This window comes from Wyeomyia smithii, chromosome 3 (genome assembly GCF_029784165.1).
Source record: "Wyeomyia smithii strain HCP4-BCI-WySm-NY-G18 chromosome 3, ASM2978416v1, whole genome shotgun sequence".
NCBI lineage: Eukaryota > Metazoa > Arthropoda > Insecta > Diptera > Culicidae > Wyeomyia > Wyeomyia smithii.
The window spans coordinates 156,432,321-156,504,409 of record NC_073696.1 but is presented as its reverse complement, the minus strand read 5'-3'; the positions used below and the strand labels follow the sequence as shown (position 1 = coordinate 156,504,409).

General features: G+C 39.8%; 6 protein-coding genes across 6 annotated transcripts; 2 read left to right on the top strand and 4 right to left on the bottom strand.

Moving 5' to 3' along the window:
• Positions 1–15,866: 15,866 nt before the first annotated feature.
• LOC129728736 (uncharacterized) lies at positions 15,867–19,827 on the bottom strand. The gene is made up of 2 exons (XM_055687192.1): positions 16,935–19,827; positions 15,867–16,849 (listed from the first exon to the last, which is right to left on the bottom strand). The coding sequence occupies exons 1-2, from the start codon at positions 19,825–19,827 to the stop codon at positions 15,867–15,869; spliced, it is 3,876 nt and encodes a 1,291-aa protein (XP_055543167.1).
• A 27-nt stretch (positions 19,828–19,854) lies between these two features.
• Positions 19,855–20,835, bottom strand: LOC129728735 (uncharacterized). The gene has a single exon (XM_055687191.1). The coding sequence runs from the start codon at positions 20,833–20,835 to the stop codon at positions 19,855–19,857; it is 981 nt and encodes a 326-aa protein (XP_055543166.1).
• Positions 20,836–40,613: 19,778 nt separating this feature from the next.
• Positions 40,614–43,232, bottom strand: LOC129728734 (uncharacterized). The gene has a single exon (XM_055687190.1). It carries the CDS (start codon positions 43,230–43,232, stop codon positions 40,614–40,616), a length of 2,619 nt encoding a protein of 872 aa, XP_055543165.1.
• Positions 43,233–43,635: 403 nt separating this feature from the next.
• Positions 43,636–44,799, bottom strand: LOC129728733 (uncharacterized). Its single transcript, XM_055687189.1, has one exon. It carries the CDS (start codon positions 44,797–44,799, stop codon positions 43,636–43,638), a length of 1,164 nt encoding a protein of 387 aa, XP_055543164.1.
• Positions 44,800–44,946: 147 nt separating this feature from the next.
• Positions 44,947–46,701, top strand: LOC129728731 (uncharacterized). Its single transcript, XM_055687187.1, has one exon. It carries the CDS (start codon positions 44,947–44,949, stop codon positions 46,699–46,701), a length of 1,755 nt encoding a protein of 584 aa, XP_055543162.1.
• A 1,265-nt stretch (positions 46,702–47,966) lies between these two features.
• On the top strand, positions 47,967–49,721 carry LOC129728730 (uncharacterized). Its single transcript, XM_055687186.1, has one exon. The coding sequence runs from the start codon at positions 47,967–47,969 to the stop codon at positions 49,719–49,721; it is 1,755 nt and encodes a 584-aa protein (XP_055543161.1).
• The last annotated feature ends 22,368 nt before the right edge of the window (positions 49,722–72,089 follow it).

Below are 72,089 nucleotides of genomic sequence, written 5' to 3'. Positions count from 1 at the left end.
ACCTGTTGTTTCTAACAATGTTCGTTATTATATTGTTCTATATACTATTTTATTTTGTTAAAAAGCTGCTTCATTAGTAACAAATTTTGATGTGTACAGCAGCACAAGTTCCAACAGTCAGTACAAATTAGAAATAGCATAAAACCAACGGCAGCGGCAGCAAAATATGTATAGCATCAGCATCGAAGTTTCAGTTATGGTGATAGCTCACAAATCATCGAGGTAAGATCAGCACGTAATCGGTTTCTCCAGCAGCAGCAAAGTCAGCATAACTTTTAGGAGGGGCAACATGAGAAACGGGATCAAAAAGATAATCGGATACACGGAAAGATTAGTAGAGGATATAGCGTAACAAGGAAAGGTTTATTCTGCATTCGATTCTTTAAATTTTGTTGTTCAAGTAACTTTTAGGAAAGGTTGGAAACATAGGATAATTAAGGAAAGAATCAAAGTATTGTAATTGGGTAGGAGCAGAAGTAAAAAGGGATAGGGCATATATCATTGTTCGGTGTTTAGTGACAATTGTCCAATACTCAAAACAGCCTCCGAAGAGTCTGAAGGCTTAATCCCATTTCTAGTGAATACTTCTTTAATGCGGCCTTTTGCCTTTCTCCTAGAAAGGTATAGCAATCACTGGAAAAACCAAAGGTAAAAAAGTGGTCCCATTGGCCGAATGTCATATACCACTCGACCCCTTTCGACGAACTGAGCATTTTCTGTATGTATGTATGTATGTGTGTGTATGTGTGTGTGTGTGTGTGTGTGTGTATGTGCAACTTTTTTTTCTCACTCACTTTTCTCAGAAATGGCTTGACCGATTTTCATGAAACTAATTGCAAATGAAAGGTCTAGTTGCGCCATAGGTTGCTATTAAATTTCATTGTAATCGAATTTTTAGTTTAGAGGTTATGTATCAAAATGTAAAAATCACGAAACATCAATATCTCGGAAACCACATAACCGATTTCAATAAAACTGGTTTCAAATGATCGGGCTATCTCCAAAACCCTTAACTTTTTAATTTCGTTATGATTGAACATGTGGTTCAAAAGTTATGTAACGAAAAGTTATCCTGAGGTTGTTTAAACTCACTCATTTTTCTCAGAGATGGCTGAACCGATTTTCACAAAATCAGTGTCAAATGAAAGGTCTAGTTGCCCAATAGATTGCTATTGAATTTCATTGTAATCGGATTGTAACTTTGTTTGTTGTTCATAAAAATGTGAAATCACATAATGAAAGTAAACATGTTGACATTCTCCTAACAATCACTGGCTAATTAAAAGGTAGAAAAGTGATCCAAATGGTCGAATGTCATATACTACTCGACTCAGTTCGATGAATTGAGCATTCTCTGCATGTATGCATTATAGGTGTATGTGTGTGTGTTGGTGTGTACGTGTGTGAGTGTGTACGTGTGTATGTGCACCTTTTTGTCTCTCTCCTAGAAAGGTATAGCAATCACTTGCAAAACCGAAAGTATAAAAGTGCTCCAAAGGGCCGAATGGCATATATCACTCGACTCAGCTCGACGAGCTGAGCATTTTCTCTCTGTGTGTGTGTGTGTGTGTGTGTGTGTGTGTATGTGTGTGTGTATGTGCAGATTTTTATTCTCACTCACTTTTCTCAGAGATGGCTGGAACGATTTTCATGTAGTTAATTGCAAATGAAAGGTCTCATTGTCCCATAAAACCCTATTCAATTTCATTGTAATCGGATTTTTAGTTTAGAGGTTAAGTATCAAAATGTAAAAATCACGAAACATCATTATCTCGAAAACTACACAACCGATTTGAACATAATTGGTTTCAAATGAACGGGCTACCTAAAATACCATTAACTTTTGAATTTCATAAAGATAGAACTTGTGGTTCAAAAGTTATGACAAGAAACGTGTTTTGAAGACTACTAAATCTCACTCATGTTTCTCAGAGATGGCTAGAACGATTTTCATAAAATCAGTGTCAAATGGAAGGTCTTCGTTTTGCAATTGGACTATTATTTTGCCTGTTATGTTTAAAAATGTGAAATCCAGCTATGAAAAGGAACATACTCCGAAGACTACTTGAACTCACTTACTTCTCTCAGAGATGGCTGACCCGATTTCCACAAAATTAGTTTCAACTAATAAGTCTAGCTGCCTCGTAACACCCTATTGAATTTTGCTGTAATCGGACTGTACCTTCGTCTGTAAAGTACCAAAATGTAAAAAACCCCGAAACTTTATTATTTCAGCAACTACACAACCGATTAGATCAATATTATTATCAGATTAGCGGGATAGTTAACGGTTAACTGATGAATTATAATTGAACACGTGGTTTCAAAGTTTGGCTGCCCTATACGTTCCCATTTCATTTGATTATAATTGAACTTAAGCCACCGTTATGTATTAAATTGTTAATATAACAACGAAAGTCTATTATTTCAAAGATTACATGACTTATTTGAACATAACTAGTGTCATACGAACGAGTCATCTCTCAAACTCACAAATAACAAACTTCATAACAATTTGATATGTGAATGAAAAGTTACGAAAAGAAAAGAATTTCAACGGCTATTTAAAACTATATCTGCTTTGATTGATATATGTGGTCTCCACATAATTTAAATGTCGTTTTGTACTATTTGAACGTTCCAAATTCATTAATTCCTTGCGATGTGTTTAAAGTCTGCAAATGCACGACGAATCGGCCTTAGGATATGATCAAAGTCAAAAGACAAATCGTTTGAAATGATTGGTTTTATCGAAATGACAACATCCTCGACTTTTGACTTCTGTACATCACCCTAATTCTGAATATATTCATATTGGGTGGTATTCGGTCATTTTCAGCAAATTTTCTGGCATCAATCTGACACTGGAAATACTCATATTGGGAGGTATTTAGTTATTTTGGTTGTTTTCCAGAAGTGGTCGTGTTTAAATTCAAAATGGTGTCCAGGGTCAATGTTTGGTTTCTATGCATCATCTCGATTACGGAAATATCCCTGTTGAGTATTATTTTGTCATTTTCGACTGTTTCCTATAAGTTGCCCTTTAGCGATTCAAAATGGTGCCTGAGGTCAATTGTTAGCTCATTGCATCATTCTGGTACCAGAGATACTCATATTGGATAGTATTTGGTTATTTTAGGCTGTTTTTCACAAACCGGAATTCGCCATCTTGAATTTCAAAATGGTATTTGAGATAATTTCTGGCCTCTGAGCGTCATTCTGGTTGAAGAAACACCCATATTGGGTGCGATTCGATCATTTTCCGCTGTTTCCCAGGAACCGGAAGTCGCCAACATAGAATCCAAAATGGGGCCTTTGGTCGATTTCAGCTGCTGTGTATTATTCTAGATCCGGAGATACTCATGTTAGACGGAAATCGGCCATTTCTGGCTGTTTTCCAGAAACCACAAGTTGCCATCCTACAATTCATAATGATGTCTGAAGTCGATTTGTGGCTCCATTGCATCATTACGATTTCGAAAATATCCATATTGGGTGGTATTTGGTCGTTTGCCGCTGTTTTTTTCCGAAACCGGAAGTCGCCATCTTAGAATTCAAAATGATATCTGTGGTCGAATTTAGCTCCTGTGTATCTTTCTTTATCCGGATATTATTATATTGGGTGGAAATCGTCCATTTTTGGCTGTTTTCCAGAAACCCAAAGTTGCTATCTTACAATCCAAAATGTTGCCTGACTTCGATTATGGAACATATTTGTTACCACTAAAAACATTCACCTGCCAAATATGGTCCCACTTAGTTGATTAGTTCGCGAGATGTGCAGAAATTTGTGCAGACACATGTGCTTCCAGAACAGGGAGGGGCGTCGAACCATTATGGACATATTTATTACCCTTTAAAACATCCACATGCCAAATTCAGTTTCATTTGCTTGGTTTGTTCTTGAGTTGTGCAGAAATGTATGTTTAATTTGTATTGGACCCCTCCTTTCCAGAAGAGGGAGGGGTCTCAAACTACCATAGGAACCTTTATCGGGACCAAAAACCCCTACATACAAATTTTCACGTCGATCGGTTCGGTAGTTTTCGAGCCTATATGGATCAAACAGACAGACAGACCGGACTACATTTTGCCTTTCTCCTAGAAAGGTATAGCAATCACTGGAAAAACCAAAGGTATAAAAGTGGTCCCATTGGCCGAATGTCATATACCACTCGACCCCTTTCGACGAACTGTGCATTTTCTGTATGTATGTGTGTATGTGTGTGTGTGTGTGTGTGTGTGTATGTGCAACTTTTTTTTCTCACTCATTTTTCTCAGAGATGGCTGAACCGATTTTCACAAAATAAATTGCAAATGAATGGACTAATTGTGCTATAGGTTGCTATTGAATTTCATTGTAATCGGATTTTAAGTTTAGAGGTTATGTATCAAAATGTTAAAATCCCGAAACATCAATATCTCAGGAACCACATAACCGATTTCAATAAAACTGGTTTCAAATGATCGGGCTGTCTTGAAAACCCTCAACTTTTTGATTTCGTTATGATTGAACATATGGTTCAAAAGTTATGTAACGAAAAGTTATCCTGAAGTTGTTTAAACTTACTCATTTTTCTCAGAGATGGCCGAGCCGATTTTCACAAAATTTGTGTCAAATGAAAGGTCTAGTTGCCCCATAGGTTGCTATTGAATTTCATTGTAATCGGATTGTAACTTTGTCCGTTGTTCATAAAAATGTGAAATCACATAATGAAAGTAAGCATATTGACTTTCTCTCTTTTCGATCACTGGCTAATTAAAAGGTAGAAAAGCGATCCAAATGGCCGAATATCATATACTACTCGACTCAGTTCGACGAATCCCGGGCAGGAGAGGATAACAAAATCATAACTCATGAATAACATACTTAGTTATGAGGACTTATCGTGTTATTCGTAAGATATTCACGTTTCAAACGTGCATATGAAAATATCATAAAATTTTGATATCATATCTCGCTATGCCTTCAAAGAACTGTTTGAGATGATTTTAAAATACCTGATTAAAAGTAAGTTTTTAAGTGGAAATTGTTTTATATGGATTATTTATAATGTATCAGTTATGCATTCAGTGTTCAATAAGTTGAAAATATCTGAAACGGTTATTTTCGTGATTTTTAATGCAAATTCTTGCTTTGTTATTGAAATATCAAGCTTTGTTATTCATATGGTCTTGAAGGAACAATATTTTGGTATTATTTTTTGTTATTTTACCAACTATGTAAACCATATTAAGATCAAAATGAGGTGTATTTCCAATATCTGGTTGTGATATTATAATGATATTTTCTCCTGCTCGGGATCGAGCATTTTCTGCATGTAGGTATGTGCACCTTTTTTTCGCACTCACTTTTCTCAGAGATGTTCTGACCGATTAATTCTATCTTGGTTTCAAATGAAGGATCTATTTACCGCTTAGGTTGCTATTGAATTTCATTGTTATCAAACTTTTTGTTTTGGCGCTGCGTCAGAATGTGAAAATCGCTCTTATATCTCAGAAGCTGTGAACATAATTGAATTCAAACTAATGGGCTTTTAAACCCTTAAACAATTAATTTCATAATGTTTAAACATGTGGTTTGAAAGTTATAGAAAGAAACGTAGCCTGCAGACTGTTTAAAACTATAGCTACGATCGAAATATGTGGCCTCAACATCATTTAAATTGGATATTATACTATTTCAATGTTTGCGGCCTTGCTCGGGATTGAAGGTATAGCAATCACCGCAAAAACTAAAGGTATAAAAGTGCTCAAAAGGGCCGAATGTCTTATATCACTCGACTCAGTTCGACGAGCTGAGCATTTTCTGTGTGTGTGTGTGTGTGTGTGTGTGTGTGTGTGTGTGTGTGTGTGTGTGTGTGTGTGTGTGTGTGTGTAACGCTCTCTCAATCTCACTCGATGTTCTGAGATGGCTGAACCGATTTCAATGAAATTAATTACAAATGAAAGATCTAATAGCCCTATATGACCCTATTGAATTTTATTGTAATCTGATTTCTAGTTCAGAGGTTATGTATCAAAATGTAAAAATCACGAAACATCAATATCCCAGAAACTACACAACCGATTTGAACAAAATTGGTTTCAAATCAACGGGCTATCTAAAAACCCCTTAACTTTTGAATATTATGAAGATTGAACTTGTGGTTCAGAAGTTATGGAAAGAAACGTGTTCTGGAGACTATTTAATCTCACTCATGTTTCTCAGAGATGGCTAGAACGGTTTTCATAAAATCAGTGTCAAATGGAAGGTCTTGTTTCCCCATAAGACCCCCCATAAAATTGCCTTGCCTGTTATGTTTAAAAATGTGAAATCCAGCTATGAAAAGAAACATATTCCGAAGACTACTTGGACTCACTCACTTTTCTCAGAGATGGTTGACATGATTTCCACAAAATAAGTATCAAATAAAAGGTCTAGCTGCCTCATAACACCCTATTGAATTTTGCTGTAATCGGACTGTAACTTCGTCTGTAATGTATCGAAATGTGAAAATCACGAAACTTTATTATCGAAGAAACTACACAACCGATTTGAACAATATTGATATCGGATGGACGGGTTAGTTAAGGGTTAACTGATGAATTATGATTGAACACGTTTGGCTGCCCTATATGTTTCCTTTTCATTTGATTGTAATCAAACTTAAGCAACCGTTATGTTTTAATTTGTAAAACAACGAAAGTCTATTATCTCGAGTATTAAACGACTTATTTGAACATAACTAGTATCATACAAACGAGTCATCTCTCAAACTTACAAATAACAAACTTTATAACAATTTGATATGCTATCCTAAAGTATTGGAAAGAAAAGAAGTTCAAAGACTATTCATCACTATACTTGTTTTGATCAAAATATATGGCCTTAACATGATTTAAATGTGGTATCGTACTATTTGAACGTTCCCGGTATCGCTCATGATTAAATTGTTCGAAATTAAGAGTCATTTCTTTTATTTCGTTATTTCTTAAGCATTAACATTACGTTAAATTTCATATTTTATACTTTAATTACAACACCAATATATTAGAACCCAAAGAGTGAATATACCTTTATTGGATTTAAGCATTGTAAATGCATGTAAATCAATTTTTATAAGTTTGAATGAGAAAGGCTGAGTCTGACCGCTAGGTGGATGATTGAGGTTTGTTTCAGTTCGATAGCTTCCGAGCGAATAGATCGTGCCAGCGGCGACAAGTTTTCATTAATGAAAATCCGGTTGTTGTTATTAAACCCAATGTGGCAGAGTGAAAGATTATGTGTCTTCAAATATTTACGAAAGAATTCCTCTCTCGCAACGGACAACGCAAATTCACACAGTATTGGCGGAGATGCTCCAACAACTACAGGCAGCTTAGATAACCGTTTGAACCCAATCACCGGACGCTCGTTTTTATCAATTCCAACAGCAGCAGCAATATTATCGACGATTGATTGTAGGTTCTCACTATGTTGAAAAGGAATGCCAGAAATGATCAGCTCACGGGACTTTTCAGCACGTCCAACCTGTTCAGCAGTATCATCTAGTTTCTTTCGTATTTCACCAACTGCATCAAAAAGCTTGTTTTTATCAGCCGCACACTCACTTTTTATGTCAGCAAATTGTTTTTCGACACCAGCAATTTGTTGTTCCAAGTTTGTTTTGCACTCGTCAATTTTTGCTTCTAGTCGTTCATTAGATTGAATGAACATATTCTCAATTTTAATCCATAAATCATTTAACACTTGCGTACCCGACCCCTCTGGAGCCGAAAAAATGAAAATTCTTTTACCTGCTATTCCGCAAAATCTGAACCGATTTTGATCGAACCTTTATCAAAAGATCAAAAATTCAATTCAGTAAAGGACATTTCGAAATTTTCCGTTGTTCCGGATTTATCGAGGCAAACCGTGGGGTAAGTACCCTTTCTGAGACACAGGCTAGATTAAAAACGGTAGCGAAACCTCGCTTGCGACATATAAAACATTAAGTTTTTGCAAAAGAACATTATTAACGATCGCCACTTGGACGACTATTGACCGTTCCTGTCCGAGTTTTTTGATATGCCGCAAACTATGTCTCGGAACCACTCCCAGAACCGATTTCCAGAGTTCGGCCCTTAGTGACCAAAGCACGCTCAAGTGGCCAAATACCGAATACCGAGGTTTCGCTACTCACGGGTAAAAATAAAATCTCGAAAACGGGCAAAATGACTCATGATTTCATGATTTGGATGTATTTTCATGGTATGAATATACACCATGAGTAAAGACTCATGGAATCATGAGCCAATTGTTCGTAACGCACCCCATGCGTTGCTGTTTTGCTGACATCATGAGCAATTTGGATTGAAACCATGATTTATGGGTCATGAAATTTGACTCATTTGACTCATGAAATCGGGCGTTCAATTTATGAAATCTCTCTTTGGCTCATGGAACCATGATTGTGATTTATGAAATCGTGAAATGCGAGTCATGAAACATAGCATTTGACTCATGGAATCGGGTGTTTGATTTATGCAATCTTGCTTTGGCTTATTCTAACCCATGAAATTATGAGCTGAACTCGTGAAATCATGTGTCACGAGTCATGCAATTTAGCATATGACTCATGAAATCGGGCGTTCGATTTAAGAATTCTTGCTGTGGCTACTGGAACCATGATTTCGATTTATGAAATCATGAGTTGCGAGTCAGGACATATAGCATTTGATTCCGGGAATCGGGTGTTCGATTTATGAATTCTTGCTGTGGCTACTGGAACCATGATTTTGATTTATGAAATCATGAGTTGCGAGTCAGGACATATAGCATTTGACTCATGAAATCGGGTGTTCGATTTATAAAACCTTGCTTTGATTTAGGAAACCATGAATTGAACGCATGATTGATTGGGCTAGTTTCATGAAATCATGATTTGTGCGATCCGATTCACGAAATTGCCCAATCCGCACGAGAGTCACAAATAAAATGAGACTTTTTTCTTACAATTGTCCCCCGAATGTTTTAAAACTAATATGAAAATAGTTTTTGTGTAACAAATTTTTCTTTTATTTTGTCTTTGTTCTAATTGAACTAAAATTTATTTATTCTTCTCTGAAGACGAAATTATTCCACTTGTGAAACGAAATTATTTTTTACATTAAGTAGTCACGGTGATAATTTGAAGTACAAATGGTATGTTGTCTTAGAATAGTCACTAAGTCATTAAGAGGTACATTTAAATTTGTCTGATAACTTCATGGTGACCTTCATAGGAATAGTTTCCCCTGTTAGTCATTGTGACTTCTGTGAGAGAATATTTGTCAAAAGTTTTGTTCAATAGAATTTGTAACCTTTTGAAAAAAAAAAACTTTAAAGTTATTAACGTTGTGATTTTGGTTATCATCTCTTCTAAGTTCTAGATTATATAAAAATCAGAAAAAGTGAACATCGGGCTTCAATCAACAAATGCTACTTTTTAGTCACCGTGCCTTTTGTAAAGAATATGTCAAATGTTGTTATGAATATGTGATCTTTTCAAAAATTTCGCGGAATTTTAGTAACTATCCGTTTTAATCAAGTAACTTCGAAAAGATTAGTTCAATTTAGGGTAAACAGGTATAATACGCCCCCCCTAAGGAACATCGTCAATATTGTAGCTATGTTTATCACAAACAACAAATCTTTCATGCAGTTGGATACACTATTTAGTTGGTAATGCACTACTATTATTTTGTTTTGTAATTACTGTTACACAAAAACGCCATAATTTTTTTTAAAAATATGACTAAATTGCAAGCTTTCCAATCTACCGGGGCAAAACGCCCCAGATACAGTATAATATGCCCCATGCAGTAGCTTCATATGCCAGCTCAGCATGCGAAGTGAAACAACGCTTGAAGTCTCAGAAGCAAACGCTAAAGCAATGAACAAATTAGCCGGGCTAGCGGTGGGGCATATTGCCCGGGAGCTGCAGTGTAGCAAAAAGCATTAAATATATAAGCAAATTATACAATTTTCATCGTTTCTTCAGTAGATACAGCTGCTTAGAGGTTCATTTGAGATATATAAGTACAAAAACCAGGTAATAATCTTTATACATTAGTGAAAAAACGTTACGGAAACGCAGCAAGAAATTGCATCTGAAGCAGCTGAAATCAAAATTGATTTTTGCTTATTTTTTGGTGATAGTGACAAATATCAAACTTGCACAGAAGGTTGGTCCTATGACCCGCTACAGATTCCCAATAGTCTCATGTCTTATTTTTTGGTTGTTTCCGAATAAATGGACTGGGGCGTTATGCCCCGGGGGGGGCGTTTTATACATATTTACCCTAAAAAGGTCACATATTTCTTGAAACTATCGTTCGATTAGTCTCAAAAGAGTCCCTGTATTAATTGATGTTTATTGAAGAATAAAGAAATGATCTATAATCGTTATTAAGAGGAACGTATCTTTTTTACGAAAGTCACCAAGAATTGGTGACGAGCACCTAAAGTTTGTTGGCTCACTAACAAGGGGGCAATGCTTGACGAAACTAGTACATATATTATAAAATTAAATCATAATATGATTTTGAAGTTTTCCTTGATAGTTTTCATATATTTTGTAACAAAATAACAACAAGAGTTATTCATTAACAGACAGACGCTTAATCAATAAATTTAATTTTTCGTGTTTCTAAAATATTTATGATTTTACGAATACTATCTAAAACCTAATTTTGGGGAAGGCGCTCGAAATTTTTAAGGGGTAGGCGACATACTTTCTCCATGAAAATGGGATTGCATTTGAAAATAGCTCTTGGCATTCATCGCAATTTCAACTTGTTCTATGTTATTGCTAATATGTAAACGTTCAATCATTTCTAAATTTTATCGGCGAAATAAAAAAAATAGCAATGTTCGGGAGTTGGTCACGAACAGTATATTTTATTTTAGAACTTTGTCACGAAAAATATTCATGAATGTGTTGATAAAAATACGACTCGCGGTGACAATTTAAAACAAAATTAGAAACGTTTCTGGTTTCTCCTATAAATATCGCCCAGTTGAAAATATGTAAAGGTGCCGCCACACGGGCGCTAATTCCCTTAGTTTCTAAGTCATAGTTGATTGTAAAAAGCAATTTTGCCTTTCTCCTAGAAAGGTATAGCAATCACTTGCAAAACCGAAAGTATAAAAGTGCTCCAAAGGGCTGAATGGAATATATCACTCGACTCAGCTCGACGAGCTGAGCATTTTCTGTGTGTGTGTGTGTGTGTGTATGTGTGTGTGTGTGTGTGTGTGTGTGTATGTGCAGATTTTTATTCTCACTCACTTTTCTCAGAGATGGCTGGACCGATTTTCATGAAATTAATTGCAAATGAAAGGTCTTGTTGCCTAATAAGACCCTGTTGAATTTCATTGTAATCGGATTTTTAGTTTGGAGGTTATGTATCAAAATGTAAAAACCATGAAACATCATTATCTCAAAAACTACACAACCGATTTGAACAAAATTGATTTTAAATGAACGGGCTATCTTAAAAACCTTTAACTTTTAAATTTTATAAAGATTAAACATACGGTTCAAAAGTTATGAAAAGAAACGTGTTCTGAAGACTGTTTAATCTCACTCATGTTTCTCAGAGATGGCTGAACCGACTTTCATAAAATCAGTGTCAAATAGAAGGTCTAGTTGCCTCATAAGACCCTATTGATTTGTTTTGCAATCGGACTATTACTTTGCCTGTTATGTTTAAAAATGTGAAATCTAGCTATGAAAAGGAACATGTGCCGAAGACTACTTGGACTCACTCACTTTTATCAGAGATGGCTGACCCGATTTCCACAAAATTAGTGTCAATTGATAAGTCCAGCTGCCTCATAACACCCTATTGAATTTTACTGTAATCGAACTGTACCTTCGTCTGAAATGTACCGAAATGTGAAAATCACGAAACTTCATTATCTCAGAAACTACACAATCGATCTGATCAATATTATTATCAGATGAGCGAAATAGTTAAGGGTTAACTGATGAATTATGATTGAATACGTGGTTTCAAAGTTTGGCTGCCCTACACGTTCCCATTTCATTTGATTATAATAGAACTTATAAACTTATAAACTTTTATAAAGCAACCGTTATGTATAAAATTGTTAATAAAACATAGAAAGTCTATTATCTCCTAAATTGCATGACTTATTTGAAAATAACTAGTGTCCTACGAACGAGTCATCTCTCAAACTTACAAATAACAAACTTCATAACAATTTGATATGTGGCTCAAAAGTTATGGAAAGAAAAGAAATTCAAAAACTATTTAAAACTATAGGTACCTGCTTTGATCGATATATATGGCCCCGACATAATTTAAATGTGGTATCGTACTATTTGAACGTTCCAAATCCATTGATTCCTTGCGATGTGTTTAAAGTCTGCAAATGTTCGACAAATCGGCCACAGGATATGATCAAAGTCAAATAACTAATCGTTTGAAATGATTGGTTTTATCGAAGTGACAGCATCCTCGAATTAAGGCGGTGTACAGAAGCCAAAATCTGTACACCGCCTTAATTCTGAATACATTCATATCGGGTGGAATTCGGTCATTTTCAGCAGATTTTCTGGCATCAATCTGACACCGGAAATACCCATATTGGGAGGTATTTAGTTATTTTGGTTGCTTTCCAGAACTTAAAAGTGGTCGTGCTTAAATTCAAAATGGTGTCCAGGGTCAATGTTTGGTTTCTATGCATCATCTCAATTACGGAAATATTTATATTGAGTATTATCGGTCATTTTCGACTGTTCCTAGAAGTTGCCATTAAGCAATTCAAAATGATGCTTGAGGTCAATTGTTAGCTCATTGCATCATTCTGGTTCCAGAGATACTCATATTGGATGGTATTTGGTTATTTAAGAATGTTTTTCACAAACCGTAGGTCGCCATCTTGGATTTCAAAATGGTATTTAAGAAAATTTCTGGCCTCTGAGCGTCATCCTGGTTGAAGAAACACCCATATTGGGTGTTATTCGATCATTTTCGGCTGTTTCCCAGGAACCGGAAGTCGCCAACCTAGAATCCAAAATGGGGTCTTTGGTCGATTTCTCTAGATCCGGAGATACTCATGATAGACGAAAATCGGCTGTTTTCAGAAACCAAAAGTTACCATTTTACAATTTTAAATGGTGTCTGAGGTCAATTTTTAGCTTCTTGCAACATTCTGGCTGCGGAGATACTCATATTGGTTGGTATTTGGTCACTTTGGGCTGTTTTTCAGAAACCGAAAGTCGTCATTTTGGACTTTAAAATTGCCTGTGGAATCAATTTCTGTCATCTGGGCGTAATTCTGGGTCCGAAAACATTTTCATTGAATGGTATTTGGTCATTTCCGGCTGTTCAATGAGAATCGTTCATTTCAGGCTGTTTTCCAAAAACCAGAAGTTGCCATCTTAAAATTCAAAATGTTGTCTGAAGTTGATTTATGGCTCCAGTGCATCATTACGATTCCAGAAATACCCATATTGGGTAGTGTTTGGTCGTTTGCCGCTTTTTTTTGAAACCGGAAGTCGCCATTTTGAATTTCATAACGGCATTTGGAGACAATTTCTGGATTTCGAACGTCATACTGGTTGAATAAACACTCATATTGGGTGCTATTTGGTCATTTTCAGCTGTTTTTCAGAAACCGGAAGTCGCTATCTTACAATCCAAAATGTTGCCTGAGGTCGATTATGGAACATATTTGTCACCACTAAAAACATTCACCTGCCAAATTTGGTTCCATTTAGTTGATTAGTTCTCGAGATGTGCAGAAATTTGTGTTTCATTTGTATGGAACCCCTCCCTTCCAGAAGAGGGAGGGGTGTCGAACCATTATGGTCATATTTGTTACCCCTTAAAACATCCACATTCCAAATTCGGTTTCATTTGCTTGGTTTGTTCTTGAGTTGTGTAGAAATTAATGTTTCGTTTGTAGGGGACCCCTCCCTTTCAAAAGAGGGAGGGGTCTCAAACTACCATAGGAACCTTTATCGGCACCAAAAACCCCTACATATAAATTTTCACGTCGATCGGTTTGGTAGTTTTCGAGCCTATATGGATCAGACAGACAGACCGGACTGCATTTTTATAAGTTTAGATTACAACATCAATATTTGAGTACCTAAAGAGTGAATATACATTTATTGGATTGAAGCGTTCATGTAAATCTATTTTTACAAATAAAAGTTTGAATGAGAAAGGCTGGGTCAGGCCGCTAGGTGGATTAATTTAGGTTTTTTCATCATAACGCGGGATTGTACTGTCAAAAGTTATAACATAGAGATGATGAAAAAATGCTTTTTACAATCAACTAAGACTTAGAAACTAAGGGAATTAGCGTCCGTGTGGCGGCACCTTAAATGTAGAAAATTTCTAACAAACCACTTTGGGACAATTGCTAAGAGTTTGTATAAGGCTCTAAGCCCCGCCTTTTCAACGCTTTTTTAGCATTCCTGACCATTTACAGAGCATATTCCCAATATGAATATGAATCTTCTCTTAAACATCCATTTGTGCGGACTGGGTGTACATTTAATTTATGAAACTTCGCTTTGGTTCATTAAATCTTAATGTCATGATTCATCGATCACGAAACTGGAGATATACCTCATGTGATCTAGCGTTCCACGAATGAAATTTGACATTATATTTGGATTCGTGTTTTGGTTTATAAAGTCAGTAATTTATCTCATGAAACTACAATAAAAACTCATTAAACTTAGGATAAAGCTCATAAACTTTTGAGTTGGTTTCATCGCTCTGAGAAGTTGGAATTTGATTCATGATTATAAATTATCGAAATTATAATTTTTCAACTTAAAACCATTGATAAAAATCGTAAAAGATCAGATTTTGTTCACGGTCTTAGATGCCAAACCGTTACGGGATTGAGGATTTGCGTTTGTAGTACTAAGTTCGACAGTCAGTATTATTTATGATTTGCACGACAAAACAAAGTAAAACATACATTAATAAGTTTTCTTTGGCAGCTTTTCTGCAGCAGTATTATGCAAAAACCTACCAAAGACGTTCGATACCCTAATCAATTTTTAATAACATTTCAACCATTTTTGATCGTCTTTCCTAACGGATTCTATTTTTTCTTAAAAAAGTACCGTAAATCTTTATCGATAACATTAGAGAACACAAAATGCTTCTCATCTCATTTTTTTTAAATGTCATTTTTGACTTTGCGTAGATGTTCTTATGGGCTTATGTTGTGACCTCCAATATTGCGATATTCCGCGACTCCGACGCGAATCCCGAATTCTAGTAGCATAAAATTGCGCTCTCCCTTTCTAGTCGAGCTTATTGCCTAACTTCACACCAAAGCGTCAGTATGCGAGTAGTTCCTTTTATTCAAGCACTCACTACACGATTTTTGTTCTACACAACTGTTAATTTATTGACTCAAATTTTTACACTCTAACAACGTTTATTAAATCATTTAACTTTATTACACTAGCTACTAAAATTTTACAACTAAACAATAATTAATTTCGGTGACCGGCCGTGACACTTGCTATTGGGTTGATCGTAAGTAAGAAAGAAAAGGATCTATGATGGTGGAATGCCCTTTTATAACGAGGCTAGAAGCATTGAAATATTGGGCTGAGAGAGATTGGTTGATTTGCTTGTAATCGTGTCTTTGGCTAAGTATGGCAGATGATGTGTCTCGGCTAAACTACGCCTACCCTACGATTGCTACCAACGGTTATCAAAAACTACGTTACCGACAGTAGCCCTTTCCATACCGTGAATCTACATTGCCGGCCACCTAAATTTGACAGTTCAAATTTACTTAGCAAAACAAACTACAATAGCACATGGAACAGTTTTGCACAAGGAATGAAATTTTTAACTTAATCTTCTCTTTTTTGTGTTGTACCTTTTTCAGCTTCTTCGGTTTCTGGAGGATCATCTGGTTCGGCTGTTGGTTGCTGGTTGTCGGGGAGTGGAAAAATCCGCGAAATAGGGCGTTTGTAGGTCGAAGTAGCTGTTCGCAAAGTGGCAACTCGTACCACTCCGTCGGCTCCGGGATGAATTTCTTCTATCCGTGCGAGAGGCCAAGAGATGGAAGGTTTTCCGTCCTCCTTGACCAAAACAATCTGTCCGACCTGGATGTGGGTTGAAAATGTAGCCTTCTCTCGCTGATGGTTGAGTTCTGTGAGGTATTCTTTCCTCCACCGGTCCCAATGTTGTTGGATGAGTTTTTGCAGCTGCTGGTAGTGATCAAGCCGATTGGTGGGGATGTTTGTGTAATTCGGCTCCGGTAGGCTGATAAGTGGCGATCCGATGATGAAATGACCGGGAGTGAGAACGTCTAGCTCCGAAGGATCGTTCGATAGCGATGTCAGTGGACGGCTATTCATGTTGGCTTCAATCTGGGAAAGCAAGGTCGCGTAATCCTCAAAGGAGAGCTGGGTACTGCCAAGAATTTTTACCAGTGATGTTTTCGCGGTTTTCACTGCAGCCTCCCATAGGCCGCCGAAAGAAGGTGCCCGTGGTGGGATGAAGTGCCACTGGATTCGGTGCTGGCTGCATTCGTTAGTTATAGCTTCCCGGGTGCGTTTGTTGTCGAAGAGGCGGTACAGTTCGAGCAGAGTGTTGTTCGCTCCTTGAAAATTTGTCCCGTTGTCCGAGTGAATTTCAGACGGCATACCATGGTGGGCGATAAAACGATGTAGGGCAGCGATGAAAGCATCTGTGGACAAATCGCTGACGAGCTCGAGGTGTACAGCCTTTGAGGCAAAGCAAACAAACACGGCTATGTATGCTTTTCGTGGTGCCACTCTTCGGTGTTGTGGTTTGATGTAGACAGGGCCGCAGTAGTCCACTCCGACTGCTAGGCGTGATGCGGGATTTCGGGAATTGGCCAATGGGTTGCTTAACAGGGACAGGGTTTTGGCGGAAGCATTGCGGACACTTACTACACACAAGATTAGCGGTAACTTTTCCGTTGATTGGCCAAAATTCTTGCCTCATCGTAGCTAGCGTCATGCGAGGACCAGAGTGTAAGCATAGTGCGTGATAGTGTTTCGTGATGAGGCGTGTGAGTGGGTGGATCTTAGGTAAAATCGCTGGGTGCTTGGTTTGGTAGTTTTCAGCGGAGCGCTCAAGTCTGCCGCCGATACGAATAATGCCTTTTTCGTCGAGAAAAGGACCAAGTAATTTCAACGATGATTTGTTGGAAACCGGTCGGGATTGTGCCAGTTCCTTCAGCTCCTCAGTGAACATTTTCTGCTGTGCAACTTTCGTTAGCGCATCCTTTGCGTGTTCTAACTCTACTACAGCGAATAGGTGAGGATAGTGATTAAATTTGCGACGACAATGGTTGGCAAAGCGAAGAATCAAAGCGGTAATTCGAACCAAGCGCCAGAAGGATGAGTATCGGTGGAAAAGGAAACAATGTTCCAGTGGCTGGCGTATCACTAGTACAGTTTTTCGTCCTTCTAGTATGTCTTCTGGCGGAGTTCCAGTGGGGTGTTTAGGCCAGTTTTCTTCTCCTTTTGAAAGCCAGGGTGGGCCACAGCGCCAGATGCTGTTGATGACAAATTGCTGAGGAAGCATTCCTCTAGAAATATGGTCTGCCGGATTGTCGGTTCCTTTGACGTGATTCCAGCTGTAGCCGTGGGTAAGTTGCTGAATTTCAGCTGTACGATTTCCGATAAACGTTTGCCAAGTGTTAGGTGGTGCCTGAATCCAATGAAGAGTGACAGTTGAGTCCGACCAGAACCAGCAAGGAATCCCCTCCAACCGCAGCGCTGCTGAAACCTTGGCGTAGAGTCTCGCCCCCAGACGTGCAGCACAAAGCTCAAGCCGCGGCAGACTAAGCCGTTTGAGTGGAGCAACTCGTGATTTCGCCGCGACGAGCTCAATTTTGATTTGCCCATCCTTGCCAGTCGAACGAGCGTAAATGCAGGCACCATACCCAACTTCGGACGCATCCGCAAAAACGTGAAACTGGGTAGAGATTGCACCGACCAGAAAAACGAACCGAGGAATCTTGTAGCCTTCCAAATAAGACATTTGCGTTGAGAATTCTTCCCATTTGGTCGCAATATCCATCGGAACGGGATCGTCCCAGTCAACAGTGGAGAGCCAGAGATGCTGCATTTTGATTTTCGCCCATGCCACGACAGGAGACACCAATCCAAGCGGGTCGTATAGTTTCGCAATCGCCGAGAATATGTTCCGTTTCGTCCAACAACCGTCGTTAGTAATTTGCTGTACTTCGATGCAAAGCTGATCAGATTCTGTTGTCCACCCTACTCCAAGCGTTTTAATTTTCTGTTCGGGATCAAAGTGCAGGGTGGTTTCTCCTCCCAGTGCTTCAGTGGGCAAATTTTCTAGCACTTGTGGGAATTTCGAACACCATTTCCGTAGATCGAGACCTCCTTCCGCCAATAGGGCTTGAACTTCCTTTTGAAGCTGAATCGCTTCTTTGATCGTGTCCGCCCCCGAGAGAAAATCGTCCATATAGAAGTCTTCATCTACGGCCTTTGCTCCAAGTTTGTACTTTTGACTGCCGTCTATAGCCAATTGCTTCAAGACACGAGTGGCGAGAAACGACGATGGGGCCAAACCGTAGGTGACAGTTTGCAGCTCGTACACCTGAATTGGATCCGAAGGATTGAAGCGCCAGAGAATGCGTTGAAGCGAAGTGTCGTCTGAGTGATCCTGAATCTGCCTATACATTTTCGCAACATCAGCGACCAAAACTATAGCATGTTTTCGGAAGCGGAGCATCAAACTGAGCAGGTCGTCTTGAATCGTGGGACCAGTTAGTAGAGCGTCATTAAGAGAGAAATTAGTTGAAGTTTTAGCAGACCCATTGTATACCACCCGTACTTTAGTTGTAGTACTCGACTCTTTAAAAACTGGGTGATGTGGAAGATAGCAGACCGTTTTACCTTCGTCGAGACTAAGGTCGTCCACGCCGCCGATGCATTTCATATGACCTAACTCGATGTACTCCTTCATAAAGTCCCCGTACTGCGAGCGTAGATTTGAATCCTTTGCCAGCCGTGTTTCAGTTTGTAAAAACCGTCTTAAAGCCATTCGTTTCGATTCACCGATCATTTTTGCAAAATTCATCTGCTTAGGGTAGCGCACAATATATCTGCCAGTTTCGTCTCGTGTGAACGTGTTCACGAAATGTGTTTCGCAGTCCTCTTCTTCCTGAGAGCGGGGGGTTTTAACCGGTAGTTCTTCGACTATCCAAAACTTTTCGATCGCCTTTTCAAGAGAGTCTAGCTTCGTGATGTGACAGCTAACCAGTGTTGATTCCTTCATGCATTTAGCTTCGCCGGCCACCACCCATCCGAACACCGTATTGACAAATACTGGTAGCGTATTGTCGAAATTTCGCACTTGCAGCCGGCCACCATCGCGTACATGAAACTCGTAAAATTGCTGCGCACCCAAGATTAAATCAATCGGTCCAGAAACATTGAAACTGGGATCGGCCAAGACCATGTCAGGGGGAAGTTCTAAATGAGCTAGCGGTATCGAAACAGATGGCTGGTCGCTAGTGACCTGCCCCAAAACCAAGAAATCCATTGACGTTGAGAAATTCTGCACTCGAGACTCAACCGTGGTGGAAACTTCATATGCTGTACGGCTCCGAGATCGTCCAATTCCAGTAATTTCCACCTTCTTGTCCCGCCGTGATAACTGAAGTAATTTACACAGATTTTCAGACATCAAGTTGACCTGTGATCCAGAATCCAGAAGAGCCCTTGCTTGGTGGGTCCTTCCCCATACGTCCTTCACCTTAAGCAATACCGTTAGCAAAAACGTGTGCGACCTAGGTTGACCCATCACCACATTAGAAGAGATTGATGCCACCTAACTAGAAACCGATTCACCAGAGTTCAGAGCACCACCGGTTGTAGGTGGAACAGAAGAATTCACGTTGCTCGCTACTGAAGTTGAATTAGGATTAGAAGTAGAACCAGAACCGGGAAAACCAGGATGCAGCAACGAATGATGCTTTTTCGAGCACGTTTTGCATCGATATTTGGAAGGACAATCTCGCGCCAAGTGATTTCGCCCCAGACAGTTGCTGCAGAGACGCTTAGAATTTGTGAGCTGCAGCCGTTTGTCCACCGGTAGGCTGGCGAACGTTTCACACTTGGTAATCCAATGTTTCTCACTGCAAGCGAAACAGTTTGAGGGCGTATTTTCGGTCGCCGAGTTGACCGAAACTTTAGTGGGACGGAATTTGCTACCACTGAACGATGTTGCCGTTGAAAACATATGTTGATCGACCGAAACCGCATCCAAAACTCTAGTTTGCTTTTTGAGAAATTCGACCAACGACGCAAAAGATGGCTCTTTGTCCGGTGTAACATTTTCCTCCCATAGTTTCTGCATGACGTCGTCCAGTTTCGACACCATCAACTGGACCAGCATGGCTCCCCAACCGTTCGTTTTCTCTCCCAATTGGTCCAAAATTTTCGTGTTACGTTCAAAACAGTCGATAAGATCGTGTAAACCAGCCGCTGATTCCCGCCTCATCCGAGTGTAACCGAATAAGGCATTCAAGTGTCGCTTTTTGAGGAGATATTTGTTCGAAAACCTGTCGACTAAACTTTCCCAAGCAACCCTATAATTAGCCTCACTCATCGCATAAGAATCTATCAACTTAAGAGCATCGCCTTTCAGAGAAGCACGCAAATAGTGGAATTTTTGAATGTCGCTGAGTTCCTTAGATAATTCAATCAAGGCTTTCGTAGTTTGCAGGTATTGGTCCAGTCGCTCTACGCATTGCACCACGTAGTTTCTGCTGCGCACCAGTCCCTTGTACTTTTTGGACGTCGTCGCCATGCTCCCTGCACCGTATGAATATCACGAAGAGCAGCCAAAACCTGTAAAAGGCAACCAGCAAAGCACCTTCGAGAGAAAAATATCGTTCACTGGACAGGAACTCACCTGGTGAGCCTGTCTAATAGGCCTTGTATTATAAATATCTCAGCTTCCCTCGTTTGGCGCGCGAAATTGAATTCAGCACACCAGCACAGCCCAAAGCGTTCACGTAGGGTTGCAAGAATCCTGCGTCCACCGAGTTGAATTTCAGATCGTCTTTCCGAGTCCAGACTTAGTCCCCAATAGCACCAAATCGATGAAAAAATATCCGGCCACCAAAACTCCGTCGAAGTAGTGAGACAGTAGAACCACAAAAAATGACCAGGTAGAAATGAAATCACAAATGTATGAAATTGGACAGGTCCTCACCTTGTAGGCCTGTTCAATAAGCCTTGTATAATTATTCAATGTCTCCTTGATCCCGAAAAACCGTTATAGCTGCACACAGAAGTTTAGCGTACGAAAACGTGATGGCAGCGCCCAGTGAATTCACCTGTTCGATAGTCGCGATGGCGCCTCTACCATTGTTAAAGTTGAATATGGCACCGATTCAATTGTCCAAATGGCGTCTCGGCGTCGGTATCTCAAGGGAACGCTATCCTGGTCACGGCACCAATGTTGTGACCTCCAATTTTGCGATATTCCGCGACTCCGACGCGAATCCCGAATTCTAGTAGCATGAAATTGCGCTCTCCCTTTCTAGTCGAGCTTATTGCCTAACTTCACACCAAAGCGCCAGTATGCGAGTAGTTCCTTTTATTCAAGCACTCACTACACGATTTTTGTTCTACACAACTGTTAATTTATTGACTCAAAACTTTTACACTCTAACAACGTTTATTAAATCATTTAACTTTATTACACTAGCTACTAAAATTTTACAACTAAACAATAATTAATTTCGGTGACCGGCCGTGACACTTGCTATTGGGTTGATCGTAAGTAAGAAAGAAAAGGATCTATGATGGTGGAATGCCCTTTTATAACGAGGCTAGAAGCATTGAAATATTGGGCTGAGAGAGATTGGTTGATTTGCTTGTAATCGTGTCTTTGGCTAAGTATGGCAGATGATGTGTCTCGGCTAAACTACGCCTACCCTACGATTGCTACCAACGGTTATCAAAAACTACGTTACCGACAGTAGCCCTTTCCATACCGTGAATCTACAGCTTAAGATGTTATTTTATGCTATTATTATGTTTTGTTTTTGGTCACGAATAATTTGTGAAAAGGTTTTTTTTTGTAAAAATGGTATAAGGCGGCAACCATAGATTACGTAACATATTATATACTTTGGCTTTACGATTTGTTATATAGGGGAGAGGGGGGGGGGGTGTAGGTAAGATCAGCGTTACGTTACAAAAAATCCATGGGGAGACTTTCCAAATATGTGCATTTTTATTTGGCAAATTCTTTTACAGTGTTACGTAATTTTTATGGGGGGTAGGTTTTAGTGTTACTTTTTGTTACATATGGGAGGGTGGGGGTCCAAAAATTGGGTTTTTTTGCGTTACGTAATTTATGGATGTTGCTAAGGCAATCGACGAGACAGGTGCGGTCAGCTGATTTCAGTTTGTTTTCAACTTTTGACAGCCTCAGCTATGTTCGAACGGTCGCAACTTGGATGCCACCACGAAAAACAAACGATCGGTTGCTCCAGTATGGTTAGTGACAATCCTTTACCCAATAATAAAATATCACTTTAGATTTTTTTTCCGGCATCAAAAGATTTCGTGTTTGGTTGTGTTTTGGTTTTGCAACTTGAAAAACAATTATAAACGTACAAGCAGTGAAACGTCACCCGTGGATTGCCTATATTGTTAAAAAATATTTTTAAAGCCAGAACAGCTTGTTTAATCGGTGTGACTTCTTCAGAAAAATTGCAGATAACAGTTTTATCTTACCGATTAAAGAATACACAAAAAAAATATTTATTATGCAACTCAAAACAAGGAAAACAACTTGTTTCAAAGTTTTTTTAACTACAAATGGTTTATGGTTGTATGCTCCAGTGTTGCTAAACTCGCTCTTAACAAGCATGCGATACCCCAAGTAGTGTTCTCACCGCTACCGTAATCACACACACAATGAAGTACCTCCACCATTCGAACGGTATCTCGTTCTTTCACACTTCCATCATTTCACACCACCGAGTGTTGACGCTTGCGAGTTTCCTTCGCTCCCGTAATCATGGACACACACTCCTATTTACGGTCTTATTCGCGTGCACTCCCCTACTCGCGAGCACGATCAGCCAAAAATAATTGTATCAAGACGCATCGGAATGGCGTGGCGCGATGCAGTGGATCGATTATAGTTAGGTAAACTGTGTAAATGTAGTAAAAGCTGTTCTTATCAGCTTAAATGCTTAAATATATATGCTATGCTTAAATGTTTATAAGTTGTCGTCAAAATGTCGCCTCAAATTCTTTCAGAAAACAATATGTTGAATATCATTGACATCCTGAATAGTGAAACTAATGTTTGACGTTGATGGTTGCTCTAAACTCGGCTCCTTCGCATTATTGTGGAAAACATCAACAGGGTCTACTTATAAAAAATTTGGTCACTCAGTTATTTGTTCCTTGGTGCACATTAAAATTTCGAACTCGCGCTGAGACATGAAGATCATATCGAATTTACAATCGTCTATGTCAAGGCGCACGAACATTTTGAATAAGGCGTAATGTATGAACGAAATTATTTTAACTCTACAATTGGCTATTTAGTTAATCCTTAAAAGGACAATTAGTTTTTGAAATCTATTTAGGATATAGTGCTATGATCTCTGTGCTTTTTCCGACATTAAAAGCGGTTTTCGGACTAAAAATTTGACGGCAGACAGATTTTGATTGCCAACACCCCCGTTTGTGTGTTGCCAAAATACGGCAGTTTTTTACTGGAGAGCAAGATCGCGCCAAATGACCTATGGTCGAATATCGAACATTTTTGATTTGAATGAAACTTTGCACACGTATTTGGCTTAGCAAACTGAGCATTTTTCACAGGTGGAGAGATTTTTGACACCCATGAGTTACATTCTAAAAGGGCGTATGCCTTTTGGCATAGGTTTTATTCGAAGCATTGTAGCCCAGAAACCGTTGGTTGTAGAGAAAAACTGTCTGAGAATGAGTTGTAGGAAATTGAAAATGCACCATAAAAGAATATTTCCACTGTACAAAAAAAAATTTTTTTTGACCAAAAAATATTAAAAATAAACATTAAATTTCAATTTAAAAAAAAAAAGAGTTGAATTTTTTTTTATTTATTTTTTCAAAGAAACTCGATAATGATACGCAACTTTTAAAAAAAAGTCCAGGATGGAGAAATGAAAAATAATTTTTTTGTGGTAGATTAATTTTTTTAATAAAAATTCTAATTCAAACATTTTTCAAAATATTTGTATTCTGATGATTTTAAAAGATGCAGAGAGTCATTTTGAATCAAAAAGATCTTGGTAGTAAACATTCTAAAGGCATCGGTTTTCGAGTTATTTTAAATTTTAGCTCGAAAAATTATTAATATTTTGGAAAATACACGTTTTTCTTAATTTGTCCATGGTTCTCCAGCAAAAACCATACGTTCATTGGAATGCTTGATCAAAAATATACAATTCATTTTTTGACAACAAAACGATTGGATAAATAACTCAAGCGCTAAACCTTAGCCTACCTACACGTTCCCCCTTGCCGAATGTTTTATAAAAAAACCCAAAATTAATCCACCTAGCGGTCAGATCCAGCCTTTCTTATTCAAACTTATTATTTGTAATAATAGATTTTTAATTTATTTTATTTATTTATTTACTGGTCTTCGATTAAATCTGTAGACAGTTCTTAATATTAACTTATTCTAGATTTAAAAGCGGTCCTGGTTATACCAAAGTCATAAAATTCAGACACAACATTAAATGCACGACAACATAGTTCAATTGGATCGTTCTGGTCAAATAAAGTGCGATGCATAGGAAGTCTCAAAAAATCCGATCGTCTAGTAATTCTAGATGGTACGTTGAAATGAACTCGTTCTAGTAGCTCTGTGCTGTCAATATTGTTTCCCAGGAGATCGAAAATAAATAAACGTTGCAGCAAACTTCTCCTATTCGCCAGAGTGGGTAGCTGTATGAGGGCACATCGGTGTTCATAGGGCGGTAGACTTATTGGATCCTCCCAAGGCAACATTCTCAGTGCGTACCGTACAAACTGACGCTGGATTCGTTCGATCCTGTTGATCTGAACAGCGTAATAAGGTGACCAAACAAGTACTCCGTACTCGAGTATACTGCGGACTAGCGCACAGTAGAGGGACCTCAGACAATAAATATCATCAACCTGCTGCGTGTTCCTTTTGATGAAACCTAATACAGCATATGCTTTAGCGGTAGTAACTGCAACATGCTGAGTGAAACACAGTTTGTAGTCCAGGAGAATACTCAAGTCTTTCACGGTGCTTACTCGATAAGCACGTCGAGTAATACTGGCTATTTCCATCTTATAATCGAACTGAGTAGTTTGCCTATGTCTGCAGAATGAGATGACGTTACACTTCTGCACATTCACTTCCATTCCGTTCATTGTACACCAATTCAGCAGCGAATCTATGTCGGATTGTATAGCATAACAGTCAACTCTCGATGATACTACACGATAAAACTTTAGATCATCAGCGAACATGTACTTTGGAGATTTTATAGTTGAACACAGATCGTTTGCAAAAAGAATGAATAGCAGTGGGCCCAAGTGGCTTCCTTGGGGCAAACCTGATCGAATTTTAAATGGAAGTGAATTAGTACCATGCACACGTACAAAAGCATTTCGATCGGTTAGATACGACAGTATCCACTGTGTCAGCCATGAAGGAAATCCCATTTTTTGCAGCTTGGTAACCATCAGAAGGTGCGGCACTCTATCGAAAGCCTTAGCAAAATCAACGTAAACGGCGTCAACTTGCTAGCGCTTTTCGAGCGCTCTCGTCAAAGCAGAGACATAGGCAATCATGTTGCTAACTGTCGAACGTTTTTTAACAAATCCGTGCTGGTATTCCGAAACATTAGATGTACCTTCGGGTAAAGCGAGTCGTGGATAAGACTTTCGAAAACCTTTGGCAAACAACTCAAAATCGGAATTCCTCGGTAGTTTGAGACGTCGTTCATACTACCTGCTTTATGTACGGGTGTAATAGCAGCAGTCTTCCAAACAGTCGGGAAATTTCCTTCCGACATCGATAAGTTGAAAATAATCGATGCAGGAATAGCGAGCGTCGCAGCACAGTTTTTAAAAAGTAGAGGCGGCAGTCTGTCCGGTCCGGCGCTTTTCGATCCATCAATAGATCGCAGCTTCGACGTCACATCATTAAGCGAAAATTTGAAAAGCGGCATGTTCAAGTCGAACAGCGGCAAACTGCTCAAATACTCTTCAGACGAAGGTGGTAAGTTTGTTCTTTGCACAGTTCGAAAGAAGGATGAGAACAAGTTTGCTGCCTCTAGCGGGGTTTCGGCTGCAGTGTCCAAGTAACGCACACGTTGAGGAATTCCGCCTTGTTGCTTCCGGTTCCTTATGTACGCCCAAAACGATGCAAGGTCATGTTTGATGTTGTCTTCCACGCGGCGAATATAGCAGTGAAAGCAGTGCGCATGCAAAGAGTTGTATTCGCTCTCAATGTCACGCAGCTCAGCTTTGTGCCTTTCATCTCTCCACCTAAAAAACTTTTTCCTTGCCTTGCGGAGTCGGTTTCGCAGATGCTGTAGCTGGTTGTTCCACCACGGTTGTTTACGGACACGTTGACCAAATTGTTGCTTTGTAGGCACAGCACCGCGCAGAATATCGTAGACATGCTCGTAAAATCGTACAACAGCATCATCAGCATTGCAGTCAGAAAGAATTTCCTCCCAGTGAGTCTCAGCAAACAGTCTGTTTAACAACTCGAAGTCACATCGGTTAAAATCGAAATTGAGTGGGCTCGTAACATTAAAATCGTTTCTCTCATCATAAGCAAGCTCAAATGTTATAGCAAAAGGACGATGGTGTTGGTCAATAGGCAGCAATGGTAATGGTGGCTCCAGTAATACTACTCGGCTACTATCATTAATGAATGCTAGATCGAGCAGTCTTCTATTGAAATTCGTTACGTTGTTTATTTGGAACAGTCCAGTCGATAAAACTGATTCAACTAGAACCATCTCCTGCTCAGACGAGGCATTTATCGGTAACATACAGTTTAAACATTCATCGCGTACCCAACTTAAGTGAGAGCAAATTATAATCTCCAACAATCAAAACCAAATTGCGTTCACTCTCTTCATCGACAAGCTTTTGCACGCATTGCGCATGAAGCTCATAGAGCGCAGGCTCACTGTTCGGTGGCAGATACACACAGCAGGCAATTAAATCAAATTTTTCTAACGAGATTCTAACAATAACCTGATCCAGCTGATCGCTGTCTGCGACACAAACAGCAGTGCTACGAAATTCATTCTTAACGGCAATAAGAACTCCTCCGCCGCGCCTGTGCTGGCTGGTCTGTGTGTTTCTATCACATCGATAAATGGCATAATTGTGTGTAAGTTCCGAATTGCGGATATCATGGTGCAATCAAGTTTCTGTAAGGGCGATGACGTCATAGTCACACTGAGACAGGGCCAGCAGTAATTAATTGGTTTTTTTACGGAAGCCTCGCACGTATTGTTGGTAGAAAGTCAAAGAGCGATTTGCGATAGCGGGAACAATGTGATCTTGGTTATTTTGATTCGAAATTCGATCAGCTGGACATAATGTATAGTTGTGCGAAAGGTTTGTTATTTGTTCGTTGTGAGCAGTAGAATTATCTAAGTGGCGGTAACTAAATGGAGATAATGCGGTGACGTTACGATCGATTCCTCTCTGGTGTTGTTTGGAAGCGAAAGGGAACGCGCGTGTTCGAAGTGCGTTGGGAGTCAAATTGTCGGAAAACAATACCGTTTTGCCATGTCGATTTTGATAGAGCCAAATCTTTCAGCTGTGTATCGACACCAGCTTTAAAGGAGACAAATGTGAGTTCGTCAAGTGATTTTCTTTTAGGAACTAGTTTAACGACTTGTACAGCCTTGTCAGTGTTCAAGTTATTTCTCACGAGTTTTTCTGTTCTTCACACACACAGTGAACGCTTCAACCCAATAAATGTGTATTCACTTTTTTGATTTTAAAATATTGATGTTGTAATAGAAGTATAAAATATGAAATTTGACGTAATGTAAATGCTCAAGAAATAGCGAAATAAAAGAAATGACTCTTAATTTCGAACAAATCAATCACGAGTGATACCGGGAACATTCAGATGGTACGATACCACATTGAAATTATATTATTATACATATTTTGATCAAAGCAGGTATAGTTTTAAATAGCCTTTGAATTTCTTTTCTTTCCATAACTTTTGAACCACATATCAAATTGTTACGAAGTTTGTTATTAGTAAGTTTGAGAGATGACTCCTTCGTATGACACTAGTTATGTTCAAATAATTCGTGTAATATTTGGGATAATAGAATTTCGTTGTTTTATTAACAATTTAATACATAACGGTTGCTTAGTTCGATTATAATCAAATGAAATGGGAACGTATAGGGCAGCCAAAATTTGAAACCACGTGTTAAATCATAATTCATCAGTTAACCCTTAACTAGCCCGTTCATCTGATAATACTATTGATCAAATCGGCTGTGTACTTTCTGAGATAATAAAGTTTCGTGATTTTCACAATCCGGTACATTACAGACGAAGTTACAGTTCGATTACAGTCAAATTCAATAGGGAGTTATGAGTCAGCTAGACCTCCCAAGTAACAAAAGTGGTTTTAAAACTTTGATAAAACCAATATTGTTACTAGGGCTTTAATTTGAAACTAATTTCGTGGAAATCGGTTCAGCCATCTCTGAGAAAAGCGGGTGAGTTTATGTATTCTTCGGAATAAGTTTCTTTTCATAGCTAGATTTCACATTTTTAAACATAACAGGCAAAGTAATAGTCCGATTGCAAAAAAATCAATAGGGTCTTATGGGGTAACTAGACCTTGCATATGACACTGATTTTGTGGAAATCGTTCCAGCCATCTCTGAGAAACATGAGTGAAATTAAACAGTCTTCAAAAGACGTTTCTTTTCATAACGTTTGAACCACATGTTCAATCTATGATGTTTCGTGATTTTTATATTTTTAAACATAACCTCTGAAATAAAAATCCAATTACAATGGAATTTATGGGGCAACTAGAACTTTCATTTGCATACAATTTAATTGAAATCGGTCCAGCCTTCTCTGAGAAAAGTGAGTGAAAATAAAAATCTGCACATACACACACACACACATACATACATACATACCTACATACATACATACATACAGAAAATGCTCAGCTCGTCGAACTGAGTCGAGCGATATATGCCATTCGGTCCTTTGGAGCACTTTCACATCTTCGGTTTTGCAAGTGATTGCTATACCTTTCTAGGAGAAAGGCAAAAAGTTAAAAAAGTTATTAATTAGGAGTATAATATTCGTGCTTAATAAATAGCGAATTAAAAGAAATGACTTTGAATTTCGTACACTTCAATCACGAGCAATACCGGGAACGTACGAATAGCACAATACCAAATTTAAATTTTGTTGAGGCCATATGTTTTGATCAAAGCAGTTACAGTTTTAAATAGTCTTTGAATTTAGTTTCTTTTCATAACTTTCGAACCACATATCGAATTTCTTACTTGTGAGTTTGAGATCCAACCCTGGGGAACCTATAGGAAAGCCAAAATTCTCATTTGACACTAAGATTGTTGAATTTAATCCAGCCATTTTTGGGAAAATGAGTGAATTTGAAAAGTCACCGGAACATGTTTCTTTTCACAATTTTTGAACCACGTGTTCAATCACTATAAAATTCATCAATTATCCTTTAACTAGTCCGTTCATTTAATACCAATATTGTTCAAATCGGTTGTGTACTTTCTGAGATAATGAAGTTTCGTGATTTTCATATTTTGATACTTTACAGACAAAGTAACGAACCGATTACATTGAAATTCAATAGGGTGTTATGAGGCAGCTAGACCTTTCATTTGACACTAATTTCGTGGAAATCAGTTTAGCCATCTCTGAGCACAGTGAGTGAGTTTAGGTAGTCTTCGAAATATGTTTCTTTTCAAAGCTGGATTTCACATTTTTAAACATAACAGGCAAAGTAAAAGTCCGATTGCAAAAAAAAATTAATAGTGTCTTATAGGGTAATTAGACCTTCCAAATGAGACTGAATTTGTGGAAATCGGTTCAGCCATCTCTGAGAAACATGAGTGAGATTAAACACTCTCCAGAACACGTTTCTTTAAACAACTTCTGAACCACACGTTCAATCTTCATGAAACTCAAAAATTAAGGGTTTTTTAAGTAGTTTGTTCATTCAAAACCAATTTTGTTAAAGTCGGTTGAGTAGTTTCTGAGATAATGATGTTTCGTGATTTTCACATTTTTAAACATAACCTCTAAACCAAAAATCCGATTGCTAAGAAATTCAATAGGGTCTTATGGGGTAACTAGACTTCTCTTTTGTAATTAATTCCATGAAGATCGGTCCAGCCATCTCTGAGAAAATCGAGTGAGATTGGGAGAGCGTTACATACACACACACATACAGAAAATGCTCAGCTCGTCAAACTAAGTCGATTGATATACGGGATTTGACCCTTTGGAGCACTTTTATACCTTTGGTTTTTCCAGTGATTGCTATACCTTTCTAGGAGAAAGGCAAAAATATATTTGTCGTGCAACACTACCTACTTGTTTACTAATAATAACTGTTTGTAAAGTACGCAACCAATAACTACTGGGTTACCTACAATATCTGTTTTCGTATATAAATACGACTGCACTACTCCAGATGTGTTAGTAACAGTTTGCATTTTGTGAAGATGAATAAAGTGAAAATGGAATACACCAAGCCCAAATGCTGTAAACCCTTTCCTAATCATCGGTGCTCATCAAGCTTACGCAAATTAAACGAAAACGTTATTGCAAAATTAAAAATATTGAACAGTCAACAGTCAACGTCTTTATCAATTTGTGATTCGTGTAATTATTGGAATGATAGTCAAGCCACCATTCATCCCTTCGTTGTTTACTATTCAGAATCTGGAACACTTAAGAACATCAGCTTCATCATAATATCGGAAGTACTCCATCATGATACTGTTGCGTTTCAGGTGTTCATTGCCAAATTAATGAGTTTTTTGAAAACAACAATAGAGTTGAAAAAAGCGATATTAATGTCTGATGGAGCTGCCTCACAATATAAAAATAGAAAAAACTTTGCAAGTCTTTGCATGTTCAAAACAAAATATAACGTCGATGCAGAGTGGCATTTTTTGCGAGTTTTCATGGTAAAGGCCCATGCGATGCAATTGGTGGCATATTAAAACGAATGGCAGGGAATGCAAGTTTAGCTTAAGAACATGAACATCCCATTACAAGCGCAAAAGAATTGTATGATTGGTCTAATCAGGAAAGTAATAAAAATTCATCAAAAATGTCATTTAGTTGGGTATCAAATAAAGAATATGAACAAGGAGTAACAGAATGGAAAAGTATTTTCAAAAAATCTATAATAATAGCTGCCACACAAAAGTATTACCGTAAACTGGGGTGACTTTGATCACCGGGGTGACTTTGATCACTGTACCTCTTTTTTGAAAATGTGGTAAAAAGCGCTCGTAGTGCTTGGGATTTGTCGTAATCCTCACTAATTGCGTGGATATATGTTCGCATTGCTACTATTCATGCATTTCCTGCTATTTAAAGAGTGTTTTTCATGCTAGAATATTAATTGAAAATAAAGTGTATTTTTGGCGATTTTTGTTGCATACAAACAACCGGTTCAAGTAGATTCAAAACAACAAGTTGCAATATGTAAAGTTTTTTTGTTTTGTTCCCAGATTAGTTCTTAAGATGAACAAATATTATAACAATACATTTTATTGTTATTTTTGCAAGTTTTTCCTCAAAGGCAATGTTAAGTCCCAATATTCTCCACAGCGTATCACATATTTCTTCTTAAAAAAAACCCAAAACGTGGAGTAACATGCAAATTTGGCCAATTTCATAAGTCATATTCCTCGTGGACTAGATTTGATGATTTTAGACCACCTTCTCTCTCAGTGGATAATCATTCATATATATTCTGAAAATTTTGGATGAATCTTGTACATTCGCCATTATAAACTGTTCACGTAAAATGTGAATGGCCCCTAAATTGCTTTCCATATTTTTAAACTCGTTTAAGTCGTTTAAGGCTGTTCAATTTAGTGAAAGTAGCAAAGTGTTACACCAAATTCATCAAAACAATGAAGTGATCAAAGTCACCCGGAATGATGATTGGTGTAAAATTTTTAGAGCATATTTAAAAACAGCAAAATTGTTGCTAAACTTTTGAAGTAGTGATTGAATCTTTTTCAATGCATGCCAGTACTTATTTTAAAAATATCGTATAATATCAGTATATTCTGAAAATATTTGAGATACAATCAAAAAAGTGATCAAAGTCACCCCAGTTTATGGTACTTTTTTGTTACGATTTCAGAAAATAAGATACAAACGAAGCTGTTTTCAAAAGATGACGAATCATTTACTTATGATGTATATAAAATATAAGGTGAAACTAGTTCTGTAAAGTATCTATGTCATAAAAATATATGTTCCTAAGATAATAAAACTCGAAAATAAATATTTGATTCTTATATATATTTATATCACTTAGAACATTTAACTCTTTTCTTGAGGACCGTTCTCCCAATCGTTTTGTTGTCAAAGAATGAATTGTATATTTTTGATCAAGCATTCCAATGAACGTATGGTTTTTCCTGGAGAACCATGGACAAATTAAGAAAAACGTGTATTTTCCTATATAATTATAATTTTTCGGTGTTTAAATTAGAAATAACTCGAAAACCAATGCCTTTAGAATGTTTACTACCAAGAGCTTTTAGATTCAAAATGACTCTCTGCATCTTTTAAAATTATCAGAATACAAATATTTTGAAAAGTGTTTGAATTAGAATTTTCATAAAAAAATTAATCTACCCAAAAAAATATTTTTCATTTCTCCCTCCTGGACTTTTTTTTAAAAGTTGCGTATTAACATCAAGTTTCTTTGAAAAAAAAATTCAACTCTTTTCAAATCCCTCCACCTGTGAAAAATGCTCAGTTTGCTAAGCCAAATACGTGTGCCAAGTTTCATTCATATCAAAAATGGTCGATTAAATTTTCGCGTATTTCCAGGCGATTTGAAATGATTTTGCTCTGGAGAAATTGCCTCTATCGCATAAAAGCAGCTTTTTACTAGAAGAGGTAATACCGTTACACTTACCGCTGACGCTGCTACTACTACCGCTACTGTCACCCGCTATCGCTGCTGGCCGCTGCTACATACACTGAAAATATTCTTTCGTTATTCTCTGCGTGCACATTTCGTAAACATGGAATTCGTAGATTGTACAGCACTTTTGTTGGATGTAAAGAACATTCGTACTGCAAGTTATCGAATAAAATTGCAACTTTACGCATAATTTGTGCAATTCACGAATGTACTTTCATACGAACGTGGATAACAACGAACAAAAAAAAACGGAAGCACGAGTATTTACTTGAACGAAATTTTTGTGTTCTGTGATTTTTGATTCCGTATAATGTATATATTACTGCGTAAGGTTACTAATTTTTCGTACGATTTACATTATGCAGCCTTTGTTTGTACGATTGATTGCGTTCTTTTCTTGAACCTTTCTTTACGTATACAAATAGAAATCTGCAACCATTTTGACAGTTCTGACCTTCATATTTAATACTCATTAAAGATATACCAGTTAGCACCATCATTCTCTAGTAAACTGATTGCTATTTTAAAGACTTTTTAATAAACTTTGTTAGTTTAACACTTTTAAATAAACATATTCAATAGTAGGGTAGCGAAAGGCTTCGGCAGGTCTTCTGCAGCAATCTCAACCACTGCCGAAGCCGTTCGCTACCTACAATAGTTCAAATAATCAAATTACAATTGTCTGCATTTGGGCTGATGCGTGGATAATTTTCAATTGATTGCTGCGAAAACGACGGAAATGCGTTGGAAACTAAGCGGCTTATAAGCATTATAAACACAAATATCGTCCGCTTTTTCGTTTTTATATTTTCATTCTCACCCCAATGTAGCCGATCTTCCTGAGAAATGTAATTCTACGTAAAAAAAACAAGTCTATATTATGCTCAACTTCAGTGATGTGTCAAGATAGTTTACAGTTCCAAATTTCCGCTAGCGAAATTTGACAGAAAACCTGTTTGAAGAACACACAGGTATTTCACCCATCTGCAGTTTACAGTTCATGCGAAGCGAATACAACCACCATCTAACTGATTGGAGAGCGGAGGTGATAGATGCAACCGAAAGATCATTTTAATCGATCGAGTTAGTGCCGCGGCTAGCAGAATTACGTACCGCACCACCATTACCACCCCACCGGCGTAGATTCCCTAGGCTCGGCCACACAGGAGCAGCAGGGCTGTGATCGTTACGGCTCTGCAACAGCATCAAATAATCCACTTTATCACTCAGTGATCCAACAGTATCACACAGCTGTTCAAATTGAACAGCATTCGTTGGCACAGCCGGCACATTATTTAGTTTTTAGGCAAAATAGGCACGAATTCTTCTACCGCCTAATTTATCTTTACAGGCAGGACAAATAAACATTGCCTTCCCTTGTGCGAACAAATTCTTGTGGGCATGACCGTTAATTTCACAACATTGCTAGCCGATGTGACGAAAGGCTTCGCAGAAACCGCGGGGCACTGGTTTCAAATCATTAATAGGCAGATGACACTCGCCGCACAGCTTCTTATCCATCAATTCTAGCAGCAACAACAACAACGAGTTTACATTTCAAGCGATGGAACTCTAAACTGAGCTTGATGGAAAATACAAACTTTACGGCTATTTGTATACGAGCACTACGTCGATAATCATATTATATTATAGACCTGGTATCAGTAGTTGTTTATTTTTTTGTATCCTTTTCGATCTCCAATCCGAATTTTTTTCCGATATTATGTTCTCTGCTACAGTTGTTTCAACCGCACTTGATAATACTGTGTTGAGTAAATTTATGCAGCCGGACACTCGTCATATGTTTTATCAACACGTTCACTCCCGAAAACCTTGTTTTGCACATTAAATACGCGAGTCCACCTACGGTATTAATCACGGTTTCTGAACTTGCAATCACTAAATATACCGGCGCGCAGTTTGACAGATATGTGTTACGTTTATAGCAGTCATGAGTCGTATTTATAAAAACGCTCTGAGTAGCTCACGATATTCAGAGTCCAACTTATGGTATCATGATTCATAACTCATGATTCTATAAGTCCACGCGACAGCGATGTGTTACGCTTATAATAGCCATGAGTCACATTCTTGAAAATGCTTTTCATAGCTCATGATATTCGGTGTTAACATCATGATATCATGAGTCTGTCGGAAAACATCATTCATGATTTCATGACCTAAAAGGTCATGAAAACGGGAAAATATTTTTACCCCTGGCGTGAGCGCTAAGAACCCGCGCGTGAGCATGGGCGACGCTACCGTTAGTCGAGTTCTTTGTGTTTAATTACCGAGTTATGCAATTCGGTGGCTTTACTGGTTGTTCATCGCGGAAGACAAAGTGCTTTTCCAACGTTTGCATAGCAGAACCGTACGCGGTCTTTCTTCAAGATCTTTCCTGCTTTCTTTACAAATAATCTTGTTTTGGTGGACAACGGCAGAAGGCCGCGGCCCGGTTTACACTCTACCTGTTTTCATTACAGTCAACAGAAAGCTTACTTTCTTTTCGGACTAAGCTAAAATATGCCGTATGACAAAATCCTACGTGACGGAACATTTAGGTATTTCTGCGCCAGGTTTGACGTCACATCTGCCACCCCGCTCAGTTGGCCATTAGCTAGAAGAGACAATGGAGCAAAATCATTTCAAATCGCCTGGAAATACGCGAAAATTTTATCGACCATTTTTGATTTGAATGAAACTTTGCACACGTATTTGGCTTAGCAAACTGAGCATTTTTCACAGGTGGAGAGATTTTTTACACCCATGAGTTACATTCTAAAAGGGCGTATGCCTTTTGACATAGGTTGCATTCGAAGCATTGTAGCCCAGAAACCGTTGGTTGTATAGAAAAACTGTCTGAGAATGAGTTGTAACGAATCGAAAATGCATCATGAAAAAAATATACACTGTACAAAAAAAATTTTTTTTTTTCGACCAAAAAAAAATTAAAAATAAACATTAAATTTCAATTTAAAAAAAAGAGTTGATTTTTTTTTATTTTTCTTTAAAGAAACTTGACGTTAATACGCAACTTTTTAAAAAAAGTCCAGGATGGAGAAATGAAAAATATTTCTTTTATGGTAGATTAATTTTTTTATGAAAATTCTAATTCAAACATTTTTCAAAATATTTGTATTCTGATGATTTTAACCTTCATTGAACCCTTGTGTGGGAAACCACACAAATGAATTTTGTTTTGATTTTTTTCGAAAACTTCTCGATCGATTTTGATGAAACTTCTTGACAATTCCTAAAACATCAATCTTACACAAAATACATTTTCTCCAAGGGAAAAATATTTTTGGTTGATGAGATATTTAAAAACTTACGTTGTTTACCCTGGTGTGTGGATTTCCACACATACAACATTCGAATTTATTTGGGACAAGAAACAACTTCATTTTGCCCCAAACATATTTTTTTTTTTGAGTGCTTTCATACCTGAAGCTATAGGTACCAATTATTCCTGTTTCAAAAATCGAATACGGTGTGTATGTGTGCGGAAGTATGTGTATGTGTGATTATTTTCATTCTTACGACCAATATATCTCGATTTTCTCAGCAACGGCTGAACCGATTCGATTGTTCTTAGTCGCGTTTAAAAGAGCTTAAAGTCTAGTTAGTTGATGGAAAATATCGTTTTGATCCGAAGGTTCATTCAAAAATGACGTAACAAAAAGTGATCAGTTTACATGGGAACTGATAAACTAATTGATTTTTTTTTTCAACGGTTTGACTGATTTTGTTTATTTTGTTTATTTTACTTCAATTTATCTGACAAAAGTCTTAATAAATAACATGAATCAGGGTCAAGTCTACAAAATATTTGCTTGCTTCAACTTGTACACAAACTTGCGGGATGATTCGCCAAACTCAAAAAAATCTTCAACACTCAGGAAGGTTCTGACTGCAGCGGTGACAGGTTCGTAGAATCCAAATGATGTGCGGTGTAAGGAGGTTTGAAGCAAGCCAGTAGATCTTAAGGCACGTTGAGAAGCACGGAAGTTTAGCTGGTACAGGAGCGACGGTGAATCGATTTCTCCATTCATAATTTTCGCAACGAAAGCAGCTTGCTGTATTTTTCGGCGATGTTCAAGTGTGTCAAGGCCAAGTAGCTTACAGCGATCAGTATACGGTGGGAGGTTATCCGGATCACGCCAGGGTAGATCCCGTAGTGCGAATCGTACGAATCTTTTTTGAACACGTTCTATCCGCAAACACCAAGATAGCTGGTGGGGGAACCAGATCATGCTGCAGTTTTCGAGTAATGGTCGTACCAGTGAACAGTAGAGCGCTTTTATACAGTGAGGATCTCTGAAGTCACGGCTAATTTTAGCAATAAATCCTAATTGTCGATTCGCTTTCGATACTAAGCTGGCATGATGCAAATGGAAATTAAGCTTGGCATTGAGTAAAACACCAAGGTCGCACACACGGTCGACTCTTTTCAGCTCAAGTCCTTCGATGCGATAAACGAACATGATCGGGTTTGAAATTCGGTGAAATGTCATAACCTCGCATTTTTTAATGCTGATTACTAGCCAGTTCCTGTGGCACCAGTCGACGAAAACATTTAGCAGAGCTTGTAGACGGCGGCAATCGTCAATTGTACGGACTACCAAATACAACTTTAAATCATCCGCGTATACCAACTTACAACCAACCTTTAACAGTAGCATAGCATCATTGAAAAAAAGCGCAAACAGTAAAGGCCCCATGTTGCTACCTTGTGGAACTCCCGATGTATTCGTGAACTGCGATGAAACGCAAGAACCAATTTTCACACGTAGAATCCGGCCACATAAGTATGAGCTCAGCCATTCGATAAACTAACGTGATGCTCCTAGACGGGTAATTTTATGCAACAATATGCAATGGTCAATGCGATCAAAGGCAGCCTTCAAATCGGTGTAAATGACATCTATTTGAGCTCTTTGTTCCATATTTGAGATACACGTTGAAGTGAACTCCAATAGATTTGTACACACTTAGCGATTCGGTATAAATCCATGTTGCGTGGTAGATATGTAATTTTTAGTACAATGAAGCATGACATCGCTAACTAGAATCTCAAACAGTTTAGAGCCTGCCGAAAGACTAGTGATGCCACGATAGTTCCTGACATTTAGTCGGTCGCCAGATTTTAGTATTCGAAACATAAAAGACTGTTTCCACACTTCGGGAAATTTTCGTTGCTCAAACGATTTGTTAAAAATACAGCGCAGTGGATTTGCCAACACAGTGGCACATCGACTGATAATTATGCCATCGGGTCCCGGTGAATAAGAACGTTTAAGTTTCTTCGCTGCACTTAGTATCAAGTCGGTGGTAACTTCAAATGTGGTTAAATCAGTCGAACCGGCCGGGACGGCAGCCGCCGCAATTTCCGCATCGAAATTCGAGGCAACTCTGTCAGCAAACACGGAGGCGAAAAAATTTGCGAAGAGCTCACATGAGTCAGATTGTGAAGCAGAAACTGAATTATCCAGATAAACATTTACAGGTATCGAGGAGCATTTTCTTTTGGAGTTGACGAAGTTCCAAAAATTTCTGGGGTTTCTACGGAGGTCTGTCTGCACACGTAGGACGTACGATTTGTACAATTCACTATTAAGGCGACGGTATTCGTCGCTGGCGCTTTTGAAATTGCGTTTCGTTATCAGCGTTTTCAGACGACGATATTTTCGCTGTGCATTATTCCGAAATCGTTTCAGATCGCGCAACCGACGTGTGCACCACGCAGGGTTATTCGGTCGCTTCACTAACGGTACATTTACGTTTAACCACTGGATTATAACGTCGCAAAAATGTGCAGTCATATCGTCGACATCAGTGCATAGATATATAAAAGTCCAGTCGAAACCCAACAAGTAATCTTCGAGTGCGACGAAATCAATTTTGCGATAATTCAGTGATCGTGTTATACTCTCTGCGCTTACTAAAGCAGCGCTATTGGAACACAAGTTAGGTAGCTTGATTGTCAGGGGCGGATGGTGGCGGTCGACAGGGAGCAGAGGTGTGATACAACTATCCACAGTAAGTCGGTGCTCAGAAGAACAAAAAACCAGATCCAGCGTGCGATCGTTATGATTCCGTTGAAAGTTTTGCTGCTTTAGATTCAAAAAATCAGTACCATCTATCAGAGTCGCACTAGCCGCAGGTAGTTGATCGGAGGCTGGAAGAGAATCGGGCATCCACATGATACGCGGCTGATTGTAGTCGCCACAGACAAACACAATCTCATTTACAGTGCTCACCAATAGAGGAGATGTGTGCATCAATGACGTTGAAAAATTCTAAATTTCTAAAAACTTATGATAAGTATTCAACTGAATATTTGTCCAGCTGCCAAAAACATAGCATAGCAAACAAAAAGGCGATTTGTAAATACTTCCCTCAACTAGGTGCACTAATACATTCGTACGTAAAAAGGTCTATTGTCCTTTACACTAAACATTTGACTGCGAGGTCTGTGTATAATGAACGAATCGGAATGTAGCACCAAGGCTTTGCTTATTTTGCTAAGCATAGATTTCAGAATATTCTTACGAACATTCCTAGCACCAAATTGCTTCATTTGGTCAAACCGATGTTAGGATTTTTTTTTGTTCAATTGCTATCATAGCATGTTTAATTGGTCTCATATCATGTAAACACGTTTTGTTTTGTAACTTTTGCATGAACCATAGGATCAAACAAATGTCCGATGATGACCTAATGGCCTTCAAACCCTTCCAATTGCAGCCAAGGAAATCAAATCAATACATTCATTGCTGAGATAATCCAAATGTATTTTTCAAGATTGTTTTTGTACACTACGCATAATAGCATTCAATTGGTTACCTCCAAACTACTGCAATGTACTAGGCGTTTCCACAAGTTTTGCTTTGTTTTTTTTTTTTTCAACGTACCTTTGGAAATTATCATTTAATTTTAAGTATATTTTTGAATAGTAGCGGAGATCGACCGGAATAATTGTTACAGAGGTGGGATGGCTTTCTCGGTCTTGAAGAATTAAAACGACTAGATTTTGGTCAACCTGACGTTTCGACCTTTGGTCTAGGCCTTTATCAAAGGATACTATGGATAAAAATGACATAATTACATGTAGGTACTAACTAACAACACAAAGCTTTAAACTTACACACTAGTCTGCCGTTTTTTGTTTCTTAAACATTTAACACTGATTCTTGAAGGTTTCGCGTTAATTATTTGTCAATGCATAATTTGTCTTAACTTGGCTAATGTCTAATTAAAATCGGGAAAAAAAATCGGGAAAAAATATAGTTTGACTTGGCGGAAAACTAAAACTGTGTCGGGTTTTTCAAAATGGGGAGTGACATGCTTTATGGTTGATGTGATTGAGTATCTGTGGTGCTATAATCTGGGCTATTTGTTGGTCTGTTATTATTGAGAGTGATCTGTGATCTGCGAGAGGTGGTGTTTTGGTATGTGTGAAGAATGCCTGCGTAAGTGATGTTGAGGTTATCTACATCTGTTCTGAAGTTAACTGTGTTTGGTGTGTTCTGGATATGACACATTTCAAGTATTGGTAGATCAGAAGCTTTGTAACTGCGGTCTATTATTTTGGTTTTGCTGAGGTTGAATGTGTGTTCATGATCGATCATGTGTTGTGTGAGAGCTGTTCGTTGTTCGCTGGGCTGGTATGGGGTTGCAAGCAATTTGTTGACATTGGATTTGTGTCCACTGATTCTTGTCTTCAATTGATTTTTTGTCATCCCTATATATGATTTGGCACAATCGTTGCAGGGAATCGAATAGATAACATTGCTGTGTTGTAGTGGTTCTATTGGATCTGTCACTGGTCCTAACAGGTTTCTCGTTGTTTTGATGGTTTTTAATGCTATCTTAACTAGGGGATAGTCTTTTTTCAGGATGCTAATTAGAATGGAGCTGAGTGTCGGAATGTTGACCATGGTGCGGTAGGTAATTTCAGGAACGACGTTGTCTCCCGGTGTGCTGTTGGTGGTTGGTGTTGCAGGTGCAGTTATCGGTTGTTTGATGCTATTAGTGAGGCGGTTTATCAGAGCGGATGGATAGCTGTTGCGGCGGAGATGTTGAAAGATGATGTGTTTTTGTTGTGTTATGCTGCTGTTGGTGGTCAGACTGGTGACGCGATGAATGAAGTTAGTTGCGACGTTTATCTTCATTGCGAGTGGGTGAAACGAATGGTAATTGAGCAGACGTCCAGATGCTATTGGTTTCGAATACCATTCAGTGCTGAGTGTTTGATTGGCGGAGTGAATGATTTTCGTGTCCAGGTACGGTAGGCTTCCATTGGATTCTTCTTCCATCGTGAATTGTAGGTTAGGATGATACTCATTGAACTTGCAGAGAGTGTTTTGGGTTTCATGTTGTGGGAGAGCTAGTACCAGATCATCTACGTATTTTTTGAGGACTGGTGGAACGAAACTGAGTTTTTTAGTTGTATTGCATAAAAGGTCCTCCATCACCATGCCGGCAAGAATTGGCGATAAGGGGCTCCCCATGGCGGTACCCGTCTGTTGCAAATAAAATTTCCCTCTAAACTGGAAATTGCTACCTTTCAGGCAAAATTCGGTCATTTCCAGAAAAAGATCCAAATCTATGTGAGTGTTTTCGCTTATGCTGGGCCAACGGTCTTTGATGGTTTGTAATATGAGATCTTGGGGCACGTTTGTATACAATGAAACGACATCGAATGATGCGAGGACGTGATTTGGAGGAAGCGTGATCGTATTGATATATCTCGTGAACTCGAAGCTATCGGTTATGTTGTACTCGCTTGTGAATGCTTTCTGTAGTATGCTGGCAATGTATTTGGAAAGCGCGTATGTGGGGGCGGTGATGTTGGGGACAGCGGGGCGAAGCGGCAGGTCGGCTTTGTGAGCCTTTGGCTGACCGTATATACGAGGACAAATGGCTGTGTAGGTGCGAAGGCGGGCGGCGGTGGATGGGTCGACTATCTTTAAGTTGAGCAGTTTACTTACGAGGGAGTTGTTTTTCCGTTGAAGCGTTGCGGTGGGATCTTTGTTCGTATTTTTGTACGTCGGATTATCCAATAAATCTTGCATCTTCTGGTCGTATTCTGCAGTGTACATGACGACCATCCGTTTTCCTTTATCGGATTCTAGTACGCATACTTCTGGGTGTTCTTGAAGAAACTTTTTTGTGGTTTTGGCGGCGTTGCGGCAGAATTGGCTCAGTGGGTCTTTGTTATGTTGACATTTTGATCGAGACAGAAAGTTTTGTATTTTATTGACTGCCAAACTTCTATTCCGATCCTGCACTGCTTTCTCTTGAGACGTGCGCAGGATAGATTCCAGGTTAGCAATGACGTGGTACAGCGGAATCTGTTTGATGTCGTTGATAGGGAACGAAAACTTTGGACCCAGGCTCAGTAGTGTGGCCATGTCTGTTGGAATGGGGATCTGTGTGGCATTTAGTATGGCTTTTTCGTTGTAGGCGGGTAGTGCATCCGATAGTGCACTGGCTTTGATCATTAAGCGTTCGATCTTGGATTCAGTTTTTCTCCGCAGTTGCCTTATTTTAGACTCTGCAGATTGGGTTTGAGTTACAAAAAATCTGGAGGCGAAAGTATTGTCAGTATCACCGACTTCTATATTGATTTTGACGTTTTGCAGGTTTTTCTTGAGGATGCCTATTTTGTAAAAGGTGTGCTGGATTTCAATGTTCAAAATAGATTTTCTGAAACGTTCAACTATCCTTTGTAGTTTATGTGTGTACGGGCTACGCTCTTCGAGAAGTGGGTGTATGCATCTGGTAGGGTTTGCGATGTGTGCGGGAAAAACGCCAGTACGTCGACACTTATATAGGAAATCCTTGCGAACGACCATGTTGCAGAGTTTGGTGTTTTGCTGAGCATATTCTTTGAGTAGTATTACAGTTGCTTGCCCGTGATTGTGTTGTACTTGCTGGAAGAAACCTTGTTGTAAAGCAGCCATTTTGTAGATAGTAGCGGAGATCGATCGGAATAATTGTTACAGAGGTGGGATGGCTTTCTCGGTCTTGAAGAATTAAAACGACTAGATTTTGGTCAACCTGACGTTTCGACCTTTGGTTTAGGCCTTTATCAAAGGATACTATGGATAAAAATGACATAATTACATGTAGGTACTAACTAACAACACAAAGCTTTAAACTTACACACTAGTCTGCCGTATTTTGTTTCTTAAACATTTAACACTGATTCTTGAAGGCTTCGCGTTAATTATTTGTCAATGCATAATTTGTCTTAACTTGTCTAATGTCTAATTAATATCGGGAAAAAAATCGGGAAAAAATATAGTTTGACTTGGCGGAAAACTAAAACTGTATCGGGTTTTTCAAAATGGGGAGTGACATGCTTTATGGTTGATGTGTTTGAGTATCTGTGGTGCTATAATCTGGGCTATTTGTTGGTCTGTTATTATTGAGAGTGATCTGTGATCTGCGAGAGGTGGTGTTTTGGTATGTGTGAAGAATGCCTGCGTAAGTGGTGTTGAGGTTATCTACATCTGTTCTGAAGTTAACTGTGTTTGGTGTGTTCTGGATATGACACATTTCAAGTATTGGTAGATCAGAAGCTTTGTAACTGCGGTCTATTATTTTGGTTTTGCTGAGGTTGAATGTGTGTTCATGATCGATCATGTGTTGTGTGAGAGCTGTTCGTTGTTCGCTGGGCTGGTATGGGGATGCAAGCAATTTGTTGACATTGGATTTGTGTCCACTGATTCTTGTCTTCAATTGATTTTTTGTCATCCCTATATATGATTTGGCACAATCGTTGCAGGGAATCGAATAGATAACATTGCTGTGTTGTAGTGGTTCTATTGGATCTGTCACTGGTCCTAACAGATTTCTCGTTGTTTTGATGGTTTTTAATGCTATCTTAACTAGGGGATAGTCTTTTTTCAGGATGCTAATTAGAATGGAGCTGAGTGTCGGAATGTTGACCATGGTGCGGTAGGTAATTTCAGGAACGACGTTGTCTCCCGGTGTGCTGTTGGTGGTTGGTGTTGCAGGTGCAGTTATCGGTTGTTTGATGCTATTAGTGAGGTGGTTTATCAGAGCGGATGGATAGCTGTTGCGGCGGAGATGTTGAAAGATTATGTGTTTTTGTTGTGTTATGCTGCTGTTGGTGGTCAGACTGGTGACGCGATGAATGAAGTTAGTTGCGACGTTTATCTTCATTGCGAGTGGGTGAAACGAATGGTAATTGAGCAGACGTCCAGATGCTATTGGTTTCGAATACCATTCTGTGCTGAGTGTTTGATTGGCGGAGTGAATGATTTTCGTGTCCAGGTACGGTAGGCTTCCATTGGATTCTTCTTCCATCGTGAATTGTAGGTTAGGATGATACTCATTGAACTTGCAGAGAGTGTTTTGGGTTTCATGTTGTGGGAGAGCTAGTACCAGATCATCTACGTATTTTTTGAGGACTGGTGGAACGAAACTGAGTTTTTTAGTTGTATTGCATAAAAGGTCCTCCATCACCATGTCGGCAAGAATTGGCGATAAGGGGCTCCCCATGGCGGTACCCGTCTGTTGCAAATAAAATTTCCCTCTAAACTGGAAATTGCTACCTTTCAGGCAAAATTCGGTCATTTCCAGAAAAAGATCCAAATCTATGTGAGTTTTTTCGCTTATGCTGGGCCAACGGGAAAACGGATGGTCGGCATGTACACTGCAGAATACGACCAGAAGATGCAAGATTTATTGGATAATCCGACGTACAAAAATACGAACAAAGATCCCACCGCAACGCTTCAACGGAAAAACAACTCCCTCGTAAGTAAACTGCTCAACTTAAAGATAGTCGACCCATCCACCGCCGCCCGCCTTCGCACCTACACAGCCATTTGTCCTCGTATATACGGTCAGCCAAAGGCTCACAAAGCCGACCTGCCGCTTCGCCCCGCTGTCCCCAACATCACCGCCCCCACATACGCGCTTTCCAAATACATTGCCAGCATACTACAGAAAGCATTCACAAGCGAGTACAACATAACCGATAGCTTCGAGTTCACGAGATATATCAATACGATCACGCTTCCTCCGAATCACGTCCTCGTATCTTTCGATGTCGTTCCATTGTATACAAACGTGCCCCAAGATCTCATATTACAAACCATCAAAGACCGTTGGCCCAGCATAAGCGAAAACACTCACATAGATTTGGATCTTTTTCTGGAAATGACCGAATTTTGCCTGAAAGGTAGCAATTTCCAGTTTAGAGGGAAATTTTATTTGCAACAGACGGGTACCGCCATGGGGAGCCCCTTATCGCCAATTCTTGCCGACATGGTGATGGAGGACCTTTTATGCAATACAACTAAAAAACTCAGTTTCGTTCCACCAGTCCTCAAAAAATACGTAGATGATCTGGTACTAGCTCTCCCACAACATGAAACCCAAAACACTCTCTGCAAGTTCAATGAGTATCATCCTAACCTACAATTCACGATGGAAGAAGAATCCAATGGAAGCCTACCGTACCTGGACACGAAAATCATTCACTCCGCCAATCAAACACTCAGCACAGAATGGTATTCGAAACCAATAGCATCTGGACGTCTGCTCAATTACCATTCGTTTCACCCACTCGCAATGAAGATAAACGTCGCAACTAACTTCATTCATCGCGTCACCAGTCTGACCACCAACAGCAGCATAACACAACAAAAACACATCATCTTTCAACATCTCCGCCGCAACAGCTATCCATCCGCTCTGATAAACCGCCTCACAAATAGCATCAAACAACCGATAACTGCACCTGCAACACCAACCACCAACAGCACACCGGGAGACAACGTCGTTCCTGAAATTACCTACCGCACCATGGTCAACATTCCGACACTCAGCTCCATTCTAATTAGCATCCTGAAAAAAGACTATCCCCTAGTTAAGATAGCATTAAAAACCATCAAAACAACGAGAAACCTGTTAGGACCAATGGCAGATTCAATAGAACCACTACAACACAGCAATGTTATCTATTCGATTCCCTGCAACGATTGTGCCAAATCATATATAGGGATGACAAAAAATCAATTGAAGACAAGAATCAGTGGACACAAATCCAATGTCAACAAATTGCTTGCATCCCCATACCAGCCCAGCGAACAACGAACAGCTCTCACACAACACATGATCGATCATGAACACACATTCAACCTCAGCAAAACCAAAATAATAGACCGCAGTTACAAAGCTTCTGATCTACCAATACTTGAAATGTGTCATATCCAGAACACACCAAACACAGTTAACTTCAGAACAGATGTAGATAACCTCAACACCACTTACGCAGGCATTCTTCACACATACCAAAACACCACCTCTCGCAGATCACAGATCACTCTCAATAATAACAGACCAACAAATAGCCCAGATTATAGCACCACAGATACTCAATCACATCAACCATAAAGCATGTCACTCCCCATTTTGAAAAACCCGACACAGTTTTAGTTTTCAGCAAAGTCAAACTATATTTTTTCCCGATTTTTTTTTTCCCGATATTAATTAGACATTAGACAAGTTAAGACAAATTATGCATTGACAAATAATCAACGCGAAACCTTCAAGAATCAGTGTTAAATGTTTAAGAAACAAAAAACGGCAGACTAGTGTGTAAGTTTAAAGCTTTGTGTTGTTAGTTAGTACCTACATGTAATTATGTCATTTTTATCCATAGTATCCTTTGATAAAGGCCTAAACCAAAGGTCGAAACGTCAGGTTGACCAGTCTCTAGTCGTTTTAATTCTTCAAGACCGAGAAAGCCATCCCACCTCTGTAACAATTATTCCGGTCGATCTCCGCTACTATCTACAAAATGGCTGCTTTACAACAAGGTTTCTTCCAGCAAGTACAACACAATCACGGGCAAGCAACTGTAATACTACTCAAAGAATATGCTCAGCAAAACACCAAACTCTGCAACATGGTCGTTCGCAAGGATTTCCTAATTAAGTGTCGACGTACTGGCGTTTTTCCCGCACACATCGCAAACCCCATCAGATGCATACACCCACTTCTCGAAGAGCGTAGCCCGTACACACATAAACTACAAAGGATAGTTGAACGTTTCAGAAAATCTATTTTGAACATTGAAATCCAGCACACCTTTTACAAAATAGGCATCCTCAAGAAAAACCTGCAAAACGTCAAAATCAATATAGAAGTCGAAGATACTAACAATACTTTCGCCTCCAGATTTTTTGTAACTCAAACCCAATCTGCAGAGTCTAAAGAAAGGCAACTGCGGAGAAAAACTGAATCCAAGATCGAACGCTTAATGATCAAAGCCAGTGCACTATCGGATGCACTACCCGCCTACAACGAAAAAGGCATACTAAATGCCACACAGATCCCCATTCCAACAGACATGGCCACACTACTGAGCCTGGGTCCAAAGTTTTCGTTCCCTATCAACGACATCAAACAGATTCCGCTGCATCATTGCTAACCTGGAATCTATCCTGCGCACGTCTCAAGAGAAAGCATTGCAGGATCGGAATAGAAGTTTGGCAGTCAATAAAATACAAAACTTTCTGTCTCGATCAAAATGTCAACATAACAAAGACCCACTGAGCCAATTCTGCCGCAACGCCGCCAAAACCACAAAAAAGTTTCTTCAATAACACCCAGAAGTATGCGTACTAGAATCCGATAAAGGAAAACGGATGGTCGTCATGTACACTGCAGAATACGACCAGAAGATGCAAGATTTATTGGATAATCCGACGTACAAAAATACGAACAAAGATCCCACCGCAACGCTTCAACGGAAAAACAACTCCCTCGTAAGTAAACTGCTCAACTTAAAGATAGTCGACCCATCCACCGCCGCCCGCCTTCGCACCTACACAGCCATTTGTCCTCGTATATACGGTCAGCCAAAGGCTCACAAAGCCGACCTGCCGCTTCGCCCCGCTGTCCCCAACATCACCGCCCCCACATACGCGCTTTCCAAATACATTGCCAGCATACTACAGAAAGCATTCACAAGCGAGTACAACATAACCGATAGCTTCGAGTTCACGAGATATATCAATACGATCACGCTTCCTCCAAATCACGTCCTCGCATCATTCGATGTCGTTTCATTGTATACAAACGTGCCCCAAGATCTCATATTACAAACCATCAAAGACCGTTGGCCCAGCATAAGCGAAAACACTCACATAGATTTGGATCTTTTTCTGGAAATGACCGAATTTTGCCTGAAAGGTAGCAATTTCCAGTTTAGAGGGAAATTTTATTTGCAACAGACGGGTACCGCCATGGGGAGCCCCTTATCGCCAATTCTTGCCGACATGGTGATGGAGGACCTTTTATGCAATACAACTAAAAAACTCAGTTTCGTTCCACCAGTCCTCAAAAAATACGTAGATGATCTGGTACTAGCTCTCCCACAACATGAAACCCAAAACACTCTCTGCAAGTTCAATGAGTATCATCCTAACCTACAATTCACGATGGAAGAAGAATCCAATGGAAGCCTACCGTACCTGGACACGAAAATCATTCACTCCGCCAATCAAACACTCAGCACAGAATGGTATTCGAAACCAATAGCATCTGGACGTCTGCTCAATTACCATTCGTTTCACCCACTCGCAATGAAGATAAACGTCGCAACTAACTTCATTCATCGCGTCACCAGTCTGACCACCAACAGCAGCATAACACAACAAAAACACATCATCTTTCAACATCTCCGCCGCAACAGCTATCCATCCGCTCTGATAAACCGCCTCACTAATAGCATCAAACAACCGATAACTGCACCTGCAACACCAATTACCAACAGCACACCGGGAGACAACGTCGTTCCTGAAATTACCTACCGCACCATGGTCAACATTCCGACACTCAGCTCCATTCTAATTAGCATCCTGAAAAAAGACTATCCCCTAGTTAAGATAGCATTAAAAACCATCAAAACAACGAGAAATCTGTTAGGACCAGTGACAGATCCAATAGAACCACTACAACACAGCAATGTTATCTATTCGATTCCCTGCAACGATTGTGCCAAATCATATATAGGGATGACAAAAAATCAATTGAAGACAAGAATCAGTGGACACAAATCCAATGTCAACAAATTGCTTGCAACCCCATACCAGCCCAGCGAACAACGAACAGCTCTCACACAACACATGATCGATCATGAACACACATTCAACCTCAGCAAAACCAAAATAATAGACCGCAGTTACAAAGCTTCTGATCTACCAATACTTGAAATGTGTCATATCCAGAACACACCAAACACAGTTAACTTCAGAACAGATGTAGATAACCTCAACATCACTTACGCAGGCATTCTTCACACATACCAAAACACCACCTCTCGCAGATCACAGATCACTCTCAATAATAACAGACCAACAAATAGCCCAGATTATAGCACCACAGATACTCAATCACATCAACCATAAAGCATGTCACTCCCCATTTTGAAAAACCCGATACAGTTTTAGTTTTCCGCCAAGTCAAACTATATTTTTTCCCGATTTTTTTTCCCGATATTAATTAGACATTAGCCAAGTTAAGACAAATTATGCATTGACAAATAATTAACGCGAAACCTTCAAGAATCAGTGTTAAATGTTTAAGAAACAAAAAACGGCAGACTAGTGTGTAAGTTTAAAGCTTTGTGTTGTAAGTTAGTACCTACATGTAATTATGTCATTTTTATCCATAGTATCCTTTGATAAAGGCCTAGACCAAAGGTCGAAACGTCAGGTTGACCAAAATCTAGTCGTTTTAATTCTTCAAGACCGAGAAAGCCATCCCACCTCTGTATATTTTTGAATATAAATCTTCCCTCCAAATCCTAACAAACGCATCTAGCACCAAAAGGACTCAAATCAGTCAAACCGCTGAAAGAAAAAATCGGTTAGTTTATCAGTTCCTATATAAGCTGACCACGTTTCGTTACGTCATTTCTGAATGAACCTTCGGATCAAAACGATATTTTTTGTCAAATAACTAGACTTTAAGCTCTTTTAAACGCGACCAAGAACAATCGAATCGGTTCAGCCGATGCTGAGAAAATCGAGATATAATGGTCGTAAGAATGAAAATATACACACATACACACTAGGGTGGGACAAAAAATAAGTACTAGCTCCAATGCACTTTTCGTGTTCCTTATGGGTCCTGTAACAACTGTGTAACTTTTCAGATCGATCGGTGGAACCCCTGATTTGCGCCCGATTTTTAAAGTTTCCATACGATTTTATATGGGAAAATCCACTTTTTCAAAACTTATCCTCTAGAAATTTCCCGTTGGCTCCTAAAAATATACCAATACATGATATTTGTAGGAAATTTTCCTGGAAATAATTCTTCTGAAGACTGTAAGGCGCTACAAAATTTGTAGAAAAAGTTATTCACCTTAAACTGATCCAATGTCTGACGAACGGCTCAACATTGAATTTTTCCAGCAACACTGATGCAGCATGCTGCTGTTGCAAACTCAACAACGTGATGAGAAACAGTTTCGCGTAGAATTAAGCTTGAAAGCGTGATTTTTCGCTCATAGTATCTTCGGAGAAAATGCTTAGAATATCAATCCTTATATTTTGATAGTATTCGTTGTGTGATTCATACCCCTAAAAGTGAGAAATCAGCTCTCTAGACACCCCTACGCAGTGAAAAACATTTTCGTGTGGGATTAAGCTTGAAGGTATGATATTTTGCTCACGTTATCTTCATTATAGGAGAGCTTGCTTAAAATAATAATTATAAAGTTTTAATGTAGATTGATTACTTCCCCTAAAAGAGGGAAGTAAACTTTCTAAACACCCACCTCGTGTGACAACTTGGGTTCTGGTGCCAATTCAATAGATCATACCCTGGTGTCTTTCAGAAAGGAGTTTGGTAGATACATAGCTACAATTTGCGCAGATACATGGCCAGCAGGTCACTACGAACCAATGAGGTATACACAGGTGAGGAAGAAGTCTGTTCTAGTAGCGAAAGAAGGTAAACAGAAGCAAAAAAAAACTTAAGAAGGCAAAACAACTTGAGAATGCTAAAGTCTTAGTAAAGGCTGATAACATTCAGAAAAACTCTACACTTTCTAACTTTGTAACGAAGGCAACGAAACGATTTTTCGAAATCATGAAAATCTCAACGGACTTTTTTAAAGAAAAACCTGAGAAATGGCAATCAAATAAACAATATCTGGAAGCACAAGAACGCGTGAAGGCAATTGCAGTAGTGAATGATTTTGCAGAAAGGGCCGTGAAGCTTGTCAGCGACTACAACAACAAAATAACAAAAGACCCCGATCAACAGAATTATTTGCTACAAGTTGTCGAATCCCACAGACAACAAAAGCCTCTGAAATATTGAAAGGTGATAACCTTTTTTGTTGAATTTTTGTATATGTTTTAATCAATATAAATTGCAATAATTATCAGTAATAAAAAATTAAGTTGGAGCCAAAGATGTTTCCATTTTCGGGGAGCTAAAGAAAAACTTTGAAAACCTACCCTTTTCCAGTTGTTTCGGATCTTTCAGCGGCCCACCTTGGTGCCCGCTCAACCAACATCCCGCCCAAAGATCAATACTCTCTTTTTCTCTTTTTCAATAGACTTCATTTACCGTGGTTCGTAGTGACCTGCTAGCCATGTATCTGCACAAATTGTAGCTATGTATCTACCAAACTCTTTTCTGAAAGACACCAGAGTCACACGACGTGGGTGTTTAGAAAGTTTACTTCCCTCTTTTAGGGGGAGTAATCAATCTACATTAAAACTTAATAGTTAATATTTTAAGCAAGCTCTCCGATAATGAAGCTAACGTGAGCAAAATATCATACCTTCAAGCTTAATCCCACACGAAAATGTTTTTCACTACGTAGGGGTGTTTAGAAAGCTGATTTCTCACTTTTAGGGGTATGAATCACACAACGAATACTATTAAAATATAGGGATTGATATTCTAAGCATTTTCTCCGAAGATACTAAAAGCGAAAAATCACGCTTTCAAGCTTAATTCTACGCGAAACTGTTTCTCATCACGTTGTTGAGTTTGCAACAGCAGCATGCTGCAGCAGTGTTGCTGGAAAAATTCAATGTTGAGCCGTTCGTCAGACATTCGATCAGTTTAAGGTGAATAACTTTTTCTACAAATTTTGTAGCGCCTTACAGTCTTCAGAAGAATTATTCCCAGGAAAATTTGCTACAAATATCATGTATTGGTATATTTTTAGGAGCCAACTGAAAATTTCTAGAGGATAAGTTTTGAAAAAGTGGATTTTCTCATATAAAATCATATGGAAACTTTAAAAATCGGGCGCAAATCAGGGGTTCCACCGATCGATCTGAAAAGTTACACAGTTGTTACAGGACCCATAAGGAACACGAAAAGTGCATTGGAGCGAAAAAATTACACCAACGCTTTTTTCCCATACAACTGTGTCCCAGTCTAATACACACATACTTCCGCAAACATACATACCTCATTCGATTTTCGATACAGGATTATTTGGTACCTATAGCTTCAAGTATGTATGCACTCAATGAAAAAAATAAGTTTGGGTTGTTTCTTGTCCAAAACAAATTAAAATGTTGTATGTGTGGAAAACCACACACCAGGGTAAACAACGTAAGTTTTTTTAGGATGCAATGAAGGTTAAAAGGTGCAGAGAGTCATTTTGAATTAAAAAGCTTTTGATGGTAAACATTCTAAAGGCATTGGTTTTCGAGTTATTTCTAACTTAAGCTCGAAAAATTATAATTATTTAGGAAAATACACGTTTTTCTTAATTTGTCCATGGTTCTCCAGCAAAAACCATACGTTCATTGGAATGCTTGATTAAAAATATACAATTCATTCTTTGACAACAAAACGATTAAGCGAACGGTTCTCAAGAAAAGAGTTAAATGTTCTCAGTGATATAAATATATATAAGAATCAAATATTTATTTTCGAGTTTTATTATCTTAGGAACACATTTTTCATGACATAGATACTTTACAGAACTAGTTTCACCTTATATTTTATATACATCATAAATAAATGATTCGTCATCTTTTGGAAACAGCTTCGTTTGTATCTTATTTTCTGAAATCGGAACAAAAAAGTCATACTTTTGTGTGGCAGCTATTATTATAGATTTTTTGAAAATATTGCTCCATTCTGTTTTTCCTTGTTCATATTCTTCATATGATACCCAACTAAATGACATTTTTGGTGAATTTTTATTATTTTTCTGATTAGACCAATCATACAATTCTTTTGCGCTTGTAATGGGATGTTCATGTTCTTTAGCTAAACATGCATTTCTTGCCATTCGTTTTAATATGCCACCAATTGCATCGCATGGGCCTTTACCATGAGAACTCGCAAAAAATGCCACTCTGCATCGACGTTATATTTTGTTTTGAACTTGCAAAGACTTGCAAAGTTTTTTTCTATTTTTATATTGTGAGGCAGCTCCATCAGACATTAATATCGCTTTTTTCAACTCTATTGTTGTTTTCAAAAAACTCATTAATTTGGCAATGAACACCTGAACCGCAACAATATCATGATGGAGTACTTCCGATATTATTATGAAGCTGATATTCTTAAGTGTTCCAGATTCTGAATAGTAAACAACGAAGGGATGAATGGTGGCTTGACTATCATTCCAATAATTACACGAATCACAAATTGATAAAGACGTATTCAATTTTTTTTTTGCAAAAACGTTTTCGTTTAATTTGCGTAAGCTTGATGAGCACCGATGATCAGGAAAGGGTTTACAGCATTTGGGCTTGGTGTATTCCATTTTCACTTTATTCATCTTCACAAAATGCAAACTGTTACTAACACATCTGGTGTAGTGCAATCGATTTATATACGAAAACAGATATTATAGGTAACCCAGTAGTTATTGGTTGCGTACTTTACAAACAGTTATTATTAGTAAACAAGTAGGTAGTGTTGCACGACAAACATATTTTTTAAAAAACATTCGGCAAGGGGGAACGTGTAGGGAGGCTAAGGTTTAGCGCTTGAGTTATTTATCCAATCGTTTTGTTGTCAAAGAATGAATTGTATATTTTTGTTCAAGCATTCCAATGAACGTATGGTTTTTGCTGGAGAACCATGGACAAATTAAGAAAAACGTGTATTTTCCGAAATATTAATAATTTTTCGAGCTTAAATTAAAAATAACTCGAAAACCGATGCATTTAGAATGTTTACTACCAAGAGCTTTTTGATTCAAAATGACTCTCTGCATCTTTTAAAATCATCAGAATACAAACATTTTGAAAAATGTTTAAATTAGAATTAAAAAAAAAAAATATTCTACCATAAAAAGAATTATTTTTCATTTCTCCATCCTGGACGTATCAACGTCAAGCTTCTTTAAAAAAAAATTAAAAAGAAATCAACTCTTTTTTTTTAGATAGAAATTTAATGTTTATTTTTAATTTTTTTTGGTTAAAAAAAGCTTTTTTTGTACAGTGTATATTTTTTCATGGTGCATTTTTAATTCCCTACAACTCATTCTCAGACAGTTTTTCTATATAACCAACGGTTTCTGGGCTACAATGCTTCGAATAAAACCTAAGCCAAAAGGAATACACCCTTTTAGAATGTAACTCATGGGTGTAAAAAATCTCTCCACCTGTGAAAAATGCTCAGTTTGCTAAGCCAAATACGTGTGCAAAGTTTCATTCAAATCGAAAATGGTCGATATTCGACCATAGGTCATTTGGCGCGATCTTGCTCAATGGTCACATGGTCCGTTCTGACGGCCGCTAGGTGTGTTTTTTTATTACAATTATTTTCGGGTTTCCATGCAACTATATACATATTCGTTTTCATATGATATGCCTTTTTACTTCGGCACGTAAAATTCAATCAAGTACAATGGTGCTACATATCGTTTCTACATAAATTAACAATATCGGACATGACATTTCTTCATATAAAGTTAACAACACGTTCAATCGCCTGGTGCGTTGCTTTTCGATGGTATCCGCTGCCTGGCTGTCGTCTTCAAGCGCCGGGTTATAGGGGGTTTGAAACGAGAGGGTGCGTCTGGTAGTAGAGGTTCTCATCGGTTGGTTGTGGTGTCATCCTCGCGAACTCATCCTTAAGGCTTCAACGGGTTATTTACAATAGTTCAGTGGTTGCCAGTGCACTTTAATTAAGGCTGCAGTTCATCTGGTTGTTTTACGATTTTTCAGAGTTTGTTGTTGAACCTTAATGTTGGGTTAGACGTGTCCTTTTGACATAGATCGGCTGTATTTTTGTTTGGCTTATGGTATTGTTACGCGCCGTGTGGCGAAATGATTTGCGATTGCCACTGGCTCTGTTGCATAATGCAGTCACTTGGTTTAGCATCCTTAACCGCCTGCGCGGGGTGTCCAATTACCCGCTAACATATGTGCGCACATTTTCAAATCGTAGTGCGGAGAGAACATTGTTGATTAAACAAGAGCAAAATTTTATAGCGTCATTTTGCTTGTTTGGCTTTGACTTCGAATCCTCGAATTTGTAGAAGTCAATAACTCTCAATGAGTAATATATACTTAAAACAAATTATTAATCCCTTCGCTGCGTGGTTTGATGTATTCGTCTTCGCGCTGAAGTCTCGATTCTGGCTCGACCATGAGCCGCATTGATTGAGTTCTGTTGTACATCTGGCCTCTTCAGGGGTCGAAAACTGGATGCTGCTCGTCTCCTCTTGGTAATATCGTTTGGCTTTACCTCCATCTCGACCATAGACACCCGCCGTTCAACTCCCCTCGCAATCCGTCTGCTTTCCTTTTCGCGCTGTACTGGGCATCATGGTATGCCCCATCTCAGCATCCGTTGTAATCACCTCGGTCGTCTTCGATGTTTGGGAACTCGTCTCGTTGTCAATTCTTAGATGCTAGCTGCCCTACTTAGCCAGTGGTGCATTCATTTTTTTGCCATTATTTCATCAATTCTTTTTTTGTTTTGTTACTTTTTCCACTTGCTGTTTAAAATTACTGTTCACTCGCACATACTATTATCTACCCTACGCTTCTGCTTACAATCTAGGCCTGTATTTTTCTACTTTTCGGATGACATAATCTGGTTTATCTTCCTCTACTAAGACGTACAATGGACGTCTTAGTAGAGGAAGATAAACCAGATTATGTCATCCGAAAAGTAGAAAAATACAGGCCTAGATTGTAAGCAGAAGCGTAGGGTAGATAATAGAATGTGCGAGTGAATAAGATGATGTACGTCGTACATCATTTCTTTTATCCGATTTTTCAAACATGACATTTCAAATGTGCACTGTTTACTAATTTGTTTTTTCATCATACATTCTCTAACTTTGGTATTCAATGTTTTTTTTTGTTTTACATTAAAAATCATTTCCACACGTATCAATCCATTTATCTGTATTAGGCTTTTTTTTCCGCGTTAAAATATTAGTTAAACTTGTCTTGTGGCGCATTATTAACTTTTTTTTTAGCAAATTTTCTCCAAAGAACTTTCTTCAATTTTATTAAGTAGTTTAAATGCTTTGCTTTGGTTGCATATTTTTGACGTGGGACGACGTCTTTCTTCACTATACTAAGGTACATTCTGTGAAAACTGGATTGAACATGTAACGTTTTTGGTTGGCGGAATGGAAGATTTTAGATGCTAATAGCGCTCAAACAAATGTTCCGATTTCAATAGTTAATATACCATTGAAAAGCTAAAATAAAACAGATTCGTATAACATGATGATTTTAGTTACCATTTTCTTATTACTCCGTAAAAATCGCGGAAAAGTTTGAAGGTCGAATATCCACATACATTTTTCATACGATTGATATATTTCCCTAACGCAGACTTCAAAAACATAGACGAAATGATTTCACGCATTCAGTCATTGGCTAGCAATGCCAGCCAATTGGCATCGCATTCATCACCCAACGTAAGCGACGAAGAAAGAAAGCAGAGATGCTTCCACGTGATTGGTTCTTCCCCCTATCACCAAAGTTCCCCACACTGAGTGACACTATAAAAGGATATTCCAGGTTGAGAGAAGATCATTCTTTGGTCGACCATCAAGGCGAGCAGTTCGGCTTCCCTTCGATCTGAGTTGGACCCCACCAGTGGTAATCTGATTCAGATATCGTTGTTGGAATACAACCCGAAATTGGACGTGAACGGCACACCATTGGAAGCCGTTGGAAGGGACCATTGGAAGACTTAGAAGCCGTTTGGGTGCTGCCGATAGTGTAGGTATAGTGTGTCGTATATCAAGCGTGTGTGTCTGAGTAGCGTGTGGGTGTGTGAATAGCGTGTGTGTATGTATTTGTGTGTGTAAGTGTGTATGTGTGGGTGCGTCTGTGTGTGTGCGTGTTTCTGTGTCTGTGTGTGCGTGTGTGTGTTTTCTGTGTGTTTTCGTGTGCGTGTGTCTGTGTGTGTTCGTGTGAGTGTGTCTGTGTATGTGTATCTGTGTGTATGTGTGTGTGTGTACTGGGTGTATGTGTGTGTGTGTGTATCTGTGTGTATGTGTGTGTGTGTATCTGTGTGTATGTATGTGTGTATCTGTGTGTATGTGTGTGTGTATCTGTGTGTATGTATGTGTGTATCTGTGTGTATGTGTGTGTTTTTTTTTTTTTTTTTTTAAAGGTGGCGGGGAAATCTGCAAACAGACACCTGAGAAGAGAACTCAGGGTGTGGGGATGAGACTAGGGGAGAGATGCTGGGGTAGTTACACTCGCAGACACCTACTGATCCCTGTCCCGACCCACTAAAACCCCTCCAGTCTCCAGCCCTGGTCTTCCCGGAACGACGGTTAAGTATTACGTCGGGGAGTGGCTTTTGTGCGTGATGCACCCTCTTTACTCTTATAACCTCCTAGCTAACTACCTGGAGACTGGTAATTAGCTACCACTGGCGTGTTGGTGGTTGACCCGCCACACACGTTGCAGCTCCAGAACAATCTGAGAGGTGGCCGCACAGACCGCGTTCCAGATGTCCGGGTCGTCGCACATCCTCCGGACTAGATTGTCCGGAGTAGTGCCAGGCCCGCTCACAGCCATCATGTTGCTCCTCGCTCTTGCGAAACGGGGGCATACGAAGAAGACATGCTCAGCAGTCTCCTCCTCCTCCACGCACTCGGGACACATGGGGGACACCGCGTGTCCGAACCTGTGCAGATATTGCCTGAAACAACCATGGCCTGACAGGATTTGTGTCAGGTGGAAGTTCACTTCACCATGTCGTCTCCCGACCCAGCCGGATATCTCCGGTATGAAACGGTGCGTCCATCTGCCCTTTGTGGAGTTGGACCATTCCCGCTGCCAGCGGAGCATCGAGAATGACCTTCTGGTACCTCGTATGCCCCTTGTGTCACGTTGGTCGAAACACTCTCTGTCCTCCTTGATGGCGATGCTGATAGGCATCATGCCGGACAAGACACAGATTGCATCGTATGACACCGTACGATACGCACTCGCAACTCTCAGGCACATGAGCCTGTAGGTACTTTCCAGTTTACCACGGTAACTGTTAGTACCTAGCGCTCTGGACCACACTGGCCCACCATACCTAAGTATGGACGAAACCACGCTGGCAAGAAGTCTTCGCTTGCTGCCATAAACCGCTGAGCTATTGGACATCATACGAGATAGTGCTGCAATAGCCGATGAGGCCCTCTTACAGGCATAGTCGACGTGACTCCCGAACGTGAGCTTGTCGTCCACCATAACCCCCAAGAGCTTCAGGGATCGCTTCGAGGTGATGGTGCAGTCTCCGACTCTGACCACCGCCTGTTGCTCCGATTTACGGTTGTTCACAACCGTGACCTCCGTCTTATGATGCGCGAGCTCCAGTTTCCTGGAGCGCATCCAGTCCTCGACCTTGCGTATACAGTGCGCGGCCGTCAACTCGACCTCCTCGATAGACTCGCCGTAAACCTCCAGCGTTATGTCGTCTGCAAAGCCGACGATCACAACCCCTACAGGGAACTTGAGTTTCAACACTCCGTCATACATGACATTCCACAACACCGGGCCCTAGATAGAACCTTGCGGAACTCCTGCGGTAATTGGGACGCACTTCTGACCCTCCTCCGTGTCGTAAACAAGTACTCGATTCTGGAAATAATTTTCCAGAATCTTGTACAGCGACACCGGTACATGGATGCTCCTGAGCGCGAGCGCTATGGAGTCCCAACTGGCACTATTGAACGCATTCTTCACGTCGAGCGTGACGATTGCGCAGTAGCGTATTCCCCTTATCTTGCGCTGGATTGCTACCTCCGCCGTCTTGATGACGGAAGAGATTGCGTCCAGCGTGGACCTGCCCTTCCGGAAGCCGAACTGGTTACTTGCCAGACCGTGTACACCCTCCGTGTACCTCACCAGTCTGTTGAGGATGATCCTCTCAAGCACCTTGCCCGCGGTGTCCAGCAGGCAGATAGGCCTATATGCCGATGGGTCCCCTGGCGGTTTCCCAGCCTTCGGCAATAAGACCAGTCTCTGCCGCTTCCACCTGTCCGGAAAGAGACAGTCATCCAGGCACCTCTGCATGACTGCCCTGAACAGCCAGGGGGCCGTTTTTATCGCCAGCCTGATCGCCAGGTTAGGGATACCATCCGGTCCCGGTGCCTTGCTCACCTTTAGGGATTTGGCGATCACGATGAGTTCCTCATTCGTAACCCTTGCCTCCTCCCCTGCCTCGACACGGCTGTCGTCGCTCACGGATTGGATGCTCGGCAGGTTGGCCGACCATCTCTGGTCTATGTCTGAGATACTGGAACGTCGGACGTGAGACTCGACTGCCGGAGGCCAAGGACTTGGCTCGTGGCGTGGAAAGAGTCCCTCGATGATACGCTCCAGCATCGCTGGTGATCGCTCTGCAGGCGCCAGCGCGCCTTTAGTCTTGGCCATTACGATCCTGTAGGCGTCACCCCACGGATTTGTATTGGCACTCGCACATAGCCTATCGAAGCAGGCCCTCTTGCTGGCCTTTATCGCACTCTTTAGCATCGATCTTGCCGAACTGAATGCTGCGCGGCGCTCTGTCCTCTCTTCTTCGTTTCGCGCACGCTGCATCCTCCGTCTTGCACGGAGGCACGCACTGCGAAGGTCGGCTATCGCGTCCGTCCACCAGTAAACCGGTGGCTTTCCATTCCTAGGTTGGCGAGTCCTAGGCATGGTGGCGTCGCACGCCCGCGATAGCATAGCAACTAGTTGGTCAGCAGTCGGGCGGAGCCAACTGCCCCCCTCGCGCTCCCTTCTCATTGCCTCTTCGAATACCTCGGCATCAAAGTGCGATGTCTTCCACCCGCGAACGGTCGGAGTGTTGGCTCTACCCGTCGCTTGCCGCCTCTCGTTGTTGTTGTGTATGTGTGTGGGTATCTGTGTGTATGTATGTGTGTGTATCTGTGTGTATGTATGTGTGTGTGTGTTTGTGTGTATGTATGTATGTGTTTGTATGTGTGTGTCACTGTGTGTGTGTAAGTAGCGTGGGTGTGTCTGATTAGCGTGTGCGTGTGAGTAGTGTGTGCGTGTGAGTCGTGTATGTGTGTGAATAGTGTGTGTGTGTGAGAGAAATATGTGTGTGTGAGTAGTGTGTGTGTGTGAGTAGTGTGTGTATGAGTAGTGTGTGTGTGAGTAGTGTGTGTGTGAGTAGTGTTTGTGTGTATAGCGTGTGTGTGTATTACGTGTATGTGTGCATAACATGTGTGCGCAAAAATGCATTTATCCGAGGTAAATATATTTATGACATAATACTTATATAGGCAACAAGTTAATTATTTTTCTTAGTACTTATATTGGTATTTCCATGATAGCGACCATAATATTATGCTAGTGATTTTCAGCACTGAGCTTGTTTTGCTAATTGCCAATGTTTTGCTGTTAATCAATTCAGCAACAAATAACTTTTTCTTGCGATTTTTTGAGAGCACGGGGTATGTGAAGAAGTTTTTGAAGTTTAAGCAAGAAGTGATGAGAAATTACATGGGACTGTTATGCAAACAAAGTACATTTTATGTCTCCTCTCTTTTCTTCCTATGCTGCATCGGTTATCGATGCTGATGATGCTTCCACATAGCACTGTTAGTTGCACATAGGCTCCACCTCTTGCGCTTTTTCGGTTATTTACAAGTTGAATAAGAGTAACGGATGCGAATTATTACAATCTTTGAATGCTGCATTGAGAGTTGCATTTGCTCCCTTACAACAATGTGTGCTGCATGGGTATGTAGGTATTGGTATTTGTATGCTGTGATTTATAACAGGGGTATGGTGTTTTTTTGTGAAATGTTCATGGATTATTGTGTATGGTATGTGTTCGTTTGGTGTGTGTTATATACTATGGCTATGACAGAATTAAATTTTCACACCCACCATAGTCCTACGGCAAGTCTACTTTGTGCACTCAAGCACATACCCTTTAACTTTATTTCATCTCATTGCTTTTTCTCGTTAAATATCTTCTTTCATTTGCTTAAAACTTTTCCGATCTACATAAAATGAGTCTGTTTCGACATAATAGATTATTCTTTCATCCATTTACCTTTGTTTCATCATGTTTTTTCGAACAAACCGCATCGGTTCAATGTTTTTTTTTCCTGTGTCAGGTATTCTCTGTCCGTTTCATAAATAAATCTTTTCATTGGCCAAACCGCGTTGATTAAATATTCATCGTTTTCTTCTGTTTTCATATACAATGTTCGTCTGATACCTGGCGTCTTCTTAACACCTCATATCATTTTTTATTTGCACTTAAAATGTCTCGTCACTTTCTCGTCTGTTTCATTCTTTGATCTTTTGAATCTCTTTTTATTATGTAATCTTTCAATTATTGAATCGTCTCTTATTCTGCGTCATACTTACACACTACTTACTCTTCTCCTTAGTATGCAGTTGCCTGCGTTATCCTCTCCCCCGCCCGTCGGATGGAATGGTGCGACTACCCGCTTTAGTGATTCCTGAAAGATAAGAGGGTTAGGAAATAAAAGACAAATCTCGCACACTCACTCATTCTGGGTTAATTACTCCCTTGTTTACTCTTTCAGTCAGCATTCACCTCAGCCATTCCGGGTTAATTACTCCCGATGTATCCAGTCACCCAACCTTCACTAATGAAAGAATAGTTGGAATCCCTTGAAGTTACTAGTCTTTTCGTCTGGGAAGTTCGACCCGCTCCTTCAAAGCCTTGCATAGTTCTAATCATCATGTCTCATTGTTTTGCTTTCTTCAAGCATTACTTCATCCTTGGGAGGTCTTCTGCATCTTATTTATTTTTCCCATATTTACATTCGCGTCTTACGTAAAAGAGTGTTGTCTTAATTTTCTCGCATTTATCCCAATTACAACTCTCTAGGTCATTTATATCGTTTAAATTCTTTAATGTTTCCTAACTGTGCCCCTTGGCTTTTTTCATTATTCACCACCCGGTTAGGTAGTTCAATAAATTCTCCATATTTCTATTCCCGGTGACTTTTTATTATTCATTCAATTTGTTTATATCTTATTCTTACAATTTTGGTATCCCTCTTAATTCTTTCTACTCAAAGGATGAAATTTAGTTCGGCGACTTTTTCTATTTTCTGCACTTCAATAAAACCAATTATCTTTTTCGGCGACTTTTCGTTTTTTTTTCACGCCTATGTATACAGGTATTTTCATATTTTCCTTTCATAAATAATTTTTGCCTCGAGTTTACTTATTGAGCTCATCTGTCTTTCGTGACAGGATTTTGTGTTTAAATTACTCTTGTGAAACAGTAGTCCTTCCCTGTTGGCATTCTCCTTGGCCAACAATCCCCGATTTGATTGCGTTCCTTCGCGTTTCCTCTGAATTACTTAAAAATACAGCCTGTCACGCTGAGGTGCTCAGGCGCTTGCGCTGTCTTAACTTATAACGTCCAATACCGTATTCGAATAAACATACTCTGCCGTCAACTCAAATTCATATAATTAACCATAATAACGTTTAAGTCTGTTATTGTAAACTTTTTCTGAACGGTTTCCGTTCTTGATTACTGTGGTCATTTCACTTTGGAATTCCACTACTTAATAAGGTCCTCTCCACATTCGCTTCTCTGCTATCGTTGAGAAAGTAAGCATTCTTTCAACGTTCCGTTAGCATTTTGCTCGTTCGATAATACAATACCCGCTTTGTGTTCAGACGGTGCGCGTATAGCTTGTGTTTTTCTGTGCCGGTGCGGACAATAATCGTTCAGCAGCCAAAGCAAGGATTTCGTGCATTGTGTACATACGGTATACGTACTGTATGAGTTTTCGGTCCCGGTGCAGTGACAATAGAACACGTATCAGCAGACGGAGTAGATCCCCCCGCGTCGCCGGGCGCCGGCTACCCATTAGCGGCGACGAATTTTGCAGCCGCCGTTGGATTATTGTTTGTTTTGCCAAGACGATATCATCACCCTGTCGCAGGTGTATTTTTTTGAAGTAGAATACTTCTCTCAGGAAGTTTGGCTACAAAGAGATGTGAAATGAAAATCTAAAACCGAAAAAAGTGAAGAATATGTCCAATTTCAAATGCTAATAAATCGGGTAGTATTCCATGGATTTCCTTCGCTCTTGCAGCAATAGATTGGAAAATCTTCTAAGATTCTTCCCAAAAGAAGATGATTGTAATTTTATCATTCACACTATTGTACTATTGAAAATAGTCAAGCCTTGTTAAAACGAAAAATTCGACCTCTGATTGGTTGTTATATGATTACTTCCCAAGCACGGTCGACAGAATCATATACCTTGCAATTGAAAACATGCTATTTGGCCTATATAAGAGCCTGTTTCAGCCGAAGCCGCTCATAATAGTTCTAGACAGCGACAACAGCAGTCGTCCGCCCTTAGCAGCAGCACTAACAGTGCAGTGGATACCAGCGATGGCGGAAAGCGGCCACAGCTGTGGCGTAGCAATGGATAGCGCACTAGTTGTAGCAGATTCCAGCAACGATAGCAGCTGGGCCAGCTGATGCAGAGACAGTGGATACCAATGGCAGCGTATAGCGGCCACAACTGTGGCATGGCTATGGATAGCGAACTAGTTGCAGCGGATCTCAGCATCGATAGCGACTGATGCAGTGAGGCACTTTAGTGAAATGCAGTCTCTGTGTGATAGTGGGCACTAGTAAATGCATTCAATAAAAAGTTGACTCATTTTGACAACACGTGAGCCGTCTAGTTTTGAATGTTAAATCAGTTTTTCACTGTTTATTTTATCACAAGGAATACTTTATTCGCACTGTCAGTGATAACGGAGAAATGTGATCGGCATCTTATCCGATACTAAAATGAACAACAAATTGTCCTTTCTGGATGAAATAAAAACTTGATTGGAGAGTTAATTTTTTCTAATGAGTTAATTCACATTTTAAAATTTGTAAAAGCGATAAATTTTACTTCATCTCCGTATCTCAAAACGTACTGAATTATCTTTTCCTTCAGTCATGACCACGACATCCGAAAAAATTTCATTTTAAAATTTAAAAATTAAATTTACTCCTTTTTTAGAATCAACATCCCTCGGATCTCAAATATTAAAGTCGTTGCCATTCGAACAAATATGAATGGAAAAGACCTTTGCATTACTTCGCTATATATTCCTCCATCCGTGCGAATTGAACAGAGGCAACTTTCTGACATAGCAGAATTGCTTCTCGCACCTTTTTTGATTTTGGGAGATTCTAACTCCCACTGTTTGCAATGGGGATCGCAATACGACGACGCCCGATCTTCTTTAATTTGTAACTTGATCGACGACTTCAATATGACACTTTTGAATACTGGGGAAGCGACACGTGTACCTAATCCTCCAGCACGTGAAAGCGTGCTTGACTTATCCCTTTGCTCGACATCACTAGCGTTAGATTGCCGGTGGAAAGTAATCAATGATCCTCATGGTAGTGATCATCTTCCAATCGTTACATCAATTACTAATGGTTCAACTCCCACGATCCAATCAATATGTCAAACGACCTCACACGTAACATTGATTGGAAGCGTTATGAAACAATCATAGCGGAATCCATCGAGTCTCACGAGGAACTTCCTCCGGAGGAAGAATACGCATTCGTTTCTTGCTTGATCATCCACGCCGCGACTCAAGCTCATACAAAACCGATACCCGGGCTAACGATTAAACGGCGTCCTCCTACCAAGTTGTGGGACAAAGAGTGCTCTGAACTGTACGCGCGAAAGTCCTCGGCATATAAAGACTACCAAAAGTACGGCTCTGTTAAGCTGCTTAGAAGGTACGAGGTACTGGATAGGCAGTTGAAAAGTTTAAGGAAAGCGAAAAAACGCGGATACTGGCGGCGGTTTGTATACGCGTTGTAGAGGGAAACAGCGATGAGCACTCTTTGGAATACCGCCAGGCGCATGCGGAATCGTAACGTTTCGAATGAGAGCGAGGAGTATTCAGATCGCTGGATACTCGATTTTGCCAAAAAGGTCTGTCCGTACTCTGTACCGGAGCAGAAGACCTTTCACGCCGCGTTTTCAGTAACTACAAAAGAGGCTCCATTTTCGATGTTGGAATTTTCAATGGCTCTCCTCTCGTGCAACAATAAGGCTCCAGGGTTGGATAGAATTAAATTCAACTTGTTGATGAATCAACCCCATTCTGCAAAAAGTCGCTTGTTGAACTTGTTCAACAAGTTTCTTAAGCTAAACATTGTTTCGCACGACTGGAGGGAGGTAAAAGTCATTGCTATTCAAAAACCCGGAAAACCTGCCTCTGATCACAATTCTTATAGGCCGATTGCTATGCTCTCTTACCTCCGGAAATTAATGAAGAAAATAATCATCTTACGGTTGGACAAATGGGTCGAAACGAACGGTTTACTTTCAGATACTCAATTTGACTTCCGCCGAGGCAAAGGAACGAACGATTGCCTAGCGTTGCTTTCTACGGAAATTCAACTCGCTTTGCTCGGAAAGAGCAAATGGCTTCTGCATTCTTGGACATTAAGGGGGCCTTTCACTCTGTCTCTGTAGAGTTTTTTTCCCGAACTAGTTATATGGGTCTTCCCCAGGGCTCATGTTTAAGCCCTCTCTTATATATTTTTAACGTCAATGACATCGATGAATGTCTTGCAAATTCATGCACGCTAAGGCAACTTGCAAACGATAGCGTTGTTTCCATTACTGGAAGCGAGGCTAACGATCTGCAAGGACCATTGCAAGATACCTTAGACAATTTGTCTGAATCGGCTCTTAAGCTGGGTATCGAATTCTCTCCGGAGAAAACTGAGCTGGTCGTTTTTTCTAGTAAGCATAACCCAGCCCAGCTGCAGCTCTTATTAACGGGTAAAACGATCACTCAGGTTTTAGTCGCTAAATATCTCGGGGTCTGGTTCGACTCTAAATGCACCTGGGCTTGTCATATTAGGTATCTGACACAAAAATGCCAACAGAGGATTAATTTTCTTCGCACGATCACCGGAACTTGGTGGGGTGCCCACCCAGGAGACCTTCTAAGGTTATACCAAACAACGATTCTGTCAGTTCTTGAATACGGTGGTTTCTGCTTTCGCTCCGCTGCGAACACGCACATTATAAAACTAGAAAGAATACAATATCGTTGTTTGCGTATTGCCTTGGGCTGCATGCAGTCGACCCATACGATGAGTCTTGAAGTGCTAGCGGGTATTCTTCCGTTGAAACAACGTTTTTGGGATCTCTCTTACTGGTTACTTATTCGATGTACGATCATGAACCCATTAGTAATTGAAAATTTCTAGAGATTGATCGACCTTCAATCTCAATCCAGATTTATGACTTTATATTTTGACTATATGGCTCAAGATATTAACCCTTCTTCATACGTTCCCTTTAATGTCGCACCTTTAGATACTATATTCTATATATTCTTTGACACCACCATTAAAAAAGACATTATGGGTATCCCGGATCAAATGCGATCGCAAGAGATTCCCAAGATTTTTTCTAGAAAGTTTAGACATATGAATTGTGATAAAATGTTTTATACTGACGGATCTAATCTAGATGAGTCCACTGGCTTCGGTGTTATTCACGAAAATTTTACCGCCTCCTACAAACTCGATGCTCCTGCTTCCGTGTACACTGCAGAACTTGCTGCTATTCAGTACTCCATTGGGATCATCGAATCCCTACCCATAGACCACTACTTCATCTTCACAGACAGTCTCAGTGCCATTGAGGTTTTGCGATCGATGAAGACGGTGAAAAACACCCCGTTTTTCTTGGGGAAAATACGGCGGTTTTTGGTGCTTTAACAGATACAAAATTACCGGGTTACCTTAGTGTGGGTCCCTTCTCATTGTTCCATTCCGGGCAATGAAAAGGCTGGCGCTTTAGCTAAGGTGGGTGCTATTGATGGCGATATTAATGAAAGACCAGTTGCTTATGATGAATTTTATAGCATTTTGCGTCAGAGAACACTCAACAGTTGGCAATCATCATGGAACTCAGATGACGGTGGCTACATTCCATTTTTCCTAAGGTATCGACGAAAGCATGGTTCAAGGGGTTGGATGTAGGTCGAGACTTCATTCGCATGATGTCAAGACTTATGTCCAATCACTACACGTTAAACTCGCACCTCTTTCGCATAGGGCTTGTGGAAAGTAATCACTGCGTTTGTGGCGATGGCTACCACGACATCGAGCACGTTGTTTGGTCGTGCGTCGAATACGCTGATGTTAGATCCAAGCTAATAGATTCCCTTCGGGCCCGAGGAAGTCAAGCAAATGTACCTGTTAGAAACATTTTGGGAAGTGGTGATCTCCAGTATATGTCAGAAGTATACTGTTTCCTGAAAAATGCTGATAATAAATTCTAAAATAAACGTTTTTTATTTGTATCTTATCAGATTGCCCATTTTCCTTTCACTGAGGGATTAATGTACCTGGTGCTGGAGACAAAAACTCGAAACCAGATTGGATACAGTGCTGTACCTGTTTCGAGATCATGATAATTCGATGTAATGCGAAATGCAGTGTAATACATGTGCGAAAATTTAGTCACTAGTAATTAGAAATTAGTTTAGATTTATCTTAGAATAGTTATAGTTAATATTTACTTTGTAATACAAACAAACTCAAGCCTTCAACCGGAAAATTTTAAAACCATACTAACCCCAGTAAATCGGGTGTAGCGATGGCTCCCTCTAACAAGTTTGTTTTTACCCTGTAAGAATAAAATGTATTGTAAACACTGCTCCGTCAAGCTAACGCAAATGAGCTAGAAAATAAACAACTTTAAAACTTGAAGGTCCTCTCCACATATACTGGATCTTTTGACCTGGTCCTGTCGGGACTGATTTCACTAAAACTAAATCGCCAAACATGGGCTGCCATTCATTTGCTTCTCTGTCATACACTTGCTTGCGCTTTTCTTTTGAGTCCTGTAGGTTGGCCTTCGCGTTTGCGTGGAGATCAAAAAATATTTTTCTCATCTGTTGTGTATATGTTTCATATATCAAATTGTACACTCCATTCCGCTTGTAAATGGAGATGGTAATGCGTGCTGTACGTCCGTACAATAATTCAAATGGCGTATATCCTGTGGACGAGTTTACTAAAGTATTGTATTCAAACGTGAAAAATGGTAACAATTCGACCCACGTGTGCGGCTCTCCGCCAATAAATTGTCTCAAATACGTTTTTAACTCCGCGGTTCGATCTCTCTACCAAGTTAGCTTGTGGATGATAAGGGCTAGTAGTAATTTTTTTGATCTTTAAAATTTTCCACACCTTTTTTTCATTAGTGAGCTCACGAAATTTGCGCCGTTTTTTGTCACTAGTTCCAACGGGGCACCGAACTTACAAATATAATTTTCTACGAAGGTCTCGGCTACCGTCTGGCTCTCTTGATTCTCCATTGGAGCGACAATTAGGTATCTGGTCAAGTCATCCTGCATGACTATATCATAACGGTTTCCCATATCGGACTCGTGTAACACCATGATATCCATGTATAATTTTTCAAAGGGCACCGATGCGGTCGTGGTGATCTGCGTCGGTATCCTGTTTGATCTTCCAGTTTTGTTCTTTTGGCAGGAATCACACTGCCGAACGTAGTTCTCGTAGTTAAATTACTCTTACGCATCAGGATCCGTCATATCTTCCTTTCGATAATTGATACCGTGGAATGGGGTGAAATTGATCAGTGGGGTGAAATTGATCACCTGGAAATTCGTGATAAAAAATACTAAAAAAAAGATATTGCTCTTACAACACTAGGTAATGTTAACGTGTCCTTAAACGCAACTTTTGCATGATTCACAAACCTGTCAAAGTTAACCCTTGCATGTCCGGTGCAATTTTTCATATTTTCGAAAAATTCTTCTAACTCAGTCAAAACTCAATCAAATTTGATCAGATAAGTTTCCAAATAACAAAAAAAAGTATTAAATTTACTTAAAGTAATCTTAGTTAACGGTTAATTACGTTAAATTTGGAGAAGTGAGTAAAGTTTGATAAAGGCTCAAAAAATGTAATTTTTAACAATGATCATTCCATACCACTAAAGAAACGCTGATGAATTCGCCGGAAACCACAAAGATTTTAATTTCAGAGCTAGTTTTTGAGCTTTTGCAACAAACCGAATTGAAATCGGTCTAACGACAATCAAACAATAGCAAATTTAGCAACAAGCAGCTCGTGAACCAAAACAAACAAATTTTAACCTGAAATATCGTTATTTTCGTTTCCAAATTAGCTGTAAATGATATTTTCAGTACAGAAATCGTCATTCATCTTTAGCATATCGAAAAAAAAGCACAAAGCCAAAAGAATGTATGGATTTCAATGGTGATCAATTTCACCTCAATTTACCTCATAGTACCTTATAGAATTATCGAATTTATTTCATGAAGTAGACGATAGAAATTTCACCAATAGCCATTCCTTCTGCAGCTCTATCCAGGTTACAAACTCTTCACTTAATAGGATCTCATTTAGGCCTCGATTTTGTAAATCAGAATTGTTTGTCTAAATACCACCTGTTTGACGTCAGTTTTACTCACGGTAATATCGCTCTAAGAATCGGCTGATCCGTTTTATTTTCCTGTACCTATTTTAACTAAATTAAGATCACTCTAAATAAGCCACACCGTAATTTCTTCTCCGATAAACCTCCGCCTCAACTTTGTTTACTTTTCCTCTATTTCCGTTCTGACAATTCGCTTCTCTCTATTTGACATTTCTCCTATCCTCTTAACTTCTCTCTAAACGATGCCACCTGGGCACGGCCAGTGCGACCAGAACATTCCCCGGCCCGTAACCCTGTTCCGAAGTTCACTTCCGGTACAGAGTTACCTTCACAGATCTCCATCACAGCCTCTTTCGCCGTAGCTCGCTTGAATCTGCCACTTTTCGTTGGAACACATGCTTGCCGAATCCTTCCATCTCCGGACACGATAGGCGTTTCCACCATCCCACGAACCCAACATTTCCGGTTGTCTCCATCTACGACATATACTAGATCTCCAGCTTGCAGCGGCCTGGTTTCACCGAACCACTTGGTCCTCGGATTCAGCGATGGAACATACTCTTTAATCCAGCGTTCCCACATCACGCTGCCCATCTGCTGCGAACGCTGAAAAGGCCACAGCAGGATGCGGTGTCGGTAAACTTCCACAAGGCTGATTCGGTGAAGCACCTTTCAGGAAATGGTTCGGGGTGAGTGCCTCTGCTTCGTCTGATTGCTGCGATACATAGGTGAGCGGCCGTGAGTTCACTATATCCTCCGCCTTGATAATCGCAGTTTGCAGAATCTCATCCGTGAGCCGCCTTATATCGTCTAAAGCGACCAAAACTTCCTTCACGGAACGCAAGAAACGCTCCCATACACCCCCCATGTGCGGCGCCGCGGAAGGGTTAAATGTCCACTTCGTCCTTGCATTCGTTAGCTGATCTGCAAGTCGTCGCCGATGCACCGAACAGCTTCCACAATTTCCTTGCTGGCTCCTCGCAGATTAGTTCCGTTATCGGAGAAAAACTCGAATGGCCAGCCTCGGCGACCGATGAATCGGTGAATCGCCATCAAGCATGACTGAGTTGTTAGTCCATGTGCCACTTCTAAGTGGACTGCGCGTGTCACCAGGCATGTAAACAGCGCGATCCAACGTTTTTCTGATCTGCGGCCAACAGTTACATCGAACGGTTCCAGATAGTCGACGCCGACGTAGCTGAAAGCCGAAGATACGGCGTGAGTCTCTGCACCAACAGCGGTGCCATTCGTGGGACTTGCGGACGACAGCGAAGAACCTTGCACCACACGCATAGCGACGACACCTTTCGAACAACTGCATCCACGTGCGGAATGTAATTTAGCTTCCTCAGTTCATTCTTCACTGCTTGACGATAGCCGTGCCCGCTTCTCTCATGATAGTGGTGCATAATCATCCTCGTAACCCTATGGTCGCTTGGCAGGATCACTGGAAATCGCAGATCAAAGAGAAGGAGCTCTGCCCGCTCGACCCGACTTTCCATTCGAATCAGTCCATTTTCATCAACCAACGGTGTCAGCTTGTACAACAGACTGGACTTCTCGATAGCCATCCATTGACTTGGCGGACGGTCTTTGTTCTTCCTTAGCACGCACAGTTCGTCGATGAACCTATCTGCTTGCGCCATCTTCATCAGGAACAGTTCCGCTTTTTCATATCCACTTTGCCGCAAAGGTGCGCGAACCGATGCAACTGGCCTCGACTTTATCAACTTCGCCTGTCTGTCCGTTGCTCGCAGCGCTTCGATCGCCAACCCTTGAACCTTTCTCTTGCAATTCGACACAAAGCGAAATACGCAAGCCATTGCGCGCACAAAAACCGTCCATTTTTAAAACC

Bases quoted from the DNA above. Each gene is read 5' to 3' on its own strand.
- LOC129728736 (XM_055687192.1), bottom strand. From the start codon at position 19,827: ATGGGTCAACCTAGGTCGCACACGTTTTTGCTAACGGTATTGCTTAAG. The intron at 16,850-16,934 runs GTAAGTGTCCGC...CATCACGCCTAG, and splicing joins TACCGCTAATCTTGTGTGTA to CAGTCGGAGTGGACTACTGC.
- LOC129728735 (XM_055687191.1), bottom strand. From the start codon at position 20,835: ATGGCGACGACGTCCAAAAAGTACAAGGGACTGGTGCGCAGCAGAAAC.
- LOC129728734 (XM_055687190.1), bottom strand. From the start codon at position 43,232: ATGGCTGCTTTACAACAAGGTTTCTTCCAGCAAGTACAACACAATCAC.
- LOC129728733 (XM_055687189.1), bottom strand. From the start codon at position 44,799: ATGGGGAGCCCCTTATCGCCAATTCTTGCCGACATGGTGATGGAGGAC.
- LOC129728731 (XM_055687187.1), top strand. From the start codon at position 44,947: ATGTACACTGCAGAATACGACCAGAAGATGCAAGATTTATTGGATAAT.
- LOC129728730 (XM_055687186.1), top strand. From the start codon at position 47,967: ATGTACACTGCAGAATACGACCAGAAGATGCAAGATTTATTGGATAAT.